Below are 72,089 nucleotides of genomic sequence, written 5' to 3' on the forward strand. Positions count from 1 at the left end.
TGCCTTCTAACTCATAATATGAGAACCCTATGGTTTATATATGTTGAGCTGGAGAAGGTATTAAATGAAACATGCATTTTGAGCATGAAAGATTGGAAATTTAATAATATGGAGGTGGTGGTGATGGAGAAGGTGATGGCTTCTTGTAGTAGTCATTTTTTGATAAAGAAGGCACCTTGTATTCTTCTTTAGGCACTGAGGGTACCTTTGGAACATACGACGTCTTCTTGTAGTTATCTTCTGAAACTATTGGCTTCTTGTAATAGTCATTTTTTGGCAAAGAAGGCACCTTATACTCTTCTTTAGGCACTGAGGGCACCTTTGGAACAAATGGTACCTTTTTGTAGTTATCTTCTGTAACTGATGGCTTCTTGTAATAGTCATTCTTTGGCAAAGAAGGTATCTTGTATTCCTCTTTAGGCACTGAGGGCACCTTTGGTACATATGACACTTTTTTGTAGTTATCTTCTGGAACCAATGACTTCTTATAGTAGTCGGCATTCTTTGGCAAAGATGGTACCTTTGGAACATTTGACACTTTCTCGTAGTTATCTTCTTGAACTAATGGCTTCTTGAAGTAGTCAGATTTTGGAAAAAATGACTCCTTGTATTCCGATTTAGGCTCTGTGGGTACCTTTGGAACATATGACGTTTTCTTGTAGTTATCTTCTGAAACTAATGGCTTCTTGAAGTAGTCAAATTTTGAAAAAAATGATTCCTTATATTCTGGTTTAGCCATCGAGAGTACCTCTGGAACATATGACGTCTTTTTGTAGTTTTCTTCTGAAAACGATGGCTTCTTGAAGTAGTCAAATTTTGGCAAAAATGACTCCTTATATTCTGGTTTATCCTTCGAGGGTACCTCTGGAACATATGACTCCTTCTTGTTGTTATCTTCCGAAAATAATGGCTTCTTGTAGTAGTCATTCTTTGGCAAGAATGATTCATGTTCGGGAACAAGTGATACTTTCTTATAGTTATCCTCTAAAATTGATGGCTTTTTGTAGTAATCATTTTTTGGCAAAAATGACGACTTATATTCCTTTTCCGACTCTGAGGGTACCTTGAAGTCTTCACTTTTGACTACTGTGGTTGGTACTTTATTGTATGTTGAATCTGATGATTCATAAGAATTGTAAGGTGAATATGCCATAGTGCATGTGGCAATCAAGAAAAATGTCAAAACACAAGCAAATTGAAGCCATTGCTTCTTCATTTGGCTTCCCATAGAGAAGAATTGGATTGTAAGCCTAGATATATCTTTGATTTTCTTTTTATTTTGCGTTTTAGAATGGAGGAATTAGGAGTTTATATAACATAATTAAGATGGTTTATTTGAAGATTTGGATTCTCTCAAAATTAATTAACATATCAAAGATTTGCCATTTTTTGGTTATGCTGTTCCACTAAGGTTTTGAGATAATGGGAAGCCATGAGCAATTCATAAACATTTGCTTGACTCACCTATTTTTTAAATTTTAATCCAATTTTTTATTGACTTCCAAGAAAGTTGTTCTTGTTTTTTTTTTAGGTTGGTATATTAAATTAGTTTTTAAAAGTTAAAGATATGTATAGGCCTAACAAATATTTCTCATTAATTATTTGGTGTCCACTAATTATATGTACTTATTGCGCACGACTTACTTATTCACATCATGTCACCACACTTACTTTTTTATATCAAAGTAATTTCCTGTTGCTATTCTTTGGATGCATATTGAGTAAATCGGTTACATGCAATATCTTATAAATCATACATGAGATGTAAGCTGCTTTGAGGAAGCCCGTTATAACAAATCTACTAAAAAAGCGTAAGTTGGCGCAAGAAATTGATCTCTGGCCTCTCTTATCTTGGGAGTTAATTCCCTGAATACTTCTCATTACCAAGAATGACAATATTTTGGGTTTGATTAGTTCTTAATACAAACAGGAAAAATTAGAAGTTATTGTTTTAATTATCATATATTTAGTGTTTTTGGTTATTAACTCAAATTAATTCAAATTTGCGTCGTGATCTATTTTTAAGATTAAAAAAGGGTTCTACGAGATATTACTTCAATATTCCCTAGGGTCGAACCCTACCACAAAGATAATTAAGTCAATCATTTTTCTTTAAAAAAAAAAAAAAAACTCAAAAAATATTAGAAGTTCTGGCTTTAAAAAATTTCATACTTTGAGCATACAACTTCTGCAATATAGATCAAATGCACCTACACAATTACAAAAGGGAAAATGCATAAGTACCCCCCTCAATTTATGCCTGAAATGTCATAGACACACTTATACTATATTAAGGTCCTATTACCCCTGGATTTATTTTATAAATAATTTTTTACTACTTTTCGATCGGCCTACGTGGCACTAACTTGAAAAATTGTCAACAAAGTGCTATATTATAAGTGTGTCTCTGCGATTTCGGACATAGATTGAGAGGGTACTTGTGCATTTTCCCATAACTAAATGATTAATATTGAAGGGCTAATGAAAATTTTGTGATATTTTATCTTATGTAGTGTAATATTTATCGTCGACTTTTCTTTATCCGATTGAAATGGTTCGCTTTATTTCTTTATCTCCCAAGAGTTATATGTTTATAACGATAGAGATCGTTGTTTTCTTTCTTTCCAATTCTAATAGATTAAACGAATTGTATCATTCTTTTGAGTACAATATAAGGAAATTCACCCAATATAATCCTTAGTGACCTATTTTTGAAATATTATCTGATTGTTGTTATGTTCCAAGAGTTTTGTTATTAATAGTAAGTGAACAAATTGGCAATTGATGGAAGAATAGATGAAAACTACGTAAACTCTAAATAAAAATAACTTTTATTCAATTGAAATAAATTTCTCATACAAAATATAGAAATTAAATGACAAAAAAATTACAAACCAAGGTAGGAAAAGGAAAAATAAATAAATAAATAAATACACATTTTGATATCATGCCTTCTAACTCATAATATGAGAACTCCACGAGTTATATATGTTGAGCTGGAGAAGGACTTCAATTAAACATCCATGTTGAACATGAAAAGAAATTTAATAATATGGAGGTGGTGGTGGTGATGGAGAAGGTGATGGCTTCTTGTAGTATTCATTCTTTGACAAAGAAGGCGCCTTGTATTCTTCTTTAGGCACGGAGGGCACCTTTGGAACATATGAAACCTTTTTGTAGTTATCTTCAGAAACCGATGGCTTCTTGTAGTAGTTATTTTTTGACAAAGAAGGCACCTTGTATTCTTCTTTAGGCACTGAGGGAACCTTTGGAACAAGTGGTACCTTTTTGTAGTTTTCTTCTGGAACTGATGGCTTCTTGTAGTAATCATTTTTTGGCAAAGTATGTGCCTTGTATTCTTCATTAGGCACTGAGGGCACCTTTGGAACATATGACACCTTTTTATAGTTATCTTCTGAAATTATTGGCTTCTTATAGTAGTCATTCTTTGGCAAAGATGGTACCTTGTATTTCGGTTTAGGCTCTGTGGATACCTCTGGAACATATGGTGCCTTCTTGTGTTTATCTTCTGGAGCTAATGGCTTCTTGAAGTAGTCAAAGTTTGGAAAAAATGACTCCTTATATTCTGGTTTAGCCATCGAGGGTACCTCTGGAACATATGACGTCTTCTTGTAGTTATCTTCTGAAACTGATGGCTTCTTAAAGTAGTCAAATTTTGGAAAAAATGACTCCTTATATTCTGGTTTAGCCATGGAGGGTACCTCTGGAACATATGACGTCTTCTTGTAGTTGTCTTCGGAAAATGATGGCTTCTTGAAGTAGTCAAATTTTGGCAAAAATGACTCCTTATATTCTGGTTTATCCTTCGAGGGTACCTCTGGAACATATGACTCCTTCTTGTAGTTATCTTCCGAAAATAATGGCTTCTTGTAGTAGTCATTCTTTGGCAAGAATGATTCATGTTCGGGAACAAGTGACACTTTCTTATAGTTTTCCTCTAAAATTGATGGCTTCTTGTAGTAATCATTTTTTGGCAAAAATGACGACTTATATTCCTTTTCCGACTCTGAGGGTACCTTGAAGTCTTCACTTTTGACTACTGTGGTTGGTACTTTATTGTATGTTGAATCTGATGATTCATAAGAATTGTAAGGTGAATATGCCATAGTGCATGTGGCAATCAAGAAAAATGTCAAAACACAAGCAAATTGAAGCCATTGCTTCTTCATTTGGCTTCCCATAGAGAAGAATTGGATTATAAGGCTAGATATATCTTTGTTTTTCTTTTTCTTTTGCGTTTTAGAATGGAGGAATTAGGAGTTTATATGACATAACTAACATGGTGATTTGATAAATTAGAAATTAAATAATCCAAACATATCAAAGATTTTGCCATTTTTTGGTTAATGCTGTTCCACTAAGGTTTTAAGATAATGGGAAGCCATGAACAATTTTAATCCAATTTTTTCTATTCATTTCCAAGAATGTTGTTCTCGTTGTTTTCTTTTTAGTATATTGAAAGTTTGATTAAATTAGTTTTTTTTTTAAAAAAAAAAAAGTTGAGATATGTGTAGGCCTAGCAAATATTGCACCATACTTCAATTTTTTATATTTTTATTTTTTTGGAAATTTTTGAATTAATTTGTAGTCGCTACTTTTTGGGCGTACACATAATAAATCTGCTCGTTGCAATTTTTTGCAAATCATACTTGAGACGCAAGTTGCTTTAAGCAAGCCCGTTTTGAGAAACTAACTGAAAAATATTGTTAGTTGTACCATACATACTTTTCATTACAAAGAATTACAATATTTTGGGTTTGATTAGTTCTTGATATAAACATGATAAATTAGAAGTTATTGTTTTAATGTCATATATTGTTTTGGTTATTAACACATATAAATTCAAATTAACATCGGATCTATTTTTAGGAAAGAAGTGCACTATGATATTATAATCGAATTCCTAGGATTGAACGTCCGATAACTGAGTTAATCGAATTAAGTTTTAAAAATTTATCAAAATATCTTAGAAGATTTGACTTTTAAAAAAAGCTCAAAACTTCTGCATACAGATCAAATGCACCTAAACAATAAAATTGAAGGGCTTATGAAAAATCCATGACATTTTATCTTAAGTAGTGTAACATCTATTTCCAACTTTCTCTTTTATCTGATTGAAATGATTCACTATATAATTTGTTTTATTTCGTTATCTCACAAAATTATATGTTTATAACAATAGAAACCGTTTTTCCTTCTTTAAATTTTAATAGATTTGATGAAATGTACAGACTCTTTTGAGTCACATATTAGTGACCTATTTTTGAAATATTATTTATCATGATTGTTGTTATGTTCCAGAGTTTTGTTATTAATTGTAAGTTAAACAAATGGGCAATTGACGGAAGAATAGATGAAAACTACATAAACTCTCAATAAAAGGAACTTGCATTCCATTGAAATAAATTTCTCGAAACATTAAAAATATAGAATTTAAATGACAAAACAATTACAAACCAAAGAACAAAAAGGAAAAATAATGGAACATGCATTTTGAGCATGAACAATGGAAATTTAATAATATGGAGGTGGTGTTGATGGAGAAGGTGATGGCTTCTTGTTGTAGTCATTTTTTGATAAAGAAGGAACCTTGTATTCTTCTTTAGGCACTGAGGGTATCTTTGGAATATATGACACCTTTTTGTAGTTATCTTCTGAAACTATTGGCTTCTTGTAGTAGTCATTTTTTGGCAAAGAAGGCACCTTATACTCTTCTTTAGGAACTGAGGGCACCTTTGGAACAAATGGTACCTTTTTGTAGTTATCTTCTGGGACTGATGGCTTCTTGTAGTAATCATTCTTTGGCAAAGAAGGTACCTTGTATTCTTCTTTAGGCACTGAAGGCACCTTTGGAACATATGACACCTTTTTGTAGTCATCTTCTGTAACTGATGGCTTGTTGTAGTAATCATTCTTTACCAAAGAAGGTATCTTGTATTCCTCTTTAGGCACTGAGGGCACCTTTGGAACATATGAAACCTTTTTGTAGTTATCTTCTGGAACCGATGATTTCTTATTGTAGTCATTCTTTTGCAAAGATGGTACCTTGTATTCCGATTTAGGCTTTGTGGGTACCTTTGGAACATATGACACCTTCTTGTCGTTATCTTCTGGAACTAATGGCTTCTTGAAGTTGTCAAATTTTGGAAAAAACGACTCCTTATATTCTGGTTTAGCCATCGAGGGTACCTCTGAAACATACGAATCCTTCTTGTAGTTATCTTCTGAAACTGATGGCTTCTTGAAGTAGTCAAATTTTGGGAAAAAAGACTCCTTATATTCTGGTTTAGCCATCGTGGGTACCTCTGGAACATATGACTCCTTCTTGTAGTTATCTTTTGAAAATAATGACTCCTTGTAGTATTCATTCTTTGGCAAAAATGATTCTGAAACTGGTGGCTTATATTCCTTTTCCGATTCCGAGGGTACCTTGATATCTTCACTTTTGACTACTGTGGTTGGTACTTTATTGTATGTTGAGTCTGATGATTCATATGAATTGTAAGGTGAATATGCCATAGTGCATGTGGCAATCAAGAAAAATGTCAAAACACAAGCAAATTGAAGCCATTGATTCTTCATTTGGATTCCCATAGAGAAGAATTGAATTATAAGGCTAGATATTTGTTTCTTTTTTCTTTTTCTTATGTGTTTTTGTATGGAGCAATTAGGACTATATATAACATAGCTAAGATGGTAATGATGATTTAAAAACTAAATAATCTAAACATATCAACGATTTTGCCATTTTTTGGTTAATGCTGTTCCACTAAGGTTATGAGATAATGGGAAGCCATGAACAATTCTAGTCACCTATAATTAAAATTTTAATCCAATTTTTTTATTGACTTCGAAGAATGTTGTTCTCTTTTTTTTTTTTCTTTTCAATCTTTATTTTATGGAAATTTTTTTGGCTAATTTGTAGTTGTTACTTTTTGGATATACATAGAATAAATCTGCTCATTGCAATATCTTGCAAATCATACATAAGATATAACTTGTTTTAAGTAAGGTCGTGTTGAGAAATTAACGGAAAATTGTTGTTAGTTGTACCATACATACTTTTCATTACCAAGAATTACAATATTTTGGATTTGATTAGTTCTCGATATAAACTTAATAATTTCGAACTTATTGTTTTAATGTCATATATTTAACGTTTTTAGTTATTAATTCAGATTAATTCAAATTAACATCGTATTTGTTTTTAGGAAAAAGTGCTCCATGATATATTAATCGTATTCCCAGGATTCAACGCCCTACCAAAAAGATGACTGAGTTAATCAAATATTTTTTTAAAAATTTATCAAAATATTTTAGAAGATCTAACTTTTAAAAAAAAGCTATAAACTTGAAGGGCTTATGAAAAATCCATGACATTTTATCTTAAGTAGTGTAACATTTATTTCCAAGTTTCTCTTTATCTGGTTAAAGTGATTCACTACATAATTCGTTTTATTTCTTTATCTCCCATAAATTATATGTCTATAACAATAGAAATCGTTTTTCCTTCTTTTAAATTTTAATAGATTTGACGTATTGTATAGATTCTTTTGTCATATATCAGTGACCTATTTTTGAAATATTATCATGATTGTTGTCATTTTCCAGAGTTTTGTTATTAATATTAAGTTAAACAAATAGCAATTATATTGATGGAAGAATAGATGAAAACTACATAAACTCTCAATAAAAGGAACTATTATTCCATTGAAATAAATTTCTCGAGACTTTCAAAATATAGAATTTAAATGACAAAAGAATTAAAAACCAAAGAACAAAAAGGAAAAATAATGAAACATGCATTTTGAGCATGAAAAACGGAAATTTAATAATATGGAGGTGGTGGTGATGGAGTAGGTGATGGCTTCTTGTTGTAGTCATTTTTTGATAAAGAAGGCACCTTGTATTCTTCTTTAGGCACTGAGGGTACCTTTGGAACATATGACACCTTTTTATATTTATCTTCTGAAACTATTGGCTTCTTGTAATAGTCATTTTCTGGAAAAGAAAATACCTTATACTCTTCTTTAGGCACATGTGAAACCTTCTTGTAGTTATCTTCTGGAAGTGATGGCTTCTTGTAGTAATCATTCTTTGGCAAAGAAGGTACCTTGTATTCTTCTTTAGGCACTGAGGACACCTTTGGAACATATGACACCTTTTTATCTTCAGAAACTGATGACTTCTTGTAGTAGTCACTTTTTGGCAAAGAAGGCACCTTGTATTCTTCTTTAGTCACTGAGGGCACCTTTGGAACAAACGGTACCTTTTTGTAGTTATCTTCTGTAGCTGATGGCTTCTTGTAGTAATCATTCTTTGGCAAAGAAGGTATCTTGTATTCCTCTTTAGGAACTACGTGCACCTTTGGAACATATGACACCTTTTTGTAGTTATCTTCTGAAATCGATGACTTCTTATAGTAGTCATTCTTTTGCAACGATGGTACCTTGTATTCCGATTTAGGCTCTGTTGGTACCTTTGGAACATATGACACCTTCTTGTCGTTATCTTCTGGAACTAATGGCTTCTTGATGTAGTCAAATTTTGGAAAAAATGACTCCTTATATTCTGGTTTAGCAATCGAGGGTACCTCTGGAACATATGAAGCCTTCTTGTAATTATCTTCTGAAACAGATGGCTTCTTGAAGTAGTCAAATTTTGGAAAAAAAGACTCCTTATATTCTGGTTTAGCCATCGAGGGTACCTCTGGAACATATGACTCCTTCTTGTAGTTATCGTCTGAAAATAATGGCTTCTTGTAGTAGTCATTCTTTGGCAAAAATGATTCATGTTTGGGAACAAAGGCTACTTTCTTATAGTTATCTTCTGAAACTAATGGCTTCTTGTAATAATCATTTTTTGGCAAAAATGACGACTTATATTCCTTTTCCGACTCTGAGGGTACCTTGAAGTCTTCACTTTTGACTAATGTGGTTGGTACTTTATTATATGTTGAGTCTGATGATTCATAAGAATTATAAGGTGAATATGCCATAGTGCATGTGGCAATCAAGAAAAATGCCAAAGCACAAGCAAATTGAAGCCATTGCTTCTTCATTTGGCTTCCCATTGAGAATAATTGGGTTCTAAGGCTAGATATTTATTTCTTTTTCTTTTTCTTGTGTGTATTAGAATGGAGCAATTAGGACTTTATATAACATAACTAAGATGGTAATGATGATTTAAAAACTAAATAATCCAAACAGATCAACGATTTTGCCATGTTTTGGTTAATGTTGTTCCACTAAGGTTATGAGATAATGGGAAGCCATGAACAATTTTAATCACCCCTATTTAAAATTTTAATCCAATTTTTTTATTAACTTCCAAGATTTTTTATTTTTTTTTATATTGAAAATTCGATTAAATTTATTTTTTATAAGTTGAGATATGTGGAGGACTAGCAAATATTGTTCATTATTGGGCGCCCATCAGTTATATGTACTTGTTGACTTATATTCCACATCAATATGGCACCATACTTCAATTTCTTTCTTTTCTTTTTCTTTTTTATTGGAATTTTTCGGATTAATTTTTTGTTGCTATTTTTTGGGTGTAAACACGATAAATCCACTTGTTGCAATGTCTTGCAAATCATACACGAGATGTAAGCTATTTTGTGCTAGCCGGTTTTGATAAATTTATTGAAAAATGTTGTACCGTACATACTTTTCATTATCAATAATTAATATTACAATATTTTGGGTTTGATTAGTTCTTGATATAATCACGAAAAATTAGAAGTTATTGTTAATGGCATATATTTAATTAGGGGTACATAAAATAGAACCAAACCGCAAATCAAATCAAAACGAAAAAAAATTGACTAGTGATTGGTTTGACTTGATTTGATATTGAAAAAAATTCCGACAATATTTGGATTGGTTTGACTTTTAACTAAAAAAACAATCCGAGACCAAACCAACCCAACATTATATATATAATTTTAAAATTTTATTTTATAGAATAAAATATTTACTTTAATATAATTTTAAAATGTTTATTTTACTTTTTCATAGTTTTTATCTTTTAATGTATTATTTCAAGTTTGAAACTTAAATTCTGAATGGTTCAATAAAGATCATAGTCCATAGATGTTGGTAATTATAATGAAATTTAAATAAAAAATCAAATTAATACTAACGCAAAAGGAAAATCAATTCAACACTAAGAATGACAATAATATTGAATATTTTTTTTTGATTTTACATTGGTTTAGACAATTTAAATACATAACTTTAATTTCCTTTAATATTTAGTCATGTAACTAATACTTATTAAATTTATTTTCGCATGATTTAGTTCTTGTAAATTATGATCATTTTCATTATGACTAGTTAATTTGCAATATCTATTTTACGCGATTTTATCATTATTATTTTTTTTGTTAGCTATTTTAGTGTCATTAATCATATCATATTCTGTGTTATTTTCTTAAGAAATACCTTAGATAGTTGTATTTTAATATGACTAAAGAAATATTTGAAGTACAAATAAATTATATGTTTGTATGAATACTTCACCGGAAAAAACTCGAAAATCCAAAAAATCAGAGAAAATCCAAATAAAGCCCGAGGTTGAAAATCCGAATTTTATTTATTTTGTTTGGTTTATACATTTAAAATTTTGACACAAGTAATTTGATTTTATATTTGAAAAGTCCGAACCAATCCACTCATGTTCACCTCCCCTATATTTAATTGTTTTGGTTATGAACTCAGGTTAATTCAAATTTACATTGTATCTAATTTTAGGAAAGAAGTGCTCTATCAGGGCCGCACCCACCTTATAGCAAGGTGTGTCACTCGACACTGCTTCGTCGAATTTTTTTTATATTTATATTCATATAAAACCTAAAAAATCTGATTACTAGTAAAATGATCGTAGTAAATGGTCACATAAGTGATCTTGACCTATTGGTTGGGCGCATGATTTGTGTAGGAGGTCTTGAGTTTGATCCTCAACAAACCTTTTTTTATGAGAGTTGCAGTAGTTTACTTAATTATGTTTATTAATATGTCTTAAGTAATTTTTATTAATATAATTTTGTTATATTTTTTTTTGTAAATATCGACACCGCTTACACAAAATCATGTGCATGCTCCAGCTCTATGATATATTATTTCCTAGGATTGAACTCCCTACCACAAAAATTGTGGGTTTTGGGCCTTTTCACTTCTTATGTGGATGAATAAAAGCCCAAGGTTTTGAATCTTCCATCCTTTTTTTTGTGGATAAATTTAGCTCAAATTTGACAAGCCCATTTTTGTTCATAAGCCCAATGTTATGGTGCATATGTAAGACTTTCTTTTGGGTTTTATTTGAGAAGAATCACAAGAGATTGAGAGTGGCCATATAGAGAGAAAAGTGAGAGTGCAGATTTTTGCACAAGCTTTAGCTGCCATTTTCAAATCACGATTTCCGCTTCGTTTCTTGTCTGATTGAGCTAATTTTTGTATAGCGTGTTCCTTTCAACTTAATCTTTGATCGGGAACTGATAAGACTGGACAACAGACCAGAACGGGACCATTGGACCGGAACAAACCGGTATCGGATCGCAACGGGACAAGTTGACCAGTACCGGGATGAATCAGACTGGAATTACCGGGACGGATACTCGGTTCCGTCCCGTCCCGTCCCACTATATACCCTGGATGGAACCGGAATGGTATGGTATGGGATAAACGGGATGACACATCCAGTTATTTCAAAAATGATTTTTTTTAATTACGAAAATATGAATATTTCTTTTTATTTTTCTAAGTTTAAATTAATAGTTTTTAAATTTATTATGTAATTTTCTACTTAAGTTTATTTTAAAGATATTCTTTAAAAAACTTTTACTTATTAAGTTTGCAAGTTAAATCTAATTAAGTTTTCATGATTTAAATCTTTTGAATTAACTTGTGTTTCAAATATTTCTCTAGTCCAATCAAAATATAATTATCTAAGGTGTTTCTTAAAAAACATATAATAACTTGTGTTTCAAATATTTAAATCTTTTGAATTAACTTGTGTTTCAAATATTTCTCTAGTCCAATCAAAATATAATTATCTAAGGTGTTTCTTAAAAAGCATATAATAACTTGTGTTTCAAATATTTCTCTAGTCCAACCAAAATACAATTATCTAAGGTGTTTCTTAAAAAAATAACAAAAAATATCAGATGAGTATTGATGACACAAAAATATTCAATTAAAAATAATAATGAAATCATCATATAAAATAAATACTGTAAAGTCCTAATAAAAATGACCATAATTTAAAAGTACTAAATCATACTAAAATAAGTTTAATAAGTATTAGTTACATTACTAAATATTTAAGGAAAATTAAAATTAGATTATGTATTTTAATCATCTAAACCAATGTAAAATTAAAGAACAAAGGGAAAATGCACAACTACCCCCTCAACCTATGCCCGAAATCTCAGAGACACACTTATACTATAATAAGGTCCTATTATCCCCCCTCCCCTGAACTTATTTTATAAGTAATTTTCTACCCCTTTTCGACCTACGTGGCACTAACTTCAAAAAAAAAAAGTCAACCAGCGTTGGGCCCATAAGATAGTGCCACGTAGGCCAAAAAGGGGTAGAAAATTATTAATAAAATAAGTTCAGGGGGTAATTGGACCTTAGTATAGTATAAGTGTGTCTCTGAGATTTCGGACATAGATTGAGGGGGTACTTGTGCATTATCCCAAGAACAAATATTCAATATTATTGTCATTTTTAGTATTAAATTGATTTTCCTTTTGCATTAGTATTAATTTGATTTTGATTTTAGTTTTATTTTAATTATTAACATTTATGAACTATAATCTTTATTGGACTATTCTGAATTCTAAGTTTTAAACTTGGAATAATATATTAAAATATAAAATAATGAAATAGTATAAGAAATATTTTAAAATTATATCAAAGTAAATATTTTTATGTATAAAATAAATTTTTAAATAATATATATAATGTCGGGTTGATTTGGTATCGGGTTATTTTTTTTAGTTAAAATCAAACCAACTCAAATATATTCGAGTTCTTTTTTATAATACCAAATCAAGTTAAACCAAATCACTAGTCGGGATTTTCTCCAAATTGACGTGATTTGTGTTTGATTCGATTTTCAGTTCAATTGTTGTACACCCCTATATCTGATAGTTCTTATGTTCCACAATGTTGTTATTAATTGTTAGTGAATAAATAGGCAATTGTTGGAAGAATGGATGAAAACTACAGAAACCCTCAATAAATAGAATTTGTATTCAATTGGAATAAACAATAATATGAAAATATTGAAAAAATACAATATAATTTAATTAAATTATATATATAATACAATTGAAACTCGAACTAGAAAAAGATGTTACATGTTATAATAAACAACTCTGTTAAATTAATCTTAGATTCCAAAAGGTAGCTCAAGGGAGGAGGATTGTTCAAGCTTATCTAATAACATCAAATTCAATTACTTTCTTAGTTCCAATTTACATGACCTAATTAATTTTTTAGTCCATCCTCAAATGATCGTCACCTCCCATAATTAAAAATAAGTTAACTTTAAACTTTTCATTGACCTTTAATAAAAATGACTTATAATCATATAAATACGCAAAGATAATTTTAGATCACAAATTTTTTTTTAAAAAAAATAAAAATCTTAAAATTTATATCGACTCAAACAATGTCACAAAAATTGATACGAATTAGAAAACCTAAAAGATAAATGTTTGATTTTCTCAATTGATTTTGTTTATTTGTGATCTAGTTTTCATAGGATTAATTATTGGGAACTCTCCGAAACCACATACATTTAGGGGCTAATTACATCTCATTTCAGAAATTTTCTCAATTATAAAAATTCTGAATTTTTCATTATTCTTAGATGCATTCCTTGATTGTCTGATACATTGTAAATGATGCATTACTTTATGGGAAGAATGTATCCAAGATAAGATAGAGATGTATCCGAGAAGGGAATGATTGTATATGAGAGGGAATAGGGATGTATCCGAACGAAAATTTTTGTATTATAAAATGATAGAAAATTTTAGAGATTATAATATTTAAATTGTATATTTATATGATTTTTCGTTAATTATCATCTATACATAACTTATTGTAGGACTCTTGCGTGATTTGTACGTAATTATGAGAGTGTAGTTTTAGTACAATATTATTAGAAAGCCTTTCAATATGAAGTGTAAAAGTTGGCGTAAATCACGTAAATATTATTAGTTTAGTGCAATATTATTAAATATAATATTCACCCGGCCGGCCGATACTTTACGAAGCAACACTTGTGCATTGAATTGAGAAATAATCTTTTATATATAAAAAATGATAAAAAAAAATTAAATAAACAATTTTGTAAAGGCTACAAAAAAGAATCTCTCACTACCAACAAAAAACAATTTATATCCTTAGTTAAAATAAATTAAATACAAAAGGAGACCAATGACTAGATCGGTTTGCAGGTTACTATCTCCATTCCGTTTTAGTTGTCAAACGATATAAATTTTGACAAACATTTTAAGATGTGTTTTTTTATCTTATAGATATGAAAGAAGTTGTAATTTATAATATTTTTTGTACAATTTTTAAATATTTAAATTTTATTTTAAGATATCGAATTAATGTAAACTAATTTAACTTTGAAAACAATTAAATTGATTCTTAAAAAGCGCAACATGAACAGTGGCGGAGCTAGAAATTTTATTGAGAATGTCCAAAAAAATGGTGTAGCTATCAAAATAAAACCAAAAAAAAAATATTGTGCGCTATAATTGGGGTTGAAACTCAGAACTCCTTCATTCAAAATGAACACCTATTACCACTCGTCAAAGGTGTAGCTTTTGTTAAGAATGTCCAACTTTAAATATATATATATCCTTCAAATGTAGAATTTAACGTACTTATACAAAGTAACGAAGAGTATTTGGTCGAACAAACGTAATGTTTTCCTACCTACTTATTTGACTTCTCATGCTTGACTAAATCCAAGTCTTTGTTGATTGATGAAAACGGAGTATTTGTTGTAATAACAATCATATCTGTTAAAAAAGATTTAAAAAAAAAAAACATAATATCTGTCATATGACGCTGGTCTAAATTGAGAATAATATTTCTCTATTCATTTGACTTCTTATGCTTAACTAAACAAACTATTGTCCAATAGGGTATTATAATTTTATTAAAATACTACTAATAATAATTATAATAAGACTGACTTGTCATTGACTAACAATACCTTAAAAAAAAGTTCTCTACAATATAAATAAATATGTACACTAAGACAAGTTCATCTAAAGGAAAATATCAAAGAAAATTTCATATCACTATATTTGATGATGGTTCCCAAAATTGTTCAATTTCTCATTCTCTTATATCTCTCTACAGTTACTTCCGCTTCAATTGAGGAAGCAATTGCCCTCCTAAAATGGAAAGCAACTTTCAAGAACAAGACTAATTCCTTATTGGCTTCATGGACACAAAGTTCAAATGCATGTGAGGATTGGTATGGGGTTATGTGCTCAAATGGTAGGGTAAGCAAGTTGGATATTCAAGGTGCTCGTGTCATCGGTACACTCTATGATTTTCCATTTTCGATTCTCCCTTTTCTTGAATATGTTGATCTTAGTGTGAATAATCTCTCTGGAACTATCCCGCCTGAAATTAGCAATCTCACTAATCTTGTCTATCTTGACTTGCACACCAATATGCTTTCAGGCACAATCCCATCACAAATCGGCTCACTAGCCAAGCTCCAGAACATTAACATCTATGACAACCTTTTAAATGGTTCCATTCCTGCCTCATTGGGCAATTTGACCAACTTGTCTATTTTGTTTCTTTATCAGAATAATCTTTCTGGCTCGATTCCTACAGAAATAGGTTATATAAGGTCTCTTACTTCTCTAGATTTGGGTACTAATTCTCTTAATGGTTCTATTCCAGCTTCATTGGGAAATTTGATCAACTTATCTAGTTTGTTTCTTAATGAGAATCACCTTTTTGGCAATATTCCTACTTCATTGGGAAATTTGACCAACCTTTCTATTTTGTATCTTCAACAGAATAACTTTTCTGGCTCCATTCCTGAAGAAATAGGTTACTTAAGGTCTCTTAGTCAACTAGTTTTGGCTAAAAATTCTCTAAGTGGTGCAATTCCTGCTTCATTGGGGAATTTGACCAGCTTAACCTCTATGTATCTTCGTGAGAATCATCTTTCTAGCTCAATTCCTGAAGAAATAGGTTACATCAACACTCTTAGTTATTTAGATTTGTCTACTAATTTTCTTAATGGTTCTATTCCTTCTTCTTTGGGGAATTTGAACAACTTGTATCTTTTGTCTCTTTATGCTAACAACCTTTCTGGTTCGATTCCAAGTGAGTTGGGGAATATAGGAAGACTTGTTACTATGTTTTTAAATATTAATCAACTCGTTGGTTCAATTCCGGATTCCTTAGGCAACTTGAGAAACTTGCAATGGATGTATCTCCACAACAATAATCTCACTGAGAAAATTCCTTCATCGTTCTGCAATTTGATGAAATTGGAAGTGGTGTATTTAGGGAGAAACAACTTGAGGGGAGAAATTCCGCAATGTCTAGTTAATATTAGTGGACTCCAGGTATTGAAAATAGAAGATAATAATCTTGGTGAAGATATCCCTTCGTCTATTTGCAATCTAACATCCCTAAGGATTTTAGATTTGGGTAGAAACAATTTGAAGGGGGCAATTCCACAATGTTTTGGCAACATGGGTGGTCATCTTGAGGTTTTGGATATCCACCAAAACAATCTTTATGGGACTCTTCCAGAAATTTTTACCATTGGAAGTGCACTCAGAAGCTTAGACTTGCATGACAATGAATTAGAAGGAAAAATCCCCCCATCTTTAGCCAATTGCAAGAACTTGGAAATTCTTGATTTAGGAGACAATCACTTTAGTGATACATTCCCAATATGGTTTGAAACTTTGCCAAATCTGAAAGTTTTAAGCTTGAGATCGAACAAATTACATGGGCCAATTAGAGGTTTAAGTAATGAAAACATGTTTTCTAAGCTTCGAATCATAGATCTCTCTTACAATGCTTTCACAGGAAACTTGTCAACTAGTCTGTTTCAAAAATTAAAAGCCATGAGGACAATTGATCAAACCGCGAATATACCAACATATCTTGGTAAATCTGGAGAGAGAGATTACAATGATTCTGTAACCATTTCAACAAAAGGAAGAGAGTATGAACTTGATAGAATTTCAACAATTTTCAAGACTATCGATCTTTCAAGTAACAAATTTGAAGGACATATTCCAAGTAGTTTGGGAGATCTCATTGCACTTCGGGTGCTAAATTTGTCTCATAACAAATTACAAGGTAATATACCATCATCACTTGGAAGTTTATCTTTAATCGAATCATTGGATTTTTCATTTAACCAGCTTTCGGGAGAGATACCACAACAACTTGTTGGTATGACGTTTCTTGCAGTCTTAAATCTCTCTCACAATCATCTCCAAGGTTGCATTCCTCAAGGACGTCAATTTGATACATTTGAAAATAATTCATATGAAGGTAATGATGGATTACGAGGATTTCCACTTTCGAGAAGTTGTGGAAGTAATTGGACACCAGAGACAAATAATAGCGATTATGAGTCAGATGATGAAGAAAGCAATTCTGAATTTCTAAATGATTTCTGGAAAGCTGCTCTTATGGGATATGGAAGTGGGCTATGTATTGGATTATCCATTATATATATCATGATCTCAACTGGAAATTTGAAATGGCTTGCAACAATTTTTGAAAAATTGGAACACAAAATTATGATGCGACAATTAAGGAAGCAGCAAAGTCAAAGGTAAGTTCTTGTTTGATCTTTACTTATATCAACAACTAATTGAATCACCTACCAAAGCATATTTCTCTTTCTAAAATCAATTAGTAGAAGCAATAAAAATGGATTAGGTTTTTCAAAATAAGAAAAAAAGTAAGAGTTAACTTTCTCTTTGAGTAAAAATTAAAATGATATAATAAATAAACAAATTCAAACATGCAGGTGCTTGGGGGAACATTTGGTGGAATGCTCATGAGAAATGTAATGTTATGAACTTTGATGTTATATCAAGTTTATGTAAGATATTAGTGTATTCAATATGTTGTGTATATTGGATGAAATGTATGCATTTCTTGATTCAAGTATGAGACTTTGTATCAGTTATATATTTTATTGTGCATTGACATGATTATTAATATTGCTTAATTCAAAAAAAAGTATTATTAATACCTATCAACAATAATTCGTATACATCCAATCAAATGAACCCACGGTATATAACTAATGCTTAACAAACAAGAAACTAATCAGGAACGGATTTATTAAGGTTCAAAGGGTGTCACGATATATATATATATATATATATATATATATATATCGCGTAATATTTTTTTTCATTTTCAATCATCATTGAATAAATTTTAAAATGTTTACGTTTTACGATTAAGTTTGATCCTACAAATAAATTCATAAAAATATATTTATTTTTTCATTAGGTTGTATTAATTTAATAGATAATGACTTGAAATTTTTTTTAAAGGTCAATTGGAGAACATGTAAGAAATTGTATTATTTTTTACTGAATCATTTTCATTTACTATCTTCAATATTTTAGTAGTTTCAAAGAAATTATCTTAATAAATAATATTCTATGACTTTTATAACATGTAAAATTAAAATTAAGTTTGAACCCGCTGATAATTACATATACCCTCTAAAAATGTTCATGGTTATGGTTAAAAAATCAAATCGAACCGCAATCCGAACCAAATCGATTAAAAATAGATACTTATTTTTGTTTGATTAGGTTTGGTTTTAAATTTTGAAAACCGATACTATTTGATTTGAATTTGGTTTTGATTCTACAAAATAAAAAACCTAAAAATAACCCAACCGAACCAATTAATTAGATATATAAATTTTATAATTATTTATATATTACTCATAAATAAAATATAAATTTTTTTGTCAAATCTTATTTAACTTAAGTCTTTAAACTTTACAATTTTCTCAAACTCAACATTTTAGCACAACTATAACAATCCTAAATCCAAGTCCATCAAAACTCATTTTAGTCTTTAGCTATCCTGTTTCACATAAAATAGTCATATAGTTTCTCTTAATTGAATCACTTTGTACGTGTAATGATGATTCTAGTATTGTTTAATTGAACCGACAGTAACTCTTCTATGGATTGTTCATCTACTAGGTGATTGTGTCTATCGAGATATATACATCCTCAAAAAAATTATCACTTTCAAATCGAATAAACCAGAAAACTGAACAAAATCGACAATGACCAAACCGACGGTTATTTATTTCGTTTAGCTTGGTTTGGTTTTAGAAATATAAAAAATCGCAACTAGATTGGTTTGATTTTGATTTTAATCAATAACTGATCCAAAGCAAACCACGAACACCCCTAATACCCGCAAACCGCCCAGCACTGCATTAGTTTTGAGAGGAAAAACTCACTTCAACCCGCCCCGCTCCTGCATTCGCCCTGCTCCATCGTCATCCCTAACAACCTACTATTATATTTAATGAGATTATTTTCAAAAGAAAAACTTATCTGGAAAAGTTTTTTAAAAGAAATTGTCACTTTTTGAAAAAATATAATAGTATATGTGAATTATGTTTGTTATATAAACACACACTTAAAAGTAGACGCCCGCTTGCTAGATATCATGTATATGCCCCTGATAGTAATAATAAATTAAACAAAGTTAATACATGTATTTTTTAAAAATATTTTCTGTTTGTGATTAAGTTTGATACTATAAATAAAATTTAAAATATATTCATCTTTTTATTAGGTTGTATTAATTTAATAGATAATGTCTTGAAAAATTATTTTTTAGAAATTAATTAAAAAACATGTAAGAAATTATATTTATTTTTTATTGAACCTTTTTCATTTACTAGCTTCAATATTTCAATAGTTTCAAAGAAATTATCATAATAAATATTTCTTTTTCCAAAATCAATTGGTAGAAGCAATAAAAATGGATTGGTATACAAATAAAAATGGATTAGGTGTACAAACAAAAATCAGATAATAAATAAATAAATTCCAACATGCATGCAGGTGCTTGGAGGAGCATTTGGTGGAATGCTCAACAGAGATGCAATAAAAACATATGTTGCTAGCTTATTAGCTAGTTTTTACTACTTGTTTTCTTTTTCAGTTGTATAAGTAAAACATTTTCTTCTTCCTTTTTCTATTAACTTGGGAAAATGTAATGTTATGTACTTTGATGACATATCAAGTTTATGTAAGATATTATGGAGCCGTTTGGTTATTGTATAAAAAATATTTTATATATGTATTAAAAGTTATATTAGTTTTACTATGTTTGGTAGAAGTTTTGTGTTAGGTATAAAAGTTAACATAACTTATACCATGTTTGGTTGGTAAGAATTTAAATATTGTATAAAAATTATTCATGTATTAATTTATACGGTGTTTGGTTGCATTTTTTGTAGTCCTACATAATTAATACCAACATAACTTATGAGGAAATCTATGTATAAAGTTATGCAGGGTAGAAGGTGGAATAAGTTATGTAGATATTAGTTATATATGTATTAAAATGATAAGTTACACATTTACCCTATAAAATTATTTTATTTTTTAATTGCCAACTTTACTGTTTTCTATATATGTTCACTTTTTATTTCTTTTTATATATAGACCATTTTCTTTTCTTTTAATTGAAAACTTTACTGTTTTCTTATTATATATAGACTATTTTCATTTCTTTTTATATACTTACTATTTTTATTTATTTATGCAAATATAAACATTTTTTTAATATAAAAAATTAAATTGTATATTTTTTGACGGTACATATGTTAATCAAATATTAGCATTATATATTATTCAATATATTCAACATGTTATTAGCATGTATTATTATTTTGTAAATAATATATATTAATAATTTCAACAAATTTAATATTCAATAATTAGTAATTCATATATTACAAATCTCTACATAACAAAATAATACTTACATAGCTAATATCCGCATAGCTAATACCCGCATAATTAAACTCAACATAACTAAATCCTGCATAACTAAACCCTGCATAACTAATACCTACATAACTAAACCCTACATAACTAATATCTGTATAACTAAACCCTGCATAACTAATATCTGCATAACTTAACCCTGCATAACTAATACCTGCATAAGTCTAACCAGTAACCAAACAGACCCTTAATGTATTCAATAAATGTTGTGTGTATTGGATGAACTGTATGCATTTCTTGGATTCAAGTATGGGAATAGTACTTCCTTTGTCCCTATCTATATATTTGTCCTTTTTTTTCTATTTTAATGTCTGTTTTACTTGTCATTTTTAATAAATCAAGAAAGGATAATTTATTTTTTATATTTTATTCTCAATTTATTGACATTGAGTTAATTTCGTTGAAGAACGTATGATGAGGAAAGGATCAAAATAGTCCTTCTTCTTTGGGTTAAGGTTCAAAGTGATTTTTGAGTTTTCACATGGAGCACTAATAGTCCCTCGTGTTTGCAATATTGGCGCACTTTTGGTCCTCCTTCAAAATTTTACCTATTTTTTGCATTGATTTATTCATAACCTATGTATGGGATGTTCAATCGTCATTTTATATATTTAGTAGAAATAACAATTCCATATCAAAGAATGTGAGAAAAACACTTTGTTTTGTTTTGTAGAAATCGTATTGCAGGTAAAGTCGAGAGGTTCAACACGAAATTTTACGCGCAATAGTACAATTTTTTCTTTTCCTGCAAAGTCATATGTTAAGATGTTCTTAGTTTAGCTGCAGTAATATTTCTAGTGAACAAAACAAGATATTTTTCTTATCACTTTGAGCCTTAACCTAAAGATAAGGAATTATTTTGAGTCTTTCCTCGAATAAATATATATTTTGTTCACTATTGTAATCATTATTTTTTCAATAGATATTTCAAATTAAAATTTGACAAATAAAACAGGACAGAAAGAAGGTATATGTAGCCTTTGGCAGGTACAAAGTACCAAAAATAAATAAATTAAAACACCCTCTAAAGCTTAAAATTATTCAACAAGAAACCTCAATACCACCATCACATATAAAAATTAACACTAACATGCATTAAAATTGTGAGACTTCAATATTACACTACTTAAAAAATCATTATATATTTTTTTGTACAAAATTTTCTATCTAAAAATATTCAATGGCTATTCTATAGATAATTAGCTTGAATCGGTATGAAAAGAAGAAAATAATAATTTTTTCATATGGAAAAATCAGAAAGCTTCCTTTTTATATGCGTTGGGAAATATTCATCCTGTTTCAATTTATGTGAGACTTTTTATTTTTCGAGAGTCAATCAGCTTATATTTAATCAAAAATTAGCGTCTGGATCTTTAATATTTTTTTTTAAATGAAATCTATATATTTGTGAACCATGTAACAAGTACTATAAGTCACAATAATTGACAATTTAAAATAATTAGAATATATATGCAAAATTTACGGTCAAAGATAGATTTGTTTGAATCTTGAAATCTGAAAAGTTTGACAACATTTTCTAAATTTTGATTATTTGATATGAATAAATTGTACCATCAGTAATTTATTTCATAGAAGAAATTTCCATCAAATTGAAGAATCATTATGTGTATGGAGATAATTCTTTTCCCTACACAGTTAATAAATGTTTTTTTTCTAGAAGAAATGGTTTGTTTGTTTGTTTCTTTTGATTGCAAAGTTTAAATAATTAACTATCACTAAGTAAACAATTCACAAGTTTTGATCAACTCAATAAGAGACAGATTTCATTGCTATGTCACTTTTATGCAATTGCATGTGTTATTGCTATGCTTTGATTGTCATTCAAACAATTATCGAGTTGTTTAGGAGCCGATCTAGTAAAATTCAAGAGGTGTCACATGACATAATTTTTTTAATAAAGAAATGTTTTCTGCTTTATAAATGTATGCAAAAGTTTATCAAAAGAAAAAAATAAATCAAACAAAATCTCTTATCAATATTTGATGATGGTTCCCAAAATATTTTCAATATTTAAGTTACTCAATTTCATATGTCTCTTTACAGTTACTTTTTGTTTCCACTGAGGAAGTAATTGCCCTCCTAAAATGGAAAGCGACTTTGAAGAATCATAATAATTCCTTATTGGCTTCATGGACACAGAGTTCAAATGCATGTGGGGATTGGTATGGAGTTACATGCTTTAATGGTAGGGTAAGCAAGTTGGATATTAGAGGTATTAATGTCATCGGTACACTCTATGATTTTCCATTTTCGACTCTCCCTTTTCTTGAATATGTTGATCTTAGCATGAACAATCTCTGTGGAGTCATCCCACCTCATATTGGTAATCTCACTAATCTTGTCTATCTTGACTTGCATACCAATCACATTTCAGGCACAGTCCCTCCGCAAATCGGTTCACTAGCCAATCTTCAGACCATTTACATCTATGACAACCTTTTAAATGGTTCCATTCCTTCCTCCTTGGGTAATATAACCAACTTGTCTATTTTGTATATTTATCAAAATAGTCTTTTTGGCTCTATTCCTACAGAAATAGGTGACCTAAGGTCCCTTGCTTATCTAGGTTTGAGTACTAATTCTCTTAATGGCTCTATTCCCACTTCATTGGAAAATTTGACAGGCTTGTCTAGTTTGAATCTTCATGAGAAATCATCTTTCTGGCTCTATCAGCCTTTCTATTCTGTACCTTAGTCAAAATAATCTTTCTAGCTCCATTCCTGAAGAAATAGGTTACTTAAGGTTTCTTAGTGAACTATTTTTGTCTAAAAATTCTTTTGAGTGGTGCTATTCCCGCTTCATTGGGGAATTTGACCAGCTTAACCTCTATGTATCTTCGTGAGAATCATCTTTCTGGCTCAATTCCTGAAGAAATAAGTTACCTAAGGACTTAGTTATTTAGATTTGTCTACTAATTTTCTTAGTGGTTTTATTCCTACTTCTTTGGGAAATTTGAATGAGTTGTATCTTTTGTCTCTTCATACTAACAACCTTTCTGGTTCGATTCCAAGTGAGTTGGGAAATATAGGAAGACTTGTTACTTTGTTTTTAAGTGTTAATAAACTCACTGGTTCAATTCTAGCTTCTTTTGGCAATTTGAGAAACTTGCAATGGATGTATCTCCACAACAACAATCTCATTGAAAAAATTCCTTCATCTTTTTGCAATTTTATGAAATTGGAAGTAGCCTATTTAGGGAGAAACAACTTGAGGGGAGAAATTCCGCAATGTCTAGTTAATATTAGTGGACTCCAAGTATTGAAAAAAGAAGATAATAATCTTGGTGAAGAAATCCCTTCGTCTATTTTCAATCTAACATCCCTAAGGATTTTAGATTTGGGTAGAAACAATTTGAAGGGAGAAATTCCACAATGTTTTGGCATCATGAGTGTTTATCTTGAGGTTTTGGATATCCACCAAAACAATTTTTATGGAACTCTTCCAGAAATTTTAGCAATGAAAGTGTACTCAAAAGCTTAGACTTACATGACAATAAATTAGAAGGAAAATCCCTCAATCATTAGCCAATTGCAAAGAGTTGGAACTTCTTGATTTAGGATACAATCACCATAACAACACATTTCCAATGTGGCTTGAAACTTTGCCAAAACTGAAAGTTTTAAGCTTCAGATCAAATAAATTGCATGGGGCAATTAGAACTTTAAGTGATGAAAGTATGTTTTATGAGCTTCGAGTTATAGATCTCTCTCACAATGCCTTCACAGGAAACTTGTCAACTAACCTGTTTCAAAAATTGAAAGCCATGAGAAAAATTGATAAACCATCTGAGGTACCGATATATCTTAGAAAATTTGGAGAGAGAGATTACAATGATTCTGGAACAGTTTCAACCAAGGGATTGGAGCTTGAACTTGTTAGAATTTTGACAATTTATGTCACTATTGATCTTTCAAGTAACAAGTTTGAAGGGTATGTTCCAAGTAATCTCGGAGATCTCATTGCACTTCGGGGACTAAATTTGTCTCATAATAGATTGCAAGGTAATATACCAACATCACTTGGAAATTTATCTTTTATTGAATCATTGGATCTTTCGTTTAATCAGCTTTCAGGAGAGATACCACAACAACTTGCTGCTCTTACGTCTCTTTCATTCTTAAATCTCTCTCACAATCATCTCCAAGGTTGCATTCCTCAAGGACGTCAATTTTCTACATTTGACAATAATTCATATGAATGTAATGATGGATAACAAGGATTCCCTGTTTCAAAAGACTGTGGAAGTAATTGGACACCAGAGACAAATAATAGCGACTATGAGTCAGATTATGAAGAAAGTTGTTGGAATTCTGACCCCCAAAATTGCCTAAGGAACAGGTTTATTCAATATGTTCTTTTGCAGATTACAGCAGTTATGTTTTGTGAAGCAAATAAAATAATAACACAATATTTTATCGCGGAAAACCCAACTCTTAAGGGTAAAAACCACGACCTACACCTCTGTAGGATTTAACTCCACTTTATTAAAGTTCAAGTCTCAACAAAAGATTACAAAGCTATGTAACCTAAGGAATTATAAACTCTAATTCCTAGAGGAATTATAAGCTCTAATTCCTAGAGGAATTATAAACTCTAATTCCTAGCTAAGAAATTATAAACTAATTTCTAGCTACCCAAAGACACAAAACCCCCCAATTTATATCTTCTACCGTACATCAAGTTTCTCAAACTTGTTAGACGAATCCTTCACACACACTCGATTGTAATCAAAACTCTTAATTACAATCTTACAATTTTTTCCTCACAAATTGCAACACTCTCAATAAATCTCAAAACTCTCTCAAACCTCTTGATTGTGTTTTGATCTTCTCTTTATGTAAGTGCGCAATTTTTTCTGATGCAAATAGCTCCCTATTTATAGATTAGAACTTCAACAAGTACTTGTAGAATTCAACTTGTATTTGCCTTCTATAAATCCTTGTTGACTTCTACTTTGACTTCGTTTCTACAAAATACTGCACATCAACTTCTTTCAACAAATGTTTGTTGAACTCGACTTTGACAACTCCTTGTTGATCTCGAAAATCCTTGCTTCTTCAACTTTGAATGAACAAATTTTCCTTAATTAAATAATAAGCACTATTTCCCTAAATAAACAGGAAAACGTGTTTTGAACTTTAGGAAACCATGTTAATACTTTTCTACACGCTTTGCCATACAACTTTTCTACATGCTTTGCCATTATAGATTTCCGATTGAACTTGGTTTTGCAACCTTGAATTTGCTGGAACACGTTGACGTTGCCTGTTCGATGCAACTTTGTCATCTTTCAAAATACCAAGAGATTAACAAATTTCCCCTTTTTGACTATGTCAAATTTAATCGGCTTGCATTGAATAGGTAAGTAAACACGCAACACATTAAGCACATTATGCACACTGCTTCCCCCTTTTGACATCAGGCAAAATAAAACACTGTGAAGGCATACACCATACTATGACAACCAAATTCGATACTATGGTCACTTGCTATCACCTACTCAAACACTTAAAAAATCAAGAACTCTATTAGCTATAGCAAAGCGTTTTGCACGAACATAGAAGATAGACATGAACCTGAAACTCAAACCCAACATTAGCATTGATCAAAAAGCATATACACCACAAATGTAATCAAAATTAAACATAGAATCAAGCACTTGTGATGAGAAAAAAAATTTGGAAGTCAAAGGCTAGAGTGGCTAGGTAATATCAAAAGATGAGAGGATAAATAAAAGTCATTTTTCAGTAGCAAAGATATCTTTTGGATTAACAAGATTAGCAGTCTTCTCAATTTCAAAGGTAACCTTGGTCTATGCACTCTTAATCCCTTTTTTTCTCTTTCTGTATCACTTTTAAGGAACTTGTTCAATCAATCATGTTCCCTCTGCAGAAACAATAGTTCACTCATCTTTAATTTCAATAGAGTTAGTAAGAGGAACAAATTTTCTTGAATATCACTTTTAAAGGAACATGTTCTCTCAATCTGTTCACTGGACGTGTACTATCAGGTACAACACCAACTATAATACCCTTTTTTTATATCAATCGGGAATCCCAGTTTATATGGTTCCCAATAGAAGAACTAGGTTCGATAGATGGGTCTCCCATCGATTCCCCCTCACTAGATGCACCCAAGTTGAGCATAACAAGTGAACTTTGTTCAAGTGTAGGGTCCCCAAAATATTTCCCCTCACAATGTAAATCCTCCAAGACTTTACTCAATACAAAAGATTCCCCCTAAGAACCAGCACACTCTACTTTCTTAATCTATATTTATAAGGCACCAAAATAGAGGTGTCCTCCATCAAATTCATCTCAACCATAGACCATCAAATTGGGATAAGGCTTTTTAAGAAGATATTTGTTTTGGTAGTATTTAGGGCATGAATATCTTTTGGGACAAGTGGAAGAAATAGGTTCAGGTGCATTGACTTTATATTTAATCATGAATAATTGTAGTGCACATACCTTAGATCTATGGATAATGCTGAATTTTGCTTCAAATTTTCTAAGTATCTCTCCTGTGCTAGATGCAAATAATGAGTAGTATGACTTTAAAAGTGGTATAGAGACATACAACTTATTGTACAAAACTGAGCATAGAATTCAAGATTAGAGGGCAGTATGCGCAATGTTCATTAGCCATTTTGGGATACTCATGTGACCTTTAATCATCCCCAAGTTCCAAATTTTTTCTTTTGAAAGTGTTTTCCTTGGCTGATCATAGTTTTGATTGATTGATCATCTGAGTGCGCATAATTGTTAGATACTGCATAAATTGGACCTGTTCCTTTTACATGCTTCTTCAGTCTTTCCCTTTTTTTTCCGACCTTTTTTTTCAGTCAATGTTATTCATCCATTCCCTTTTTTTTCAAGTGAAAGAAATTTTTTCTAGTTTCAATCATGCATATGAAGCAGCATGTTCAATTAATGAATGTTGCATGCTTCCTCTCACTTTTCCTGCAAATTCAAAGGTTAGATTTAGGAACCCAGACTAGTTTGGGTCCTTTGTTTTGATCAAAAGGATAAATAAGATCTCTATGAGCCCATTTGGGCAGACTGTTTTTTCTAGGAATATACTTGTTCCTCTAAACAGTTTCATAAATTCCTCTTACTTTATTTTCTGCACTAACTCTATATTTCGGACAATTTTCCTTAGAGTGGCCTGAGTTACCACAAATAATACATAGCAAAGAATTTCCAATCATACGTTGTTCATATCCTATTCCAGTTCTTATGTTCCGAGTACTGTTACCTAGATGTGTTACTATCATGGAAGATTTTGTCCATTTATTAGCTTTTATCAGATTAATTTTTATCCTAGACAATTCAAGATTCATTCTCTTAGGATTTTCCCTTTCAAAAGATAGTTCATTGTTTAACCTCATTAGATCTTGGTCACATCTGATTTGGTCACTGTTTATTCTTTCTTTTTCATTTCCAGTAACACTTTGTTTCAGAATTTCATATTTGAGAGCCAAAGTACAGGAATCAAGTTGTTGTACATGTTCCTTTAGGAGTTGATTTTCTTTCTTGAGATCAGAATTAACTTTTTTAAGATCAATATACTCAAACTTTAAACTAGTCATGGAAGCAAGCAATTGATTCTTAGTTTTAACTAGTTCTTGAATTATATCTATAGAAGTGAGTAATAAGAAGGATAGCTTTTTCTTAGAGAACTTTACTAGTTTATCTTTTAAATCAAAAGAATTTGACTCTATTCCTTCAGAGTCTGATTTAGGTTCAGTTTCTGATTCTTCTATGGCCATCAAAGCGAGGTCCTCATCATCTTCATCATACTTGTCCGAACCTGTTCCCCAAGATGCATACGTTGCTTGTTTCTTTTCTTTGTTTTTCTTTTTGTTGAGAAGTTTCTTCTTCTCTTTTTTTGCTCTTTCTTTTTTTCATTCTACTTTCCATATAGGACAATCCTTAATCTGATGATCTGTTTGACCATATTTGAAACAACCTGCGTCTTGTGGTTTATCAGCAATTTTTTCTTTCATAGGTGGTGTTTTCTTTCCAGAATTCAATCCCCTTTTTAAGAATTTCTTAAAGTTTTTTCTTATGAGTGTCAAATCATCATCATCAATATCTGATTCATCACTTTTAGTTGCTTTAAATCCAAGATTTTTCTCTTTGTTTCCTTCACCTCTTTTGTCAACATTCATCTCATAAGTTTTGAGATTTCCTATTAATTCATCCAAAGTCATATTGGTTAGATCCTTGACTTCTCTGATTGTAGTAACTTTTATTTCCCATGATCTAGGCAGAGTCCTTAATACTTTATCTACTTGTTCCTCTGTGGTGTATACTTTGCCCAAGATATTAACTCGTTTATAACAGTGGTAAATCTGGTGATCATATCTTGAAGTGATTCTCCGGATTTCATCTTGAAGACTTCATATTCAGAACAAAGTCTGGCAATTCTGAATTTACGAACTTGAGTTGTAGCTTCGTGAGCGTTTTTTAAAGTGTCCCATATTTGTTTTGCAGAGGTACAACTAGAGATGCGGTTAAACTCCTCAGGTCCTAGCCCACATACGAGAATGCATTTAACTTTTGCATTCTTCCCTAGCATCTTGTAGTCAGCTTCTCCGTATTTTTCTGTAGGTTTTGGTACCTTATTCCCTTCACTATCAGTAATAGTAGGAGTTAATGGTCCATTAGTAATTATAACTCATAGTTCGTAATCTTCAGCTTGAACGAAGTCTTCCATCCTTGCCTTCCGTCAAGAGCAGTATTCTCCATTAAATAATGGTGGTCTGTTGATGTGTTGCCCTTTACCATGTCCAAGAGGAGGTGCAGAATTCATAATGATCTTTATCTTGAGTTATTAGACTCTTCAAATATAACCTTGCTCTGATACCAATTGTTGGAATTCTGACCCCCCAAAATGCCTAAGGAACAGGCTTATTCTATATGTTCCTTTGCAAATTACAGCAGTTACGTTTTGTGAAGCAAATAAAATAATAACACAATATTTTATCGCGGAAAACCTCAACTCTTGAGGGTAAAAACTACGACCTACACCTCTGTAGGATTTAACTCCACTTTATTAAAGTTCAAGTCTCAACAAAAAATTACAAAACTATGTAACCTAAGGAATTATAAACTCTAATTCCTAGAGGAATTACAAACTCTAATTCCTAGCTAAGAAATTATAAACTCTAATTTCTAGCTACCAAAAAAACACAAAACCCCCCGATTTGTGTCTTTCAAAATACCAAGAGATTAACAAAAGCGATTCTGAATTTCTAAATGATTTTTGGAAAGCTGCTCTTATGGGATATGGAAGTGGGTTATGTATTGGATTATCCATTATATATATCATGATCTCAACTAGAAATTTGAAATGGCTTGCAAGAATTTTTGAAAAGTTGGAACACAAAATTATTATGCAACAGAGAAAGAATCAGAGAAATCAAAGACAAAACAAAAGAAGATATAATCGTGTCTATATCTAAATTTTCATGTTAGTTTATATCAGCAACTAATTATTGAATGCTCACTACCAAAGCAATTAAAATGAATAAATTGAGGGTTTGAGTCAACGTAAGAGGGTAACTGGGAACATTATTGATTCTTCTGAGTGAAGAAAAAAATCATTATTAACTTTTTTGTGAAAGATAAAAGTTCGCTTATAATTTAATTTTAGTGAAAATAAAAAATAAGATTTAACTTCGCTTCGTAAAAAAAGTAAAAAAATCAGATGGTAAATAAACGTTAATCCCAACATGCAGGTGCTTGGAGGAGCATTTGGTGGAATGCTCACGAGAGATGCAATTATATCATATTGCAGCTTATTAGTTTTTACTTTTAGTTTCTTTTTAGTTTTTTGTTTTATAAGTAAGCCTTTTTTATTCTTCCTTTTATTAACATGGGAAAATGTAACATTATGAACTTTGGTGATATATCAAGTTTATGTAATTAAGATTTTAATATATTCAATGAATGTTGTGTGTATGGAGAAATGCATGCATTTTTTGGATTTCTAGCTATTTTTGAATATTTTGTCTATGTCAACATTTTTCTTTGAGCTAATTTTTGGAATTTAACCAAAAAATGTGTTGGAGTCCCACATCAGAGTGTGTTCAATGGTCTTTGGTCTCCTTATATTTCACAACCTTCTCCTCGTGCTATTTTTTGGAGTTTGGTTAGACTCGAGGTCATTTCTTTATTATAGTATCAGAGTTACATAATACATACATTCACCTAATTCATTGTTTCTGATGTCGTTGGCTCCTCATTTTATATTTTTCACGCTCCACATTAGTCAGCTCTGTAATTGAGTTAGAACAAGTTTTTAATTTCTTCCATCCCTTTCTATGTGAACACTCTACATAGGCCTTTATACATGTAACAAGTACTCCTTCCGTTTAAAAAAGAATGATTCCATATTTTTTTTTAGTCTATTTAAAAAAAAATAACATTTTTTTTGTAACATATTAATTTCAGTTTTCCACGTGATATGTTTAAGGCCATAAGATTGAAGGGCAATTTTGTACATTTGACATAACTTTAATTTAAGACCACAAGATTCAAAAGTCTTCTTTATTTTCTTAAACTCCGTGTCAAATCAAATTAGATCATTATTTGTGAAACAGATGGAGTATTAGATTACATCAGTTATGAACTTTGTATGTTAATACTCTACATATATAAGCCATAGCATATTTTTCTTTCCAATAATAATAGTAAGTGTTTGACTCACTACTACAAAGAACTTCTTTTATATTTTGAGAGAAGGCGGTATATACCACCCGACAGAGTGTTTAGCATCCTTTTATTAAAAAAAATCCGCAACATGCATAAAGAATCTAGGAAAACGCTCAAGGACAATCTAATTTAGAGTATCTCAGATATAATTTTGTTTAGAGCATTACAATGGAGATTTGAGATTATTTACTCATGTGTATATTTGTTGTATAACAATGTATATATGAAGTGTATAACAAGTGTATAAAATTAAACTTAAAAGAGACAACATAGGTAAGAAATCAAAAGAAAAGAACAAACAAATTATGGTACATAGTATTGGTATAACTGAAATGGTTTTATTTTGAGATATTCATGTTATATATGTAGTGTTTGCATTTTTCTTTTTGGATAAATGAATATAAAATGGATTTTTGAAAGGAAGAAGAGAACATATGAATGGACAAAGTAATAGTAGTTGTTAGTTGAATTAATAATCATTAAAAGTTAATATTTTTCTGTCGAACAATAATTATCAATTATTAATTTGATGCACATCTTAATTGCAACTTTTGGTTAAAAAAAACAAATTGGATTGTAACCCTTGGTAATATCCATATCGAAGAATACTTACTATGACTTGAAAATTGAGAGAGGTGGTACATTTTTCATTTTTCAAATTAACTTAATTGTTTAATTTTCAAGACTATTTTTAAAATGTTCTATCAATTTTATCCTTCGTTAGTTAGTATTGAATTTAGTGATCAATTAATATTTAGTTATTCTAATCATAAATTTGGTAATAATTAATAAGGATCAAAATGAAAAATTATACTCCCTCCGTCCGGAATTGTTTGTCATGTTACGCTTATCAAAAGTCAATTTGACTAATTTTCAAAGGTAAATTAGATCATATTAATTCGATATTTTAAACAAAAAAATTAGATATTCTAAAACTACATGAAAAGTACTATAAATTACAATTTTTTACATATTAATATGATAAAAAAATACATCTTAAAATGTTAGCTAAAGTTTTTATAGTTTGACTCTAAAAATAGAAATCATGACAAATAATTTCGGACGAAGAAAATATTTAATTTATGTCTTAATTTACTTTTTTTAAAAGAGTGTAAAACACAAAAAAATTAATTAAATATGAAATGAAGGAATATTTAAGGTTTGAATAATTGGAGCTTTTCAAACTCCAAACATTATGGCTTTTTATAAAATTCACACAAAAAGAGAAATCAATTAACAAGTTATTAGACCTAGGTGAAGCTTCCTAGAATTAATTGCACATAATTTTAAGAAGACATTGGAATCAAGGAGGGGGAAAAGTAAAAAACAAGAGAAACCTCGTTCACTCTCACCACCGCATATCTTCAAAGATCTCCTTGTCACTTTTTGTTATCGATGACGGAATAAGAATTTTTTTATTACTCTTTCCGTTAGTTTTTATTGTCTATAATGAATTTTTCACAATTTTAAAGATAAAGACGAATTGTTCGGATGGTAAACATTTTTTACTTTCACTTCTAAAATTGTAGATTCAAGTTATTAATAAAGTAAAATATGTGAGAGAGCTTCGAGAAATAGAGATATTAAAAAAAAGTTATTGGATACGTGTACTAATTGATACTTCCTCCGTTTGAAATTATTTGTCATGTTACGTTTATCAAAAGTCAATTTGATTAGTTTTTAAAGGTAAATTGGATCACATTAATTCGATATTTTAAACAAAAAAATTAGATATTCTAAAACTATATGAAAAGTACTATAAATTACAATTTTTTGCGTATTAATATGATGAAAAAATACATCTTAAAATATCAGTCAAAGTTTTTATAATTTGACTCTAAAAATAGAAATCATGACAAACAATATCGGACGGAGAGAGTATATAGTCCGTAAGAATTTGATAAATGATTTGGAATGAATAGTTAATGATAAGAGTAAAACTTGTTAAAGAATTGTCTTTTTATATGTTAATATGGACAAGAGAAAATGAAAAATTATTTTTAATACAATCGATAAAAAAAAAAAGTGAATGGAGGGGTATTATTTATTTTTTCATTGTTTTGCTTTTTTGAAAGTTTATTTGACTCATTTTAAAATTAAATTGATTTAGATAAAGTATTGTGAGGAGTATGTCATATCAGTCTAGGCGTGGGGCAAGTATTTATTATGGAATGTAATTAAAAATTTCTCCTAACTAAAATTAAAATTATTAAATAGGTCCTTAAATTAATACCATAAAATTCAACTTGTTATTACATTTTAAGAAGTAAAAGAATTTTACCAAAACAAAAATAACTTTATAAAATTGAAATATTTCTATTCTTAGCCCTAATTTATTTTCATCTTTATCTTTTTTCCGAGTAAAAGAGAAATATGATCAATATGCTAAGTATAAAGTAAAAACGCATGATTCATTAGCGTTTATTTTGGTTTGATTTGGTTTGATTTTTTTGATTTGTAAGTTCCTTTTTCCTTTTTTTAAAATTTATATTATGAATTTCTACTCAATTTATTTTTTTATAAAAAAAGTCTAAATCAGATCAACATTTGAGATAAAAAGTTATAAATTAATTTTTATTTAATTGTTGAACTTGATCAACGCTTCAGGATAAAGCGGTTTTATGTTCATTTTTGAACTTCAATCATACATTTGTCTTAATGATTTATTATTTTATTCTATTTATATATATATATTATTAATATAGTGTAATGACTTAATCTGTGAAAATAACATAGCTATTATTTTATCTGATCAATAAGTGCTTATATTAATATTAACTTATAATTATATAATAAGTTACCTTAAATCATGCGTAAATTTTACTATATATCATTACTAATGATTATATGGGTCATTAAAAAAGCAGCATTATTCCAGGATCAATATCATCATATATATACCTAAGATTGCCCCTTTTTATTTTTGTTTCTTTTTCCTTTAATTTGATGGTGCATAGTTGCTGGTAATTAGTGAAAGTGTAACGTACCAATATAAATTATGGTTGAGATCTCTTATGAAAAATTTAGCTCGGGTTCGAATTCTGAAAATGAAAAAAATCATGTTGAAAGTGTCGTTCTTAGAAATGAGTCATGCAAAGCGTGAATCCAAATTTAATCAAATTTTAATGCATATATAAGAATTAAATTACAATTTATGATCCAATGTAGAATAAGTTTTTATATAGTTCAGTTGTTCCATCGATTTAACATATTACTTAGCATCGAGGTGTATTTTAAAACATAATAAATGAAATGGAGTATCTCGTATTAGTGAATGAATGAAATTTTGAGTAATCCTTCCCGTTTGAGCTAGCTTTTGGGATATGAATTAGGACCAAAACTTAATTTGATGTGGCAACAGATTCGAACCCGATGTGAATCCCAAGAAAAATCGGACAATTGTGGGGGTAGAAATACCTCTGGTTCATGAATGTCACTCTCCGAAACAGACAGTAAAATTCCTAGTAAAGAATATTTCAATCCTAGAGTGAAGGGTGATGATGAATCAAATGAATGTCTCACATCGGTGAAAAATGAAATCTTGAGCTTTTATATGGTTTGAGAGATCCTCTTCCTTATAAGATTATGAGTAACTTTTGTGATGTGAGTTAGCTCAAACCTAATGTAATAAGAGTGATAGTTTAAATAGGTAAAGAAAATAATGAATAGTTAAAATATGAAACTGAGAAAAAGTAATAATTTAGATGTGTTTTGATCATAATTAACTATATGGTAAATGACCAATTAGATTAATAGATCATTACCAGAGACAAATTAATGAGATTATTGCAATGCAGAGCATAAATTTATATGCAAGGATATTCATAAAAATTATGAGTAATAAATAGTAGATATAAACCCGCAATTATAAATATAAAAACTTGTTCGATGATAAAAATCTTAAATATTGAACCTACAAAAACTTAAATCTTGAATTCGTTTCTGAGCCTGATTCACCACCATCCATGGACTACATTATTGCAAGTATCCTTGATCCACCTAAAGCTCTTTCTGAGTGAACCCTTCATTTTGCCCTCCATAGCATAAGCTTTATATCCAACTACTCTTCTCTTTCTTTGCAATTCAAGATCATCCAATTTCCAACTTTTTGAACAAGTGGACATCACTTTGCTCTTGTTAATATTGCTCTTCTTGATCTTCACTTCCTTATTATTATTATTATTATTATTAGGAATATGATGTGAATTAGTACTATAACTCCTTAAATCTTGCATACTTGTTGGTGATAACTTTTGCATCCTTCCACCTTCCCTTGTTGACATTGATCTAAAATTCTCCATTTTCTAGGAATAGTAATGAAAATGAGAGGTTTTTAGTTTGTTTGGCTTTAGAGGAAAATGTACTAGGCTTTGCTTCAAGATTATGTTTTTGAGTAAACTATATATGGATTTATATATCCAAGGAAGGGGTGGAGGTGTGGCTTTTATTTTTATTCTATTCTTCTTTTTATATTTATCATTTTATCCTATTCTTCTTTTATTATTTTATCTTTTTTATCATATTCTTGAGTAGCTTTTCCTCCTTTTTTTTATCTTTTATCTTTTTTGCTTTTTTCCATTATACTCTTTTTTGTTAATGGAGTTATGTGACAAACTTTGATGGTAACATGTGGAAGACAGCTGAATATTTTATGTCTTCGAGTTATTATATGAATAGATAAATAGACACTTTAATTTGATCTCAACAAATAATTAAACACTTCAACTTTAAGTAGCATATCTAGACACCTCAAATCATCAACATTGTGTCAATTAAACACTTCAACTTATAAAATATACATCTCCAAAAATTATGTGAAGCGTCAATATCAAATGTCCACAAAGATACAATCAAAACAAATTGAAATGTTTAGTTGTCAGTTGAGATCAACAAATTGAAATGTTTAGTTGTCAATTGAGATCAAGTGTGTCTGTAGATATACACTCACAACATTACTAAAGTAATCGGTTTGAAGCCATATTTATTTTTAGTGTGTATTTGTTCATTATATCAATTCTAAAATCCATCATACAGTATACTTATTCATTTCTCTTTTCTTTCATGAAAAGTAAGAATTGTGACATCGACTAAACAGTCTTTTAAAAGGCAATTGAATTCAAACTTCAAATAATCAAATATTATGGGGAAAATTAATACACACATGAGAAACAGTTGAAAAAAAAATTCCTGAATTATTGAAAGGTTGGGATGATACCGTCAACAAATTAAACGCATTTTCTGAATCATTTCTAATACGTTAAGAAGCAGGCAAATTCGATGCGATAGATAAACAGAAATTTGTGAATTATTTCTACAACGTTAAAGGATAGTTTGAGCCTTTTTTGTTTTGATAATTTGAAATTTTAGATTTCACATAATAATAGCAAGGCATCACGCAATTTCATCATAATAATTAGCATTATAATAACTATGATAGCTCTATTTGACGTGCAGGCATAACAATCATTGAGGTGAATAGAAATGTATTACAACACTTTCACCTATCTATGCCAATATAATAAACAATGAGCTAAAATTTCAATTTTGTCGTATCCTAACCAGTTTGCATACACCTCAACTATTTCAGCGAGCTCCACAAAAACTACCACCAGTATAACACCAGTAACTCTGCACACGTTGGAAATAAAAAACACAGTATTTTTCAATATGAGAACTTAAAAAATCATATAACATATATATAATAATACATAATAAGCCAATTATGCAGTGTCATAAACAAATAAACAGAGATACCATCTACTGAGAACTTACTCTAACTGCAAACCCACGAAGTATGTAATAAAGCATGTATATACACATAATACTGATAGACAAGATAATCTACAGAGTTATAATTGTCAAAGAAACTAATTTCATCGGTAAGTTAGACATAAAACCAAAGTTACCATCAAAGAACGAATCGATAACATTACTTCTAAATAAGAAACAAAAATGACTGCAGCAGAAGTCCACTAAAAAGTGCAGCTTGATGAATTCAGTTAACTCAACGACAACGTTATCTACTGAACAGACCTTTCAGTAACTAATAATAGGTACAAATATCACTCTGAGGCAAGGATCCTTCGGGAACAACCTCCCTTGTCAATAACTAACAATAGGTACATATATCACTCGAGGCGAGGGTCCTTCAGAAGCAACCTCCCTTTACAATAACTAACAAATAGATACAGATATCACTTGAAGCGAGGTTCCTTCGGAAACAAACTCCTTTTACTTACAGTAACTAACAAATAGATACAAATATCACTTGAGGCAAGGAGCCTTCGGAAACAACCTCCCTTTACAGTAACTAACAAATTGATACAAATCACTTGAGGCGGGGTTCCTTCGGAAACAACCTCCTTTTACTTACAGTAACTAACGAATAGATACAAATATCACTTGAGGCAAGGAGCCTTCGGAAACAGCCTCCCTTTACAGTAACTAACAAATTGATACAAATATCACTTGAGGCGAGGTTCCTTCGGAAACAACCTCCTTTTACTTAACAGTAACTAACAAATAGATACAAATATCACTTGAGGCAAGGAGCCTTCGGAAACAACCTCCCTTTACAGTAACTAACAAATAAATACAATAATCACTAGAGGCTAGGGTCCTTCGGAAACAATCCCAACAATCCATCTACCTCCACGAGTTAGGAATAAGGAGGTAGGTTGTTGATGTTCTATCAGTACAAATATACTTCAAGGAAAACCATTTGCACAAGGAGAAGATGCATTCTTGAAATTTTGCACAAAACTGTAATAAACAGAGACAATTGACAGAAACAACAGAAGGGAACAACCATCTCAAGGTGCTAAGTTTTCAAAAATGCCATACACCAGTAAGTCTCTTTTTTTGTCAATTATTCATAACCGAGTAGTTTCAGAACATATATTCAAAGAATCAAGAAAGTATGCAGCTTTAATGAAATAATTACATTACTGCTGCTCAAGGTGCACTTTGATGGCATGCACTAAGCCACTAACTAATATCTAGAAAGCTTATCGCGTGTCAATGGGGTACGGGAGGGGAGAATGTTCGTAGACCTTACCTATAGGTATAAAGGTTGTTTCCAATACACGAAAAAGAAGTTCAACAAGTATGCATACTGAACAGTAACTACATCAAAATAATACGATAATTGAATATATCAAGAAAGCATGCACCTTTGATGAAATAATTACATTACAACTCAACGAGGAAACAATTTCTCAAGCTACCATCAAAATTTCAGTAACAATTGAAACTTATAAAGCTTACAAACCTATCAAAAACAAGCTCAGATTGGTACATATCGTTTCATCGCCTGTTTTGCTGCAACTCCAAGCCCAACTACAGCTCCACCAATAACCCCTGCAACAGCCGCGGACCTCAACCCTGCCGCCGCCCTGTAAAATGCTCCAGTCCCTAAACCCGCCACCACGCTATTGATAACATCGTCTGTATCCCTGATCGCCACCATCCCACTCTCTAAACCCGCATACATCAGTCCAATAACTCCGAATCGATTCCCGAACTTCCTACCAGTGTGACCCGACCCGTTTAATATTCTGTTAACCCGGAGCTTCAACGTGTCCCCAGGCTCAGAAGCTTTAACGCCTTGAATAAATCCTTTACCTGCCCCGACGACGGAACCGGAGAGATAACCGATGCCAGTGTAGAACGTTAGGTTTTCTCCCCATGATCGGCGCTGTGCGAGAGATTCCTCTTTGAAGAGAAATTCGGGGGAAGTTGGGAGTTTGTAGAGTTTCTGAATTGGAACTTGAAGATCTTGGTATGGATTATAGAACCGCCGGTTTTGGACGTCGCCGTCGTTGTCTCCGGCGTGATATGCCATCGCCGTCGGGATTTTTGGCTCTAGTGTTCGGGTTAGGGTTTAGGGTTTGGGAATTGAGAAGAGTAACAAAGTTTTCTGGAAAAGAGAAGGAAACAACACCGCCTTTTCTTGTAAGTAGAGCCACGTGGTCTAGTAGTCAGTAGAGAGTTCGAAAATAAGTTTTGTATAACTTTCTTTGAGTTTTTTGTCAAAAATATCTTTTAATTATACCCCAAATTTAAATTATATCCTTAAAATATTATTTCTAGAAGAAAATATCATTTAATTATACCTTAAATTTAATTACATTCTTAAAATATCATTTTTAGCAGAAAACATCATTTAAGTATTTGTAAATGAACAACTTTCATCCTTTTGTTAGATATTATCAAAAAACTAATGAATCTTACAAAAATGAATAGTTAACGTGACTATCAACAAAAGTTATTCTGCGTATTTCATTACTTGCTACAAGAAGTTCATGGAAAATATAAAAAATCTTAGATATTGTTGCTTATGAAGTTAAAAATGATTGAAAGGAGTGAGCGTACATAATTTGCCTTTTTCGTAACAGAAAAAAGTTGGAGATTAATTATTTTTATCTTTTTCTTGATTAATTAAATCAATAGATTTTTAGGTCAATCTAATATTGAAGTGATCAAAATATTGATTATGTCTCGTAGTTGAGTTTCATTCGACATTATTAGAAGGGGAAGTCTCCAACAAACGTCATGCATATTCAATAGAGAAGAAATATATTTAAACTAATAATATTTTTAATTAAAATCAATAAAAAATGAATGAAAAATGGTCAAATTAAAAGTTTTGCATAATTATTAACTCAATTACGAAAAAGTTCACTATAATATTCTTGGCATATCTAAGGATAATAATTAGGAAGGGACGACTTTTTGTGGGATATATCGGACAGTTTTACGAGAAATTCAAGTAGAAGGATGAAAATTGCTCACTTTAAAATACTTGAAGGATGTTTTATGGTAAGAATTAAGAGTGGGCAACGGACCGGAACCGGTTCACCGGATCAGAACGAACCGGTACCGGACCGGAACGGGACGCGTTGACCGGTACGTTGACCGATATCGGGATGAATTGAACCGAAATTACCAAAATGGATACTCGATTCTGTCCTACTATATACCGGAATGGAATCGAAATGGACCGTAATGGAACGAAACGGGATAAACGGAATGACACATCTAGTTATTTCAAAAATAATTTTTTGGAATTACGAAAATATGAAAAAAAAATTATTTTTCTAAGTTTAAATTAATAGTTTTTAAATTTATAATATAATTTTTTACTTAAATTTATTTTAAAGATATTTTTTAAATTTTTTTTACTTATTAAGTTTGCAAGTTAAGTCAAATAAAGTTTTCAAAATTTAAATCTTTTGAAGTTTATACTTTATTGTTATTACTCATTATTCATTAATATTTATAATTTGTAAGTTATATTTATAACTTGTGTATTGTAATCTTTTGAAGTTATATAAGTTATTACTTATTATTCATTAATATTTATAATATATAACTTATATTTATAATTTGTGTCTTGTAAACTTTTGAAATTTATACTTTATAAGTTATTATTTATTATTCATTAATATTTATAAGTTATAAGTTATATTTATAACTTGTGTTTTGCAATATAAATAAATAAAATTTGTAATTAGTAATTAGTATATAATTTATATAAAATATGATTTATATAAAATATAAAATATAAATTATATAAAATATAATATACATAAAATATAAAATATAAATTAATTAATATATATTGATTAAATCGGACCGGAATCGAAACGGATCGGGACGGAATCGGAATGAACCGAGATAAACTGGTACCGATACACCGGTATCAAATCACGGTTTCATCCCGTTCCGTGTATCGGTTCAGACTATCCCGTCCCGTCCCGTATGCAACCGAAATGGGACGAACCGGAACGGTACCGGTACGTCCGGTTCCGTTGCCCAGTCTCAGTAAGAATGATACTTTAAGGATGTAGTTTAAGTTTGGGGTATAGTTAAAGGATGTTTTCTGCTACAAATGAGACTTTAAAGATGTAGTTTAAGTTTGGGGTATAGTTAAATAATATTTTTGGTCAAAAATATTTATATTAAATCTATTAACGACTAAATTTTTTAATATAAAATTGAAGTTTTTCTTACATTTTATTTAATATTTTTTTTTTAATTTTATAAAGTGAGTTTTCTTACACTTTATGGATTGGCTATAGGAAATTCATTAGGATTATTACTATTTAAGTTTTTAAGACTCGAGAACACTTATTTGTTAGTTGTTGTATGTCTACAAGGGTGTGTTATGAGTTTCCAATAGGGTGCATAGCCTTTTTTTAACAACTCAAAAATATCATTTACAAGTGATATAATAATTATGAATGTGTAGTGAAACAATTTTTTCATTTATAGAATAATTCAAGTACTTATTCCATGAGAGTATGGAAAATAAGGCACTGATTGGTATATGGAAGGAAGATGTTTCGTTGGAAAGTTATGATGGAACATAATAAAAATATCGTGTTTTTTGTAAAAATATGAGTGTTGTTATTTTTGAAATTTTATTGTGATTATTTGTTGAATTAAATTGTGTGGGTTTGAACCTTGTTCAAAAACAAAAAGCTCAAGTCTCACGTTGATTTTTGAATGAATTAAAGCAAATGAATTTCTTCACCCTGTAAACTTGTAGAATTTTGTATTTCCCTTCATTGTATATGTTGTGGAGTAATGTGAATGAGATGATAGTTCAATTACTCTTTTTGATTGATCTTCATGAACGGAAAAGGGGGATTAAATGAATAAGGCAATGTGTTAATAGTTGTATTTTGTGAATTGCCTTGATGTTGATCCTAATTAGTTGATTGATGAAATACTTTGATGGCATCAACGTGATCTTAGGAGCGGCTCAAGCGTATTAGGGGCCTAAAGTAAAAAATCAAACGGGGCTTCAAATTTAAATTGTTAATACTTTTATATAATTTATTTCTTCTAAATTTCACCTTATAATATAATCATTCTTATTTTAAATTATTTTTCATAAGATATAGTGCTCAAAATATGTCAAATTTCTTCTAATAATCCCTTCATTTTTCATGAAATGTTTACTTTTTCTACAAATAGTATTCAATATTTGTTAAAAACAACAACTTATAACCTATTATTATAAAAAATGAGGCCCCTTAAATTTGGGGGCCTAAGGCACATGTCTTTTTTTTGTTTAACACTGTCGAGTCACCCATGGACTCTTGAATTGCTTGAGTTTATTGTCTTCCTAATGATGTGACATTGCCTATTTGCATCAATTTTGGTAAAATGTAATGAGACATATGCCGATAGAAATGATTTCGACAAGTGATATTATATAAACCTGATGGGAAATGGTTCAAGCTATTAATGTTGAGCCGATGAAAAATGATTACAACAAGTGACATTATATAAAGTCGTTGAGAAATGATTCTTGCAAGTGTGAGTATTATATGATTGATCTACTTGACATTTGTGATTGATCTACTTGATGATTGCAGTTGACACACTTGATACTTGATTGTTGTACAGTGACTATTGGATTGATTGGTAAGCCTTGTGAGGTGTATTGTAGTAAATGGTTAGGTGAAACTGATTTCTATGCAGGTTGTAGCTGCGACGGTTCGATTGGTATGAAAGGATTACTCGTATTCTAGCTTAGTTTTACCTGGTATAGTTGGCTAACTGTCGAGTATCATGTTGTTTGATACTCAGTCTTTGTTTCTATACTTGTGTAGGTTTCTAGCCCGAATTTGGTGTGATCATTCTTCTTCATCTTTCTCTGAGGCTTTCAAATGACACATTGAGAGATAGTTGCTTGTCATCCAGTGGGCCCTCTTGTTTCTTTTTTATGTTTTGTTTTATTCGAGAAACAAATAAAGTGAGACTTGTACTTATCTTTCAATTTATAATAATATATTAGTGGCTTGCACATGTAATAACTAGATTTTGGGATATATCTTCAGAATGACTAAATTTTCTGCTCTTATGCTACTGTTGATTTATTTTCTGCATTCTTTTCGTATTATTGGGTTTAAGGCTGACTTATCTTGGTGGGATTAGACGAGTGCAATCACATCTATTTTTGGATCATGACAAAATGAAAAGTGGTGTTTAAATTATATCATAAACTTTTTTTTTCTTAATAGATGTGTATTATCTCAATAATTAACTTATTTTAAAATAGATAGAGTATAATTAAAAAAGAAATATATTATAACTTTTATAGGAAAATTTAGAATTACTAATCAAACTTGATGGGAGGTCTAGAATATTAGGAAAAACTACTTGACTAAGTAAAAATAGCTAATATATATGCAACACTTTCAAAAAGTTATATCATAAAATAATATTTAAGGTTCATTTCTCTTTTTTTCTTACTTCTCTCCTCTCAGTTTCCTTTTCGCCCTTTCTCTCCCTCTTTTAATTCATTATGTGAATCTTTCTCCTTCTTCCTATATGTTTCTTATACCAATTCATAATCTTGTTAAAGTCTTACTTGAGTTAATTTTATCTAAACATGTGATTGTTGTTCTTCAATTTTTTCTAGATGTTTATTGATTGTTGATTTTTTTATGGTGGATTAATACTATTATATCAAAATTCTCGTATTGGGTTCTTAATTTGTTTAACCTTTGATTTTTTTTCTTCTTCTTAGATTAATACAATCAATGATATTATTTATGTATCCAATTTTTTTTTAATCTGTATATCAAGAAAATGGATAACGTGTTATCAAATTTTATCTTTTTCGATTGATACATATTATACAATCAACTGTGCCTACGTATGAGATAAGTTGTATATGAATGAGACAATTATTCTTAGGAAAAAAATTTATATATGTATATTTATTTTGGGGGTAATATAATATTAAACACTATATCAATGCTTATTTCATTTGTATATCACAAAAAAAATTGATACATACTGTATTTGATATTTATATTAGGGGTGATACAAAGTGTATCTCTGTATCTATGTTTTAGTTTCAAAGTTAACATGTATATTTACGTGCTAGATTATGAAAATAAGGAGAGAGATTAATGAGATTTGGGAGAAAGAAAGAAGACATTATGTAAATGTGTATCTTAGTTTCAATCAAAATACACGTTGTATATAAGATACAACCTGCTCGCCTCCTCTCATCTATCTCTCTTGATCTCATTCGCCTCTCTGTTATTTCTCAATCTCGATTTCGCTCGCTCTTTTCTTCTTTAAAGTTGTTGCTATGAATAGTAATTAGACACATTGTAGTTATTAATCATAATTATTATTCAAACTATAGCTATTTATGAAAATCATCTATGTTTAGGGAAACTTTCACATATAGTCACTTATGAAATAACCTAATTACTCTCCATAGTTATAGTTTGATAATTAAAATTTGTAGCTACATGTTATATGGAGGAGATAGGCGAGCAATACTGGGAGAGAGAGGAGAGAGGCGAGAGAGAGGGGGAAAAGAGTGGGAGAAAGGTAAATTATATATGTATATTGGTTAGATAATTGTATATTATAATATGTATTTGTATATATGGCAAGAGATATTTGGAGAGGGAGGAGAGAGGCGAACGAGACTGGAAGAGGGAGGAGAGAGCGAGAGAGAGGGGACAAAAAGTGGGAGAGAGGTGAACTGTATATGTATATAATTGTATAATATACATATGCATTTGTATATATGGCAAGCGAGATTGGGAGAGGGAGGAGAGAGACAAGCGAGAGAGGACAGAGAATGGAAGAGAGGTGAATTGTATATGTATATAGGTTAAATAATTGTATAATATACATATGTATTTGTATATTCTGGTGAATTATACATATACAAATGTGATTAATTATACAAACTCGAAGTCAACACACGTAATTATTGTATAATGTTAGTCGCAAGTGATTATTATAGCAAACTATAGCTATGATGAGTAATTAAATAGTATAAGTTTGCTATTCACGTAATTTTTCTTCTAATAAACCCTCTCGATTGAACGAAAGATGAAAAAGATACAACACAACAAGCAAAAGCAACAACAAAAAACGAAATAACGACTAATCTTCAACATTCACCCATTCCAACTAATTACATAATATATTGCATAGCAACATAATAATTAATTAACATATTGCATAGCAACATAATAATATCCAACGTAATTTCACAAGTGAAATTTAGAAAGAAATAAGGGGTTAACAACTTTGACCTCTTATCTTATGAAGGCAAACAAATTATTTTGATAAAACTTCAACCCAAATACGCATAACAAAATTGAATTACTATTTAAATTCACTTTTAATAATCTTTTTCACCTTGAAAATAATATTTAAGAAAACAAAATTAAGAGGTAATAATTTGGGTATAATCATAGCACCAAATAAAACCCCTAGTTAAAAAGGTAAAGTTAAGACACTCTTTAAAACCCTCATGAGAGCCATTTTTTTGTACTTTCTCTTCTCCGCCACACCGAATCCAAAAAAACCCTAAAAGTGATTGCATAACACAATCTTCTCAAATTTCAAAAAGAATTTGATATATTGTTGTAATCATTCGCATATATTTTTATAAAAAACAGTGGTGAATTTGGTTTGGTTGGAGATGGTATCAAGTTCTAAGCCGGAAAGTGGGACTCATGTTATATCTGCCGGCGTACGGGAAATACTAGAATCTATCAAGGAAGTTGTTGGAAATCATTCCGATGCTGATATTTATGTGACTCTTAAAGAAACCAACATGGACCCTAATGAAACTGCTCAGAAATTGATCAATCAAGGTGTTTGCTTCGACCCCTTTTTGTTTTTTTTGGTTGGTTTATGGTTAATTAGAGCTGAATGGGGTATAGGGGATTTGTACAAGCCTATTGTGACTAGTTTGTGATTGAAAAGTTGGGTTTTTGATTACTTGTTTATGCTTATGCTGCATTTTGTTTGATCAAATTAGTTGAGGTAAGCACCCTTTTGGCCATTATTTTGGAGGCATTTTTTGGACAAATATCGGTTTTATCTAGCTTTTGGGAGCTAGTTTTTTAAGTCCCAAAATCTTCTTCAAACCTGTTTTTGGCCAAAATATAGAAAAGACTAAATTTTTAGTGTTTCATTTCATGTAGTGTTTGCCCCCCGACAGTAGGAGTTTTGATAGAGGCCATTCTTGGATTATGAACCAAAATTCTTTGTTTAATGTGTAGGGACTGGGGATTTTGTGCAAATGTAAAAAGACATTTTCAAATATATGTTTCTTTGTTAGAGCTTGCATGTACTGTCAAATTGGTGCATCGGCCACTGCCTTTTTTGGAAGTCTTGGAGAGGCGGGAAATGAAGGCTTTGGTATTGTTGTCAGTGGGGTTTGGAGGTTGAGTATATGGAAGTTGGGGTTGTGTTGGCTTTCTTATAGGATAGGTTTGGTGGTCGTATTTGGACCTTCTTTCTTACCAATGGTTTTAGTACTATTCTTGTAGTGTCTTATTCTTCGATTTTGGTTACCACCTATGTTTTTTGTGCTTCGATTATCGCGTTATTTTGTTGTCATTTTTTATCTTTCCATTTCACATTATTTTGTTGTCATTTTTTATCTTCCCATTTCACATTATTTTGTCGTGTTACTGCCCTTATTCTGTGTTCTCTTTTTCAAAATGCTGGGAACTGTTTTATATTAAGCCAAGGGCTATCGGAAACACTTCTCTACCTCTTTGAGGTTAGGGGTAAGGCCTGTGCATACTTTGCCCTCTCCAGATGCCAATTGTGGGATTACACTTGGTGTGTTGTTGTTGACACTATTATCAGTAGCTTGGAGTGGTTTTATATTCATCAATGTTCTGTAGCAGTTAGGTTTGACTATTTGCTCATTGGTGTACTTCATCGTAGATGTAGAGTTCCTGCAAGTTAATTTTATATATAATGGACCACTGTAATTATTTACATGCATCAGATAGGGGAGATGTGGTGTATAAGGATTTAAGTTATATACCATGTCATTGTATGTAATGTAGTTTATAACACCAACACCAACACCAGCAACATACCCAGTTGAATCCCGCAAAGTGGGGTCTGGAGAGGGTAGAGTGTAACATACCTTACCTCTACCTCTTGGAGGTTGAGAGTATATAGTATACCTTCCTAAATTTTCAAATTATCAATCCACACTTGAATTGTAGTTGGCTCTTTCTAGTAAGATGGTAAAATATTCTTTCGACCGTAAGTACATAAAAGTTAATTGCTTAATTATAGCTCAACTTTCTCCCTGGAAAAGTAGAAAACTGATGTGCCCTAATCGGTTTTGGTATTTTGATGGATATCATTGAGAATGCTGCATCTTGGCGCTGGTTTTAGCCTTTGCAGTATCCTCCAATATGGAACAATCTATATTCACCAGTAAAAATCATCATCTTTCCTTTAATTCTCTGATGTGAAGTGTGCCTAATGCTTCAGTTTTTTCTTTCAGATCCATTTCATGAGGTGAAGCGAAAAAGGGACAGAAAGAAAGAGGTAAATATTTTCAAATTGTTCTGTGGTTCTAGTTCTTATGTGATGCGCTTTGCTGTGATTATTATTGTTGATGTCCATTGCTGTCAGACAAACATTTGATGCTTCTTGTTTTTTTTTTGGTAAATCAGTCAATTCTAACTCCAAGGAAATTGCATGTTTCTTTCTCTTGTAGAAGTTGATTTCTAAGATTGATAGTGTCCTCTAAACAATTTACAATTGTCGATTGCACTTGCACTTATTTTGTTATTTTACTACAGTTTTTATCTTTATTCTAACTGAAACTATCTTTCGTCTTGCTTCAGAACCATGGGTATAAAAGTTCTACTGCTCCAGAAAATGGAAATTATTTAGAGCATGGTGCACAGGAAATGAGGATCAACACACACATCAATCGTAACATCCGAAGAGGGAGCTACAATCGAACTGCTTTACCTGGTAATTTGATCTTATGCAGATTTAAGTTTCTTATGTTTACCTTGATCTTAATTCCATTTTATTATTTTATCAAAAAAATGTTTTGTAGTACCCGTAAGGTCCTAGATCTCCTGGGAAGGTGCTGGTTGTGGGAGGTCATTGAGCCTTTTGCTATGCAATAGAATTCATGCACCTTTAGTTGCTGAAGGATGATCTCTTATAGAGTGTTTTAAAGCATCCATAAGCTTCTAGATGCTTGTAAATGTTGTCATATTGGTGGAGGAAAGGGCATTAGAAGTGCACCAGTTGTATGAAGAAAGCTTCTTTGTGCATGCTCGATTTTACGCTGAGAACCATGTCTTAAGGGGGTCATCAGATGTACATATAGTATATATTGGTGCAGAGACAGGGATTAAGGTCTTTGCAATCTTAGTCACAAGTGCTTTTAGTGGCAATATGTAATAGCTGGCTGACTTATTTTCTTAGTTTTTTGCATTCTACATATGGAAGACTTTAGAAAAAGATCCCTTTAAATGAAAATTTCCTCATTAAATGTTGTCCTATTGGTGTAGGAAAGGGCATTAGAAGTGCACCAGTTGTATGAAGAAAGCTTCTTTGTGCATGCTCGATTTCACGCTGAGAACCATGTCTTAAGGGGGTCATCAGATGTAATGTAGTATATATTGGTGCGGAGACAGGGATTAAGGTCTTTGCAATCTCAGTCGTAAGTGCTTTTAGTGGCAATAGGTAATAGCTGGCTGATTTATTTTCTTAGTTTTTTGCATTATACGTATGGAAGACTTTAGAAAAGGATTCCTTTAATTGAAAATTTTCTCATTACCTCTCTTCAAGAAGCTGGAAGTGAATAGATTATATATATCTTGTTGAGATGGTTAGCTGCTTAGGGAAGTCAGCTTTTGTATTGGATGTTGTTGCAATGTTGTCTAGACTATGGAAATAGGTATTGATGTCGGTCAAATACTCCTTTCTCTGATGTTTGTATTTCATATATCTATACATAATATGTTTCTAATGTGTCTGCTCTCTCTTGTTAGCACTCTACACTACCCCACTGTTAAATTCAACTCTTTTTTATGAGTAATAAGACTTGTATTGTACTGACTAAAACAACAATTAGGATACATCAGATCATTAGGAAACCCAGCCCCTTGCTATAATCAGCGAATTGACACTATGATATTCAACTCTCCTGCGTACCCTGTATCTCCTGTGAATTTTGTAGTTCTCTTAGTTTTAACTGAATGTCATGTATTTTTGGACTACCACTCATTGATAGTTTGATAGTTACCACAAATAACAAAACTACCAGTCATTGATGTCAAAAGTGCAGAAAAGTTATGTTGCAGGAGTCTTTAGGGCAGAGCTTAATTGAAGTGCACACCCTGGTAAAGAAACTGAGAAGCATTTTGTGTTTGTGTTTGTGTATATGTTGGGTATAATGCAAAAGAAAGAAACTACACGTACAAACAAGAATTGTATGGACAAAGTTACAAATGTGTAATGTCCATTAAAATAAGAAGAAAAAATCTGTAAGTTAGTTGATATAAGTAAAACCATTCTCTTATCTTTTTTCCTGGTAAATTAATTAGCACTTGTGTAAAAAAACAACATACAAGTAGTAAAAGCCACGTCAAAGATGTGCTAATGCTAAAATGTAGTTTTCAAGTTCTTAATTATGATGTTCTGATTGCTTGAGACTCTTAATTTTTCTTCATTGAAAACATATTTCTTTTTCGATTTATTATATAACGTTACTTTCCTATATACTTCTTAAACAATTAATGTTTTACTTTTTCAGTTAGATTTTCTTGTGAAGCTTAAGCATTACTTGAGTGCATCTTTTGACAATAGAAATAGTGCTAACTGTATCTCCAGTTCTTTAGTTAATTTCTGGTGATCCTATAACATACATATTGGTTGTTTGACTTTGTTCCCTGAGGTACGTTAAGGTAAGTAGTTTGATGGCCAATTATTTCTAGAGCAGGACTTACTCGAGAATTCCGTGTTGTGCGAGATAACAGAGTTAACCAAAATGTCAATAGAGTGGTAAAGGCTGTCCAGACTTCTACATCTGCTGAACAAGCGATTTCAAATACTTCTGCACAAAGGTATATTGTGCTCTCTTGTTTATTATACGGTAATACTTTCCATACTTAGAGAGCAGTGGCTGATCAAAGTAACAGAAGTATAGTATTACGTTAGTACATTGACCTCCACATAATATATTTTTATCAAATATTCATTTTCTAAGTTAGACAATATTTAGTGAGCCTTTCAATTAAAAGGTGGACCTGGAATTGATTGAATGCTGTGAGATGTTTACTTTGGAAGTTGAGGTGTATTCCTACAATGTTCATGGCTTATATCTTGATTTTTGAGTTAAAGGGTGATCCATTGCTTATGTTAAACAACTATTTACCCCCCTCTTAACCCTTTTCCTTTTTTTGGGCACAACTTTGGGGCTGCTGGCAATATAGACCTGCCAATTATGTTCATGTATGTGTAACCTGTGTGTCAGTTCTGCATATTTCAATCTTCTTTGCATTTAGACTTAAGGAAAATTGAACACCTCTCCCAATTAATTTTTCGTGTGTCTTCCTTGATAATATACCATTTCCATCTTAAATCGGATTAATTGCTATAACTAACATGAACACTAAGAAATATAGAACGGTGGGATTAATATATTTAAAATTATAGTTGAACAGGCAATTAATTAAATTTAAACATAATAGTTAAACAGGTAACGTAGTCTAGTTGACATGTGCTTATTTACAGTTGTTATTGCATGTGTAATGATTCCCTATCTATGTCATGTCTAATACCTTTTTTGGTACTCTTTTCCTAAGATATCCAGAGGCGATCGTTGCATATTGACTGTTATCCTTTTATCCTACTCAAATTGAATGAACGTAGACACCTTTTATTATATAACCATAATCTTTTTGGTTGATTTTCGACCTACTTTGGCCATTCACATTTACGGATATATTATACCTTTAATATTATTGTGCCACACTATTATGAGAATCATACCTCTATTCACGTACCTTATAATTTTGCTTTTTTACCTATTATCTTTAAAGCCTGAAACTCCTAAAAGTTCTTTGGTTCGACATTGCCAACATGTCTTCTTTCGACTTCTTGTGATCATTTTTACTGCATTCACTGTACATATGGTATAGGGTATTGAGTCTGAGCTAGTAATATATATGTTTTCCTTGTTGGAATTTGCAGCAGTTCAAAAGGGACCTCTGGCAATACTCTATCCACTGGGAGTCGTTCATCTCAAGCTCCAAATAGGAATTCTCAACATACACACTCTAATGATGCTAATTTAAGTAGCACTAATGGTCAAGGTTTGTCAGGAGAAATGCATGCATCTGTTTCAAATGCTGCTTCACAGATAGGAGGGGTGAAGCCAAATGGTTCTCGGCCACATTCTATTACATCATCTAGCAATTCTGTCATTGGAGTTTATTCATCCTTTTCAGATCCAGTTCATGTACCATCTCTTGACTCCAGACCGGCTGCAAAAGTTGGTACTATTAAGCGTGAGGTAGGGGTGGTGGGTGCTCGTCGCCAGTCCGCTGAAACTTTTGCCAAGTCCTCATCTTCACAAAGCAGGTCATCTTCAAACTCTCACATGGAGCAGGCCCGACAGGATATTGGTAATTCTAAAGGATCACTCCGACCTATGAGCTCAAATTCTAGAAGTGACCAGAGTGGAGTATCTGATTCCCCTAAATCCAACTTGCCAATGAGCAAGTCTCTCTCGGGAAATCAACATATTAACAGACTGCACCAATCTGTGGGACATCAGAAAGGTAGGCGCTTCATCTTAATATGAATGTTTCTTTTTCTTCTTGCTGCTATTATTTCATTGGTTTTGGGGCATCCTAATAAAGAAAAGATTGTTCAGTTCCTACTCATGTGTAAAGAATAGGGTTAAAGTAAGCAGGAGAATAAGAAGAAAAAAGGGCGGTGGGTGGGTGGGGGTGGGGGGAGTGCGCTGAAAGTTACCATCTCCATCTGATGTAGTGCATAAATGGTTTCTGAATGGTTCACTGCCTGCCTCTTTCTGAATGTGCTCATTTTCTAGATCAACCTTACTCGATTTTTTTTGGGTCTTATATAGGTGTTCAGTGGAAGCCCAAGTTAACCAAGAAATCGAGCGTAACAGATCCCGGGGTTATTGGAAAACCTTCTGAAGGTGTCTCTTTAACTAGTAAGTCAGAAGACTTGGAAAAAGAAGGATCTCAGTTGCAAGATAAGATGTTAAGGCTAAACATCTCAGAGAATGTGATCATAGCTGAACATATTCGTGTTTCTGAGACTGACAGGTGTCGCCTGACCTTTGGCAGCTTTGGAGCTGAATTTAAATCTGCGAAAGATTTGGAAGAAGAATCACAGACCGAGTCATCAAGGTTAGTGATGTTAAGTCGTACTGTTCTGTCCTGGTAAATTTGTTTATTCCTGTTAACTTTGATACAAAGCAAAAAAAATCCAAATAGACTATATATGGACAAAACATGTAGTGTCAAGCCAAACTTATTAGCGCAGTGTGATACATGACTCAAAAGTGTATATGACCACGATAGCATCATCTTGATGTTTGTATCAACTATCAATCACCTTGTAATACACATTAATTAGTAGGAAGATTTTTTCTAAAAGTGTTCTTAGTCACATAAGATCAGCATATGTGATTCTAATTAAAATTTTTTATGCTTCCACAATATTATGAAAGTGGGGAGCCCTTAACTATAAAGTTGAAAGACCAATTTTTCCATTGTTAGACATTTTATCTCTAAAAAAGGAGAGGACGAGAAAGCTACATATTTGGTTCCCAAATGTCCAAAATACCTTCAGCTGTGAATTAGGAGTATAATAAGACTTGATACATAGCCAACTCCTAAGCTGTGTTCCAGTTGAACACCTCAACTCCTATAAAGTGTTTGAGGTAAACACTTTTGACCCAGGTAGTTAATTTAACCACGTAAATTAAGCTGTCCATTAATTATACACATCAACCTCAAGTGGAAAATGCATGTGGTTTACGGCTTATCGAGGTGAATGTGTAAAATAAAATGAAATGACATACTGTATGTGGTTAACTTAACTACCAAATAGACGTACAAGACCACTCAAAATTTCCCCAACATTTGAACCAAAAGTGTCTAATTGGAACACTGTATTAGGGGTTGAGGTGTTCAATTGAAACAAAACTTAATTGGAGATTTGGAGTGTCTAAATGGAATATCCTGGCAAGTTTAAGGGGCTGGGTATGTATTAAGCCTATAGTGTTCAATTGAAACAAAACTTAATTGGAGATTTGGAGTTTCTAAATGGAATATCCTGGCAAATTTAAGGGGCTGGGTATGTATTAAGCCTATAATATACTCAGATGGAACCGATTAAAATTTCGATAACTTCATCAAATCACGTGCTTTGATTATGATTCAAGATACCAATTTTGAAGTACTATTTCTAATCAGTCTTTTAACATGTCAGATGAATTGTGTTTTATTATTTCAGCCTTTTCATTTTATGTATCTTAGTTTGAATGTACATGAAGTATAAGAAAGAGACTTTCAAATTTTGTGGTGATAAAATTGAAGATGTGTGTAGTGTAGCAAAAAGCCATATGAAGCTTATGATATTAAACATGATATGTGGATCTTGGAATTGAAGATTAAAGAGTTACTTAATATAAGAAGTGACATTTTTATTTAAACAAATGAAAAAGGAACGTAAGAAACATATATTAAAATTAAAAAAGTGTGTAACAGAGTCTTGAAAATTATTAGGTGCAGAAAGTGTGTACAATATACAGAGCATAGTCATTTGGATATCCCTTTTTGTTCAATTGTACCATATTCTCAGTCTCGATTAAAGAAAAAGTCGCAAAAAATGATTAAAGTACATTATTTTACGTGAATTGTTATAAGTTACATTGAAAACTTAAGTTTAATGTAAAAATACATATAATTTATTCATATAACGTTAGAAACTTATTAAAATTTTCTAGCCTATGAAAACCATTTAATTACGTGTTCCGACATTGTTAATAAAAAGCGTTTTTCCTAATCACTGAAAGGTATAAGAAGAGTAACTATTGCTTCCTTTTATTTTACAAGTATATATTTTATGTTGCATTTCAAACAAATTCCAAAATAACAAGCAACTCAATGTTGCATTGCTTAACCAAGCTTTTCTATCATCACTATTTATAATATTCTTGAAGACAATTTGATGCTTAACCAAGCTTTTTCATCATCAATATTTATAATATTATTGAAGACAATTTGATTAGTACACTTGCAATTTTTTGTTAAACGGTGTTATTAGACTCTCAAGTTTGATAAGCATGATTTACAGTTTATCTTTTCATAAAATGTTGAACTGCGTTTTCGATAACCTAATAAAATATAACAGAATAGAAGTACAAAAGAAAAAATAAAGAAGAGATTTTTTTAAAAAAAAGTACAAAAAGAAGATTAAACAAATCAGGTATTAAAGGTAGAACTTGGGTCCTTTTGCAGTATGGGTCTATCATTACTAGTATCCTTATAGAAGGGAACGGAGAAGGCTGTGGTTTTATTTAGCAAGCTATGTAACAGCCTAAATACCCATGTAATCCGCCAGACAGTATAGTCAGTAATAAGGAGTCATACATGCATATATTTGCTGCCACAATGATCTTTGAGGCCTTATTTTCAAATCAACTACTTTTGTCTTTCAATAGGAAATTGCGGGACATATGTTTTTGTTTCCTCCCTTGTTAAGTTTTATTGTTGGATGTTTACTGATTGTGGAAATGATTCAAATTTTGTGGTAGACTGTCGGTTTTGGTTTCTGAATCTTCCACTGATGATCCTGTTGGGAGCAAGCAATTAGATTTGGCTGATGATCGCGTTCAGAATGAGTCTACTTCTCCTGTATCTGATGTAATTTCAGATCAGAAGCTGTCAGATAATAGAGAGTCTTCAAGTCCTGAGGATTTGGGTAATTATGCAGATGTTGGGTTGGTTCAAGATAACAGTGCATCATATACTCCCCCAGAGTCTCAACAGCAACAAAATGCTTCTAATTTATCAAGTTTCTCGGTGAGTTTTGTTCTCTTTGGCTTATTCATGTAATTCGATTTGTGCTATTTTTTCTAATGTTCTTTTGTTAATTCTCTGATCCTTCTCCTCTTCTATTTTGCGCTTTTGCATGGGATGCAACCAGGCCTATGATCCCCAAACTGGGTATGATATACCATATTTTAGACCTGCAGTAGATGAAGCTCTTCGCGACCAGGGTCTCCAAGAGGTAAAATTGATTTTTCACTCGTTTTAACTGCTTCACAATCATTATGCCTCTCTTCTCTTCAGGTGCCAAATTGTGGTCCTGACTAAGAGATATATCCATGTATTATCTACACTGGTGGACCCTTTTTTTTTTTGATAAACCACACCTTCGAATTTTATCTGAGTGCATGTATGAATTCATTTGTACTTAGGTTGACTTTATTCTGTGATATTACAATTTTTTATGTTTTCTGAAATTCAGGCCCTAAGTTCACACGCTGCAAATAGCATGCCTGCATCGTCAATTCCATTAGTGCAGCAAGTACAACAGCATCAACCAATTGCACAGATGTATCCCCAAGTTCATGTTTCCCATTATGCTAATCTTATGCCATACCGCCATGTTTTCTCTCCTGTCTATGTTCCTCCAATGGCGATGCCTGGCTATTCTAGTAATGCTTCTTACCCTCATCCGCCAAACGGTAGCAACTACTTGCTGATGCCTGGTGGTGGCTCCCATCTTAGCGCAAATGGACTCAAGTATGGAATCCAGCAGTTCAAGCCTGTTCCCACAGGCAGTGCTTCAGGGTTTGGAAATTTTACTAGTCCAACTGGCTATGCTATAAACACTCCTGGTGTAATTGGCAGTGCAACAGGTCTTGAAGATTCATCTCGGATGAAGTACAAGGATGGTAATCTCTATGTTCCTAATCCACAGGTAAATATCCATTTTTCCTTTCACTTTTATGATTCAACTACAGTTTTTCAGAGTCTGATATTTATGGAATACAACAATACCCATTGCCATACCATCAATTACTTACCCCAAAGAATAAAAGGAGAAAATCAATGGTCTCATAGAAGTATCCATGCTATATACATTATTGGTCAGATTTTTCTTTAATTTCCTTACAGCAAGTTATTTTATTATGATTTCACCGCCTTCGTTTCCTATCCTAAGACCAACCTTTTTTAGCCTACAAAATTTTAATCGCACTATCTTGTTCTTTGTAATTCTGTTCTTCTTAGTGCTTAGAGAAGATGAGCTCATCTTTTATACAGAAATTACCCTAGGTCTTGAGGGAGGTTGGACCAAAGGGATCGTGCTGAACAGAGGAAACTATAGAGAGCAATTTTGTGGTACTTGGCGAAAAAGGGGAGGAAAATCAAGATGGACAATAATATATCAAATTGTGCCTGGGTTGGGCTAAATCTTAAGATTTGGTCTAAGCAATCAGAGTTCCTCAGGGTTCAACTTATGGTTTAGTCAAAGTTACTTAGGGTATAAATTATGGTTTGACTCAAGTGAAGTGGTTAAGCTTTTAAAGCTTAGGCAGTCTTAACGAAGGTTTAAAACAAACGCCTATTAATTTGGTTTAAAATATGTCTGCCTGTCATTTTTGCTATGCCAAGGCAGGACAATGTAGAACAGGGACATTTTCCTTTTTTAAAAGTGTGTTAATGTGTAGACTACTGACCGATGTCTTATGCTGTTAGAACTACAGACTTATTTACCATCTTTCACGAACATTCTGTCATGGAGGCTGCTAATTTGATACTGATATGGTCATTGAATATTGGTTGACAGGCAGAGACATCTGAAATGTGGATGAATCAAAGGGATATTTCTACAATGCAGTCAGGATCATACTACGACATGTCTGGGCAAACTCCTCATGCCACCTATCTCCCGTCTCACAGTGGACATGCTTCTTTTAATGCTGCTGCACAATCATCCCATATGCAGTTTCCGGGGTTGTATCATCCACCTCAGCCCGCTGCAATGGCTAACCCTCATCATATGGGCAGTGCCATGGCTGGAAATGTCGGGGTTGGTATGGCTGCAGCTGCTCCCGGAGCTCAAGTGGGTGCGTATCAACAACCTCAATTGGGTCATCTGAATTGGACAGGGAACTTCTGAAGAATGAATAAATGTCTGTTAATTTTGGCCCTATTTTATGTGGTATTACTTTAGCTTATAGAATTTTCATTTTCTTGTGGAATGAGAAGCACATAGTATTTCCAAATCAATGCTTCAATGTTAATATTTTCCCTTGCTTTCACTATACATTTTCCTTGTTAGGAAAAAAAAAAAAAAAAAAAAAAAAAATTAAGCACATATTGTGTTAGCTTGATGGTATAACTGTCATAGGATAAATTTATACCGTCAACCAAACACAATATAAATTTTATCCCAAGCTTAATCGAAACAACTCTTTTTAAATATCCCAACTCATACATTTAGAACACATACATTTGCAAGCTTTTTTTGGATTTAAAAACAAAAACTTGCATTCTTTACATGCTTTGGTATTGAATTAAAAAGGGAAAATGCATAAGTATTCCCCTCAACCTATAAGTATTCCCCTCAACCTATGTCTGAAATCTCAGACACACTTGTATTATATTAAAGTTCTATTTTTCTCTGAACTTATTTTATAGATAATTTTCTATTCCTTTTCAGCCTAGGTGACACTAGTTTAAAAATAAATGTCAACACATGTTGGACCCACAAGATAGTGTCATGTAGGCCAAAAAGGATAGAAAATTATTTATAAAAATAAGTTCAGGGGTAATAAGACCTTAGTATAGTATAAGTGTGTCTCTGGAATTTTGGACATAGATTGAGGAGGTACTTGTGCCTTATCCCAATTAGAAACAAAAACTTGCAAAATGCAGATCTCTTTAAGATTATATGTACATGTCTTTAAAACTTATTATTCAAAAACATGAAGCTATACATGAAAGAGAAGTAGCAACACATGAAAATCATAGTACAAGACTTTTGAGCACTTTAAACCTGTTTTAGTTATTTAAAAGAATATATAAAAATAGGACTCTTTTAAGTAAATACTACATATTGAAACTCTTACACAATGAAATATATAGTTTTACTTCAATTCGAATTATCATTTTCTTAAATAATTTTAATACTAAATTAGAATGTGTATTTTATTTACTTATATTCTTTACTTGGAATTTTTTCATAATTTTTTTTTAAATATTGACGAATAAATAATTATTACTACTTAAACTTAATTTTATTTCTTTATAATATATTTTATTTTGCCTCATCCACGCAAATGATTCAGAATTGATTTTTACATTCAATGTTTATTAAATCGAGTTTAGCGCATTAGGTTTACCTTGTGTGTTTTTATTTACTGTATAGTTCGCAGGCTATTTATTTTTGTGACACATATAGTTTAATGATTTTAAAAGATAAAAGTGTTAAGTTGAGTTATTTTAATGATACCATATAAAGTTTAATAACTTTACAAGATAATTCTCATACTCCTGCATGATTTTAGAAGTGTTCTTTTTATTTTATGATTCTTCTTTATTAAGTATCTTATAATTGTGTTTTCTTCTTTTTATGACGATTATATTTGTACATATATATATTTTTCTTTTCTTTCATAGGGGTTCATTTGAAAATTTTATTTTCTCCATTACAATGGTGGAAATTAGTACTGCACGAGAGTTATAACATGTATACATCTATTTGACGAATTTTGGATGAACTACCTTATTTCGATTTATGTATTATTCAAAAGCAAACAAAATTTTCAGGTTCTATTGCTGCAATGGAAAATGAAAGAAGAACAAAGAATCTCAATGGCCCTATATCTCCAATTGTATTGATATATTAATACAGTGAAATATTTATACATTTGAATACTTGTATTGTATATATTTCTTTGGTTTTTTTTTAATTTTTTTTTTTTGGGTTGTCCGTTTTTATTGAAATATCATCACAAGCTGAAAGGTTGGTTGACTATACAAGTACATTTGGATACATAAACACATTAAATTTATATTTTAAAAAAGGAAAAATGCACAAGTACTCCCCCAACCTATGCCCCAAGTCTCAGAGACACACTTATACTATACTAAGGTCCTATTACCGCCTGAACTTATTTTATAAATAATTTTCTACCCCTTTTCGGCTTATGTGACACTATCTTGTGGGCCCAAACCGTGTTGACATTTTTTTCAAGCTAGTACCACGTAGGTTGAAAAGGGGTAAAAATTATTTATAAAATAAGTTCGGGGGGAGGGAGGGGGGGGGGGTAATAGGACCTTTGTATAATATAAGTGTGTCTCTGAAATTTCGTGTATAGGTTGAGGGGGTACTTATGCATTTTCCCTTTAAAAAATTAATACTTGAAGCAACATTGTTTGTCCGCTGTAACCAATTTTTATTTAACAACAAGGGTATTCATATATATACGATATTGTTGTATTGATAAGGTAAATTATATTTAAATTATCTTGTTCATATGCTAAATTACTTTACTTTACTTTGTTTGATATATTGATACGTTATGTTTTATAAATAATTGTATACATTTGGAAACAAAATATTCATATGCTAACTAGACACATAATATATATAGAATTAATCGTGGGTAGGAAATTAAATCCCTCCGTTAAATCGTTTGATTGAAGCCCAACATATGTAGATATATAAAAATCATAACATAATTTATGATTTGAAGAGAAGCATACATAGATGCAATTTAATAAATTTAAGAGTACTTTTTTGGTGTATATACTTGTAGATATACATAAATCAAACCTTTAAATGCTTAATGGTATGTGAATTGAAGTATAGTTCATCAATAAATACAAGAAAGTGATAATCAATTGAAGGATAGAAATATAATACAATACATATTAAGATCAATGGAGACAACTAAAGAATTGAATATGATGTATCTCAATTCTTTTTGTTGAACGGATTGGAATCCAAGTGCATATGCATTGACTAGGCATTATTATCTATTAATTTAAAATTTATTAGTTGAGAGTTTTAGAGACGTAATTAAAGGGATTCAGTTATAGCAAATATCTTATTTAGTGCACTCTTATTATAATTGTAGCATTGTTTAATTAAAATAAAATTAAAAAAAGATACACAAATACAACTAGATATACATATAAACTATAATATTTTTTGGTAAACAACATATTTATAGCTATTGAATTTCAATAACCCTATAAACGTAGTCATTAATATAAGTTGCTCTAATAATATTCTATAGAAATTTTGTTTTTCTTCAAGTTTAGGATCTATATTAGTAATAGGGGGTGGGGGTTACAACTTAGAGTGATGGTGAGTAGGGGTGTTTATAGGTCGGTTTGAAAAAATCTAAATCAATTAATCTACAAACCATATTAAACCACATAAAGTCTATTTTTTTGGTTTCTCCTTTAGTCGATTCTTTGGATTTTTTCAATTTTTTTATGACTATACGGTATTTGAAAAGAGATCAAATACATTTTCACTTACAAGTGTGATAAGCTAAATTTAAAAAAATGTTAAATGAATAGAAATTTTTGAAAAGATGGTAAAATTCACACGAGTGCAATTTTTTTTTTTTAAATATCAACACTCATTATGTTAAATTAATAAGATTAAAGGCTACACACAAACTGAATACAAAACAAAATATCTACAAAGTAAATTGTTAACTTCGAATTTGAAAAACTATAACAATATAACTGTAACTTCGAATCTTAATACAAATAAAATATTTACAAATTTTACAAGCCCAAATTTGAAATAAAATATGTAAACATTGAAAACTATAGACTAACTATATATATATATATATATATATATATATATATATATATATTATGTCGATTTGGTTTGAGTTCGGTTTGACTTCTTTTCTTTTAGTACCAAATCATACCAAGAGTGGTCGGTATTCTTTTCAACTGCCAAACCACAAATCAATTTTTTTTTGATTTGATTTCGTTCATCGGTTTGATTTGACTTAACGATTTGATTTGTATGCCCCTAATGGAGAATATTGAAGGGAAAACATGATTTGACCTCTATTTTCTCCTCTCTTGTATTTATTTTTATTAACATTTAAACACATAATTAGTCTGAATAGGTCATATCAGTAAGATTTTGAATGAAGCCTTAATATTATTACTAATAGGTATTCTTATGTAGCATATTATTCACCACCACACTATCCATAATCACTCGCTACTAGACTATCCATAATCACCAGCTATCACCATTAATTAACTTTGCAATCACAATTACTGTCATTATTTTCAACCATCATGACCGTCGTCGTCAACCACCAACAATCTGTATGCAAACAACACAACTGCACCACTAGCGTTAACTGCCATCTTTTCCACCTCCATCATTATATTCATGTCACCATCACATGTTATTACCACTATCAACACTATGGTCAATCCATATTACATTCAGATCTTCTAACACAACTATCATCACTGATAAATACCACAAATACATATTGTTAATCAACACACATTCTATAGTCACTAACATTGTCATTGACACATGCACCTCCACGACCACTATTTGCGAGTATTGTTGAATCCTTCACATTTTTTAGTCAACTTTAGCTATTCAATTGGTACAAGCAATTGTTAAAAAGGAATAGTAATTNATAATTGCCTAGCCACCGTCACCACCGAAGATATTGTTACCGTTCTTGATGCAAACATGATAAATATTGCTTGTGATGAGTCAAGCTGGGTTGTGGACACTGGTGCTGCATCTCATGTGACATCAAGGAAGGATTTTTTCTCTTCCTACACTCCTGGTGATTTTGGAACCTTGAGTATCGGTAATGAGACTGTTTCTAGGGTGGTTGGTATTGGTACAATTTGTTTGGAAACTAGTGTTGGAACGAAACTAGTTTTGAACAATGTGAAACATGCTCCTGATGTTTGTCTGCACCTAATTTCTGTTGGTGTTTTAGATGATGAAGGATATGTTAGTACCAACGGTGATGGAAAATGGAAGCTCATTAAGGGTTCCTTGGTTGTGGCTCGTGGTAACAAACGTCGTGGTCTATATTGGACTACGGCCTCTGCTTGTGTTGATATGGTGAATGCGGTTGCGAGCGACAGCTCTTCAACATTATGGCACAAGAGGCTTAGCCACATTAGCGAGAAGGGACTTAATATTCTAGCCAAGAAGAAATTATTGTCAAATTTCCAAAGTGCTAAATTAGAAAAATGTGATCACTGCTTGGCTGGTAAACAAAATAGAGTTTCCTTTAAAAATACCCTCCTTCGAGAAAGACAGAGTTGCTTGAGTTAGTGCACTCTGATTTATGTGGTCCAATGAAGACAAAGACATTGGGTGGTGCACTTTACTTTGTCACTTTCATTGATGATTGCTCGAGAAAACTTTGGGTCTATGTCTTGAAGACTAAAGACCAAGTGTTAGGTGTCTTTAAGCAGTTTCAGGCTTCAGTTGAAAGAGAAACTGGAAAGAAATTGAAATGTATTCGTACTGATAATGGTGGTGAATATTGTGGACCATTTGACGAATACTGCAAGCATCAAGGTATTAGACACCAGAAGACTCCTCCCAAGACTCCTCAGCTTAATGGTTTGGCTGAGAGGATGAACAGGACCTTGATGGAAAGAGTTAGATGTTTGCTTTCTGAAGCAAAGTTGCCAAACTCATTTTGGGGTGAGGCTTTATTGACCGCTGCACATGTTATTAATCTATCTCCTGCTGTTGCTTTGCAAAGTGATGTACCAAATAGTGTTTGGTATGGAAAGGATGTTTCCTATGACCATTTGAGAGTATTTGGTTGCAAAGCTTTTGTACATGTGCCGAAAGATGAGAGGTCAAAGTTAGATGCCAAGACAAGGCAATGCATCTTCATTGGATATGGCCTAGATGAATTTGGTTACAGGCTATATGATCCAATTGAAAAGAAACTTGTGAGAAGCCGTGATATTATTTTCATGGAGAATCAAACAATTGAAGATATTGACAAAGCGGAGAAGGTAGAATCTTCAAATTTTGATGGTATAGTTCATCATGATGAAGTTCCTCACACAAGTGTGCATGATGTTGTTGGGTTTGATAATCATGGTGACGCCCAGAATCATGTATCGAATCAACATGTTGATGTTGATAATAACAATGATATTGTTATTGATGATCCTGTTGCTCATGAAGTTGTGGACGAATCAAATATTCCGCTTCGGAGGTCCACAAGACAGCGGTTTCCTTCCTCCCGTTATTCACCCAATGAGTATGTGTTACTCACTGACGGGGGAGAACCTGAATGTTATGAGGAGGCCATGGAAGATGAGCACAAGAATCAATGGATTGAAGCCATGCAAGACGAGATGAAGTCTTTGCATGAGAACCACACTTATGAGTTGGTAAAATTGCCCAAGGGCATGAGAGCTTTGAAGAACAAGTGGGTGTTCAAAGTTAAAGTTGAAGAACACAACTTGAAGCCCAGGTACAAAGCTAGATTGGTTGTTAAGGGATTCGGTCAAAGGAAAGGTATTGACTTTGACGAAATATTTTCTCCTGTTGTGAAAATGTCCTCGATTCGCACAGTTCTAGGTTTGGCTGCTAGTCTTAATTTAGAGATTGAGCAGATGGATGTGAAGACGGCTTTCCTTCACGGTGACCTAGAAGAAGAGATTTATATGGAACAACCTGAGGGCTTCAAAGTAGATGGTAAAGAAAATTTTGTATGCAAACTTAAAAAGAGTCTCTATGGCCTAAAACAAGCTCCCAGACAGTGGTACAAAAAGTTTGAATCTGTTATGGGGGAGCAAGGCTATAAGAAGACTTCTTCAGATCATTGCGTATTTGTACAAAAATTTTCTGACAAAGATTTTATCATCCTTTTGTTGTATGTGGATGATATGTTGATTGTGGGCAAGAATACTTCCAAGATTGACGAGCTGAAGAAAGAGTTGTGTAAGTCTTTTTCTATGAAAGACTTGGGTCATGCCAAGCAAATTTTGGGCATGAGAATTACTCGTCTTAGAGATAAAAGGAAGATTTATTTGTCCCAGAAGAAGTACATTGAACGCGTATTGGAGCGCTTCAATATGAAGAATGCGAAGCCTGTGAGTATACCTCTTGCTGGTCATATGAAGTTGAGCAAGAAGATGTGTCCTACAGCTAGGGAGGAAAAAGAGAACATGGCCAAAGTTCCATATTCCTCCGTTGTCGGAAGTCTAATGTATGCAATGGTGTGCACTAGACCTGATATTGCTCACGCAGTTGGTGTTGTCAGTAGATTTCTCGAAAATCCGGGAAAAGAGCATTGGGAAGCTGTGAAATGGATACTCAGGTATCTTAGAGGAAGCTCAGATGAATGCTTGTGTTTTGGAGCATCAAATCCAATCTTGAAAGGCTATACAGATTCTGATATGGCAGGTGACCTTGATAACAGAAAATCCACTACTGGATATTTGTTTACTTTTTCAGGGGGAGCTATATCATGGCAGTCAAAGTTGCAGAAGTGTGTTGCACTATCTACAACTGAAGCTGAGTATATTGCGGCTACTGAAGCCGGCAAGGAGATGATATGGCTAAAGCGATTTCTTCAAGAGCTTGGTTTGAATCAGATGGAGTATATTGTCTATTGTGACAGCCAGAGTGCAATAGACTTGAGCAAGAACTCCATGTACCATGCAAGAACAAAACACATTGACGTCAGATATCATTGGATTCGTGAGAAAGTGGAGAATGAATCATTTCACGTCAAAAAGATTCACACAAGTGAAAATCCTGCAGATATGCTGACCAAGATGATACCGAAAGACAAGTTTGAGTTATGCAAAGAACTTGTGGGTATGAGCTCTCTCTAAAGAAGTTGAAGATACCTTCTTCCAGTAAATGGGACTGGAGGGGGAGATTTGTTGAATCCATCCCATTGTTTTAGTCAACTTTAGCTATTCAATTGGTACAAGCAATTGTTAAAAAGGAATAGTAATTGGAGTTGAAAAGAAAAGATTTGGTAGTTGGCAAATTGGTAAGATTTGCAACCACTTTTGACTTTGCTATATTTACCTATGTCATTAGTGACATAAGCATGGTTTTATCCTTCTATAAATAGAGCATTCTTGCTCATTTGTAGAACACACCAAGTTAGAGAGAAAAACCATTTTGAGAGCAAAGTGAGGTATTCCATAGACTATACAAGAAAATAGTCTGTGAAGAAAAATAGAGTGTGAGCGATATTTTAGTAAGACGGAAACCAAAAGAGTGTTGTTCCTTTTGAGTGTGTAGTAGTCACTTTGAGTATTGTATTCGTGACTACACAGTGTAAAATTCCTTACTATAGTAATATCAATTGCTCCTCTTAGTCCGTGGTTTTTTCCCTATTCAGAAGGGTTTCCACGTAAAATTCTTGGTGTCGTTATTTTCCCATTTTATTTCCATTACTTTTACCATATATATTTTTGTGCTTGTCCGCGTTTTCCCAACAAGTATCACCATTGCGGTCAATCCCTACTGTCAACTACCTCTACCATCAAAACTAGCTACACCACCAACTATTACTAAGCAACACATAGTCAACCACCACACATTCTTCATTCATCACTATCATTGTCGACGTTAATTAGTACCACCACCACCTCAACGACCACTATTTAACAATTACTATTGCTATGGTTAATCCCCACTATCACTATCTCAACTGGAACCACCGTCAACTACCACCAACACAGTCTTTAACCACTAGACATTCTTCAGCCACCCACCACAATCAACATTGTCAGCCACTAACATTATCGAACCTTGCAATCACAACTATTACCACTATCAATTGCCACCATCATTCTAATCAACACCAACCACTCCCACCATCACAACTATCACCACCACCTTTACTAGCCATTGAAACCAACTATTATCATCACCACCTTTACTACGAACCATCTATGCTATCACTAGCGTTTTTTTAATCAAATAATAATTTTATTTTATTTAATTAATTCTTTTAAAATATTAAAATAATTTTCTGTTTGATTTATATTTTTATTATGTTTACAACTAAATGAATTATGCATATTCAGATATTGAAAAATAAATAGGCATAATTATTTCGTATTCATCAGATCCAGACATCTTAATCTTAATCAAATCAAATGATTTCTTAATCTACTTCAATTTTAAGGAACAATAATTGTGAAAGAAAAAGAAAAAAACAAAAGAAGTTCAACTTCATTCTGTACACAATGCTACCAACCAACAACACAAATTAATATCTTCATTTATCTCATCAGCTTTAACAAAGGCTTTAGCTATCTTATTCCTAGGCTTTGGACTTTATTATTATTATTATTGTTGTTGTTGTTGTTTCCTAATTTGTATTTATTGAACCGACAGTTTGATTTTATTTAATTTCTTTCTTGCAAAAATTAGACTCATACATTATATTGTTTGATTGATTGGTACACAAGTGATATTATTACCACTTTTCTTCCTTCATTATTTTAAAAACACACATCATGCCATGTTGTCCCAAATGCAACATTCAGAAGGATTCTCTCTTTCAATTCTTAATTAATAAATAAATCAACAATTATATTCCAAATTAAAAGTGACTGAGACATGACAAATATCATGACACATTTCATACATGTCAAGTTCATCGTTGGATTCTTAAAGTTGATAACAAGTTTTATTTAAATATCTTAACTAAATAATGTTTATTTTAGACATGCATCTCATATAAGGTTCTGTTATATTATTTTGACACTTTTCTGATAATAAGCAAAAAATTGAAGGAAAGTATAATACACTCGTTAGTGACGTGATAACTAATCAATTAAATGATTACATGTGTTATTTTCAATGAAAAATCATTTAAAAATCTATTTAGTAAATAAAATAAAATATTGTTGTAAAAAAATCTCTTTTTTTATTTACACTCAAAATCTCTTTTGTGCTTTTTTAAAAAAATATTCTTTTCTTTTACTATTTCTCATATTTATTCTTCTTCTTTCTTTAGTGTTGTTTTTTGAAAGAAAAGAGGGAGAGGAAGAAAGAAAGAGAGAATAAATGAGAAATATGGGTGTTGCTATTCATTTTCCGGCCCAAAAGGAGAAAGGTGATGGTAGATTTAGAAAAATAATACAATGAAGAAGAAAAAAAATGACTTAAAAACGAATTTGAATAAAAAATTTGATCTCTATTAAAGAAGTTTAAGCTTGAAAAAAGGTGGATGGTGGTAGCTTGATAAATGGAGAAGAAAAAGAGAAAATAAAATAAAAAATGGCTAAATTAAGCCCTGCTATTGAGTGTATCACACTCACTTTGACATGTCAGCAAAAAATGTCAAAATGACACAACAAAACCCTACATGAAGTGTCTAAAATGAATATCGCCTAGTTAAGATGTCTAAGTGAAACTTGATATCAACTTTAGAGGGTCACCGATAAATTTGCCCTTTTATATATATATATACAATCTCTGATTTGTGGAATAATAATTGCCTAATCAATATAAATTTATACATTATATTTATCAAAACAAATTAAAAAAGTTCTCCAATCAATCCGTTATTGTATCGTTGATATAGAGTGAATACAGAAATTATGATATGATTGAATCGTATATCATATATTATTAAAAAAAACTTGAAAAAAGTCTTTCAAAAGAAAATTAGGACAAGTTTCTTAATACTTTAAAAAGTGAATAACAAACGATAAATTTTAAACTTACAAAAAAATTTGAATCATCTACCATAATTTTTACAATAAGCCCTAGTGCATGATTGTGAAAATAACTTTTGAAAAATTTTAAATTTCATTATAACAATTCTATTTTCAAATAATTTTTGTAAAATAAATTCCCCAAGAAGTAAATATCCAAGATCAGTTAGACTGTGTTAATTATAAGCCAACATGGTTCCTAATTGCTAAGCATATATCACATCCATAAAAAGTGTAACGAGTACTATGATAGGATGGAAAAAGTAGCAAAACAAAGTTGTACATTGTGTGAATTGATAAGTTGAGTGAGGGACTTTGACATTTGACAAGTGGAGGGACTAGAATCGCCAAACAATTTCATCTATCGAAATTTTAAATCATATTATGTCGAATCGCTTTTTTTTTTTTTAAATTTCTTCTCAATCTATTTTTATCTTTCATTTTATCGCCAACATTTTGAATTATCTCATAAAGATATTTATGCTACTCCTTTTCATATGTTCGAACTCTCTTTTCTTATATTATCTTTTCAGTATACTCGCAAATCTATTTAAGCATTATGATTTCAAATATTAGATACTTAAATGTAAAAAGAGAGATAAAAAAAAGAAATAACAACTTTTGAATCCATTTTCCATTGTTCCTCATTTGCCCTTCAAGTAGGAGCTTGGGGGACAATATAAAAAGTCCAATGAGGAATATAATATTATTTTTATTAAGAAAGAAGAAGAAGAATAAACTCATTGATCACTTGTTTTCTACTCATTCTCTTAGTTCTTCCAAATCCATTTCTCATTATGTCATGCTTTTTTGCTCTCTTGGTCAAACCCCCCATTTGCCACTCCATTGACCAAGCTGGCCAAGATAAAAAATCAAAAAACTTTAATTCAAGTATTAGCTTTTCTTGGTATGGTCTTAAAAATAGGCCTAAACCAATTAAAACTAGCATTTCAACTAAGCAAGAAAAGTTTCACAAGCACCAACATCCCAAAGACCTCAACTTTTATGGTGAGTATATTTGCCCATATATAATCACGTTCATTTTATATTATCAGGTCACCTTTATTCGATTTTAAGATAATTCACCTTATAATTTTATGACTATTACAAAATGCAAGTTTCAAAAAACGTGTGTCAAATCAGAAATTGATTCGATTAAAGGTCTTCCAACGAACCAATAATTCATTGAATATTCATTCATTTAGTAGTATTTTTTAAAATTACAAACTTCACTTATTCCCCACCCCCCGGTAATTTGTGTAAATACTTTTCGACTGACCTAATAGCGTTAAATTTTATATATTTTTTTATATTACTGTTGATATATATAAGGTAAATTCATAGTTCAATGTTAACCTTATAACTCTCTCCTAAACCAATTTGTCCATATATACCTTATTTAAATTTTCAACAGATTCTTCTCCAGCAAAGGAAAAGCCTAAGCATGGTGAAGATGGTTTTAAGAAGACAAAGTCAAGAGGTATGAAGATTTATAGAGAATTAAAGAAAGTTAAGCAACCTCCATTATCAAGTTTCTTGAATTCACTTTTTACAAATGGGAAAAAAGCAAATATTTCCTCAAATGATGATGAGGATAGAATATTAAAGTCAACTTGCTTAAGAAAGAATATTATTAGTACTCCATGTGGGCACAAGAATTTGGACATGGACCAATTACAAAATGTTGAGGCTATCAAAAACATTAATAAAAACCATATTCATGAGCTAAAATTCTACAAGAATATTATTGAAATGATTGAAGAAGATGAAGATGAGGGTGCAAGTTGTGCAAGTTCTGATTTGTTTGAACTTGATATTTTTTCTCCCATTGGATCAATGGAATTGTCTGTCTATGAAACAACAAATCTTGGTATTAATTAATATGTAATCTAGCCATAAATGCATATGGTAATTTGCTTTGTAACTCTGAATGAATTCCGAAATTTAATTTATGTTTTCATTGACCTAGTATATATATCTTTATTTTGTACAATTTTGTAAGGTCTCTGGAAAAAACTTACCCGCACGGACGTTTACACCAAGCCGATATAAAATGTATTATTATGTGACTCAGTGAAGTAAAATGGATTATAAATTTAAAAATATGACATATATATATTGGCTTGATGTAGACACCCGGTGAGATAAGTTTTCCTAATCATTTCTAATTATGGTTGTAGCTTAATTAAGTGTTGATATGACTTAAAAGGTGATCCAAAATCAGATACTGGTGCACTCCGAACATGGTAATTGCTAACTTAATGCACATCTTAAGTAACTCAATAAATTGATTATACTATTTAATTTCTTTAGTTCATTTTTACTTGGCACCTTATCTTATGAGAGTTAATCTGAATAATCTTTGAACCTCTATTTAATTTGGTTAATTATTCACTATATTCTAAAGATCAACTATATTAAAAATATGATAAATTGCAATCCTTGTCATAATAAAATGATGAAAGAATATATCTGTTAATGAATGACAAAAGTCTTATATTGGTGGTTAATGAGATGAATGGACTCGTTATAAGGTTTGGATAATCTTCCTCCATCAGGGTGGCTCAATACCTTTAAAAATTAGGCATACGCCTTAGGCCCCTAAAATCGAAGGGCCTATTTGTTCTAGTAATAATAAAAGGAAAAATTACATGGTTAAGCAAACTTATACTACTTAATTACTCATCATAGCTATAGTTTGCTATAATTACCACTCACGACTAATATTATACATTAATTATATGGGCTGACTTCGAATTTGTATAATTAGCCACATTTGGATATGTATAATTCGTCAGAATATACAAATACATATGTATAATATACAATTATTTAATCAATATACATAAACAATTCACCTCTCTACCACTCTTTGACCTCTCTTGCTCGCCTCTCTCCTCCCTCTGTCAATCTCGCTTGTTTTTTATACAAATGCATATGTATAATATACAATTATCTAACAAATATACATATACAATTCATCTCTCCCCCCTCTCTGCCCTCTCTCGCTCGCCTCTCTCCCAATCTCTCTCACCTCTCTCCTCCCTCTCCCAATCTCGCTCGCCATATATACAAATACATGTGTATAATATATAATTATCTAACCAATATACATGTACAATTCACCTCTCTCCCACTTTTTGCCCCCCTCTCTCTCTCGCCTCTCTTCTCTGTCTCCCAATCTTGCTCGCCTCTCTCCTACCTCTAATATGTAGTTACGAATTATAATTATCAAACTATAGCTATGGAGAATAATTAGGCTATTTTTTAGTGGCTATATGTGAAGGTTCCCCACAATTAAATTATTGTAGGCCTTCTCTAACAAAAAAAAAAAACATACTATATATATTTTAAAATTTGCTTGTCTTTTTTTTAATTTGTTTCCAAACATTAAAGAATGTTTCCTTTTTATGGACTAATTTTTAAATTTAGCTTCCACATGATATGTTTAAGACCATAAGATCGATATATATATATATATATAATTTTTGGCTTTAGGTCACTAATTAGCTTGAGCCTCCATTGTCCTCCATTTGAGCTAGCTTTTTTGGTTTGAGTTAGGAATAAGACCTAATTTCACAACATCTTAAAATGTAGGTCATACGACTCTTGAAAAATTAAATATGACAAAGAAAAGTG

General features: G+C 31.4%; 8 protein-coding genes and 1 pseudogene across 11 annotated transcripts in view; 4 read left to right on the forward strand and 5 right to left on the reverse strand.

Moving 5' to 3' along the window:
- LOC107006762 (protein PELPK1-like) overlaps positions 1–1,265 on the reverse strand; it is a 1,422-nt gene extending 157 nt beyond the window's left edge. Inside the window, exons 1-2 of one of the 2 annotated variants that reach the window (XM_015205280.2) lie at positions 1,100–1,265; positions 1–1,063 (exon numbers count right to left, since the gene is read on the reverse strand). The exon at positions 1–1,063 is cut by the window's left edge and continues 157 nt beyond it. In XM_015205280.2, the coding sequence (XP_015060766.1) occupies positions 101–1,063; positions 1,100–1,228 (1,092 nt within the window). In that variant the 5' untranslated portion in view covers positions 1,229–1,265 and the 3' untranslated portion in view covers positions 1–100. The other variant, XM_015205279.2, reaches the window with a different exon arrangement.
- Positions 1,266–2,919: 1,654 nt separating this feature from the next.
- Positions 2,920–4,240, reverse strand: LOC107006753 (protein PELPK1-like). Of its 2 annotated transcripts, XM_015205270.2 has the most exons (2): positions 4,074–4,240; positions 2,920–4,037 (listed from the first exon to the last, which is right to left on the reverse strand). In XM_015205270.2, exons 1-2 carry the CDS (start codon positions 4,200–4,202, stop codon positions 3,045–3,047), a joined length of 1,122 nt encoding a protein of 373 aa, XP_015060756.1. In that variant the 5' UTR covers positions 4,203–4,240; the 3' UTR covers positions 2,920–3,044. The 2 variants fall into 2 exon arrangements, with proteins under 2 accessions (XP_015060756.1, XP_015060755.1); XM_015205269.2 differs by having other exon boundaries at positions 2,920–4,240.
- A 1,137-nt stretch (positions 4,241–5,377) lies between these two features.
- Positions 5,378–6,642, reverse strand: LOC107006794 (protein PELPK1-like). Its single transcript, XM_015205314.2, has one exon. The coding sequence runs from the start codon at positions 6,613–6,615 to the stop codon at positions 5,536–5,538; it is 1,080 nt and encodes a 359-aa protein (XP_015060800.1). The 5' UTR covers positions 6,616–6,642; the 3' UTR covers positions 5,378–5,535.
- Positions 6,643–7,648: 1,006 nt separating this feature from the next.
- LOC107006765 (protein PELPK1-like) lies at positions 7,649–9,123 on the reverse strand. The gene has a single exon (XM_015205282.2). It carries the CDS (start codon positions 9,092–9,094, stop codon positions 7,850–7,852), a length of 1,245 nt encoding a protein of 414 aa, XP_015060768.1. The 5' UTR covers positions 9,095–9,123; the 3' UTR covers positions 7,649–7,849.
- Positions 9,124–15,370: 6,247 nt separating this feature from the next.
- On the forward strand, positions 15,371–18,202 carry LOC107006914 (receptor-like protein 9DC3). The gene is made up of 2 exons (XM_015205423.2): positions 15,371–17,889; positions 18,088–18,202. The coding sequence occupies exons 1-2, from the start codon at positions 15,371–15,373 to the stop codon at positions 18,119–18,121; spliced, it is 2,553 nt and encodes an 850-aa protein (XP_015060909.1). The 3' UTR covers positions 18,122–18,202.
- Positions 18,203–23,127: 4,925 nt separating this feature from the next.
- On the forward strand, positions 23,128–30,614 carry LOC107006453 (annotated as a pseudogene).
- A 6,694-nt stretch (positions 30,615–37,308) lies between these two features.
- On the reverse strand, positions 37,309–39,833 carry LOC107005607 (mitochondrial import inner membrane translocase subunit TIM23-2-like). The gene is made up of 2 exons (XM_015204249.2): positions 39,137–39,833; positions 37,309–37,494 (listed from the first exon to the last, which is right to left on the reverse strand). Exon 1 carries the CDS (start codon positions 39,707–39,709, stop codon positions 39,152–39,154), a length of 558 nt encoding a protein of 185 aa, XP_015059735.1. The 5' UTR covers positions 39,710–39,833; the 3' UTR covers positions 37,309–37,494; positions 39,137–39,151.
- Positions 39,834–46,163: 6,330 nt separating this feature from the next.
- On the forward strand, positions 46,164–58,005 carry LOC107007499 (GBF-interacting protein 1-like). 2 transcript variants are annotated; one of them, XM_015206140.2, is made up of 10 exons: positions 46,164–46,517; positions 48,182–48,225; positions 48,528–48,660; positions 50,645–50,768; positions 51,898–52,487; positions 52,799–53,087; positions 55,502–55,769; positions 55,894–55,977; positions 56,218–56,673; positions 57,544–58,005. In XM_015206140.2, exons 1-10 carry the CDS (start codon positions 46,343–46,345, stop codon positions 57,874–57,876), a joined length of 2,496 nt encoding a protein of 831 aa, XP_015061626.1. In that variant the 5' UTR covers positions 46,164–46,342; the 3' UTR covers positions 57,877–58,005. The 2 variants fall into 2 exon arrangements, with proteins under 2 accessions (XP_015061626.1, XP_015061627.1); XM_015206141.2 differs by having other exon boundaries at positions 51,901–52,487.
- Positions 58,006–69,184: 11,179 nt separating this feature from the next.
- On the forward strand, positions 69,185–70,408 carry LOC107006910 (protein BIG GRAIN 1-like A). Its single transcript, XM_015205419.2, has 2 exons — positions 69,185–69,458; positions 69,865–70,408. Exons 1-2 carry the CDS (start codon positions 69,248–69,250, stop codon positions 70,329–70,331), a joined length of 678 nt encoding a protein of 225 aa, XP_015060905.1. The 5' UTR covers positions 69,185–69,247; the 3' UTR covers positions 70,332–70,408.
- Positions 70,409–72,089: the final 1,681 nt, after the last annotated feature.

Source organism: Solanum pennellii, chromosome 12, assembly GCF_001406875.1.
Source record: "Solanum pennellii chromosome 12, SPENNV200".
In the NCBI taxonomy this organism is placed as follows: domain Eukaryota; kingdom Viridiplantae; phylum Streptophyta; class Magnoliopsida; order Solanales; family Solanaceae; genus Solanum; species Solanum pennellii.

Bases quoted from the DNA above. Each gene is read 5' to 3' on its own strand.
- LOC107006753 (XM_015205269.2), bottom strand. From the start codon at position 4,202: ATGGGAAGCCAAATGAAGAAGCAATGGCTTCAATTTGCTTGTGTTTTG.
- LOC107006794 (XM_015205314.2), bottom strand. From the start codon at position 6,615: ATGGGAATCCAAATGAAGAATCAATGGCTTCAATTTGCTTGTGTTTTG.
- LOC107006765 (XM_015205282.2), bottom strand. From the start codon at position 9,094: ATGGGAAGCCAAATGAAGAAGCAATGGCTTCAATTTGCTTGTGCTTTG.
- LOC107006914 (XM_015205423.2), top strand. From the start codon at position 15,371: ATGATGGTTCCCAAAATTGTTCAATTTCTCATTCTCTTATATCTCTCT. The intron at 17,890-18,087 runs GTAAGTTCTTGT...TCAAACATGCAG, and splicing joins AGGAAGCAGCAAAGTCAAAG to GTGCTTGGGGGAACATTTGG.
- LOC107005607 (XM_015204249.2), bottom strand. From the start codon at position 39,709: ATGGCATATCACGCCGGAGACAACGACGGCGACGTCCAAAACCGGCGG.
- LOC107007499 (XM_015206140.2), top strand. From the start codon at position 46,343: ATGGTATCAAGTTCTAAGCCGGAAAGTGGGACTCATGTTATATCTGCC. The intron at 52,488-52,798 runs GTAGGCGCTTCA...GGTCTTATATAG, and splicing joins ATCTGTGGGACATCAGAAAG to GTGTTCAGTGGAAGCCCAAG. The intron at 55,770-55,893 runs GTGAGTTTTGTT...GGATGCAACCAG, and splicing joins CTAATTTATCAAGTTTCTCG to GCCTATGATCCCCAAACTGG.
- LOC107006910 (XM_015205419.2), top strand. From the start codon at position 69,248: ATGTCATGCTTTTTTGCTCTCTTGGTCAAACCCCCCATTTGCCACTCC. The intron at 69,459-69,864 runs GTGAGTATATTT...AATTTTCAACAG, and splicing joins CAAAGACCTCAACTTTTATG to ATTCTTCTCCAGCAAAGGAA.